General features: G+C 44.5%; 6 protein-coding genes and 1 pseudogene across 13 annotated transcripts in view; 5 read left to right on the forward strand and 2 right to left on the reverse strand.

Moving 5' to 3' along the window:
* Positions 1–23,203: 23,203 nt before the first annotated feature.
* Positions 23,204–30,910, forward strand: LOC136498875 (cullin-3A-like). Its single transcript, XM_066494590.1, has 2 exons — positions 23,204–23,569; positions 28,755–30,910. Exons 1-2 carry the CDS (start codon positions 23,391–23,393, stop codon positions 30,796–30,798), a joined length of 2,223 nt encoding a protein of 740 aa, XP_066350687.1. The 5' UTR covers positions 23,204–23,390; the 3' UTR covers positions 30,799–30,910.
* A 239-nt stretch (positions 30,911–31,149) lies between these two features.
* LOC136498876 (V-type proton ATPase subunit D-like) lies at positions 31,150–32,691 on the forward strand (annotated as a pseudogene).
* A 176-nt stretch (positions 32,692–32,867) lies between these two features.
* Positions 32,868–35,153, reverse strand: LOC136498877 (uncharacterized). The gene is made up of 8 exons (XM_066494591.1): positions 34,839–35,153; positions 34,622–34,704; positions 34,432–34,515; positions 33,985–34,060; positions 33,770–33,842; positions 33,572–33,645; positions 33,397–33,490; positions 32,868–33,278 (listed from the first exon to the last, which is right to left on the reverse strand). Exons 1-8 carry the CDS (start codon positions 35,065–35,067, stop codon positions 33,206–33,208), a joined length of 786 nt encoding a protein of 261 aa, XP_066350688.1. The 5' UTR covers positions 35,068–35,153; the 3' UTR covers positions 32,868–33,205.
* Positions 35,154–35,230: 77 nt separating this feature from the next.
* LOC136499215 (uncharacterized) lies at positions 35,231–44,131 on the forward strand. Of its 3 annotated transcripts, XM_066494917.1 has the most exons (7): positions 35,231–35,485; positions 35,569–35,653; positions 35,753–35,821; positions 35,956–39,023; positions 39,668–39,927; positions 40,624–41,217; positions 41,626–44,131. In XM_066494917.1, exons 4-7 carry the CDS (start codon positions 36,207–36,209, stop codon positions 44,036–44,038), a joined length of 6,084 nt encoding a protein of 2,027 aa, XP_066351014.1. In that variant the 5' UTR covers positions 35,231–35,485; positions 35,569–35,653; positions 35,753–35,821; positions 35,956–36,206; the 3' UTR covers positions 44,039–44,131. The 3 variants fall into 3 exon arrangements, with proteins under 3 accessions (XP_066351014.1, XP_066351012.1, XP_066351013.1); XM_066494915.1 differs by having other exon boundaries at positions 35,753–39,023; XM_066494916.1 differs by having other exon boundaries at positions 35,231–35,415; positions 35,753–39,023.
* Positions 44,132–44,634: 503 nt separating this feature from the next.
* On the reverse strand, positions 44,635–47,272 carry LOC136499216 (uncharacterized). Of its 3 annotated transcripts, none has more exons than XM_066494918.1 (9): positions 47,163–47,265; positions 46,983–47,008; positions 46,716–46,898; positions 46,436–46,585; positions 45,628–45,706; positions 45,378–45,446; positions 45,216–45,291; positions 45,097–45,141; positions 44,635–44,994 (listed from the first exon to the last, which is right to left on the reverse strand). In XM_066494918.1, the coding sequence occupies exons 3-9, from the start codon at positions 46,884–46,886 to the stop codon at positions 44,766–44,768; spliced, it is 819 nt and encodes a 272-aa protein (XP_066351015.1). In that variant the 5' UTR covers positions 46,887–46,898; positions 46,983–47,008; positions 47,163–47,265; the 3' UTR covers positions 44,635–44,765. The 3 variants fall into 3 exon arrangements, with proteins under 3 accessions (XP_066351015.1, XP_066351016.1, XP_066351017.1); XM_066494919.1 differs by having other exon boundaries at positions 46,983–47,086; positions 47,163–47,239; XM_066494920.1 differs by lacking the exon at positions 46,983–47,008 and having other exon boundaries at positions 47,163–47,272.
* A 6,443-nt stretch (positions 47,273–53,715) lies between these two features.
* Positions 53,716–58,128, forward strand: LOC136501392 (uncharacterized). 4 transcript variants are annotated; one of them, XM_066496908.1, is made up of 6 exons: positions 53,716–54,044; positions 54,496–54,584; positions 56,422–56,556; positions 56,927–56,986; positions 57,061–57,209; positions 57,363–58,128. In XM_066496908.1, the coding sequence occupies exons 1-6, from the start codon at positions 54,005–54,007 to the stop codon at positions 57,388–57,390; spliced, it is 501 nt and encodes a 166-aa protein (XP_066353005.1). In that variant the 5' UTR covers positions 53,716–54,004; the 3' UTR covers positions 57,391–58,128. The 4 variants fall into 4 exon arrangements, 2 of the variants coding, with proteins under 2 accessions (XP_066353005.1, XP_066353004.1); XR_010770253.1 differs by having other exon boundaries at positions 56,422–56,615; positions 57,061–58,125; XM_066496907.1 differs by having other exon boundaries at positions 57,061–58,124.
* Positions 58,129–64,718: 6,590 nt separating this feature from the next.
* Positions 64,719–69,810, forward strand: part of LOC136499549 (7-deoxyloganetin glucosyltransferase-like) — an 11,788-nt gene continuing 6,696 nt past the window's right edge. The window contains exon 1 of the mRNA XM_066495164.1: positions 64,719–65,238. Within this exon, the coding sequence (XP_066351261.1) occupies positions 64,719–65,238 (520 nt within the window). The remainder of the gene's footprint in view (positions 65,239–69,810) is intronic.

The raw sequence follows: 69,810 nt of genomic DNA on the forward strand, positions 1-69,810 counted from the left end.
TGCCTAGAAAAGTGTTTATATCAAACTAATGCACAACAACCTCGCAACCTAAGTTCCAAACTTACTCTAGCAAGCAATCTTATGGATGTAAAAACAAGTATTGAATTGCTCAAAGTAAATGCTCAAAGTAAGTGCTCAAAGTAAATAGAGAGAGAAAGGAACACGGCGATGTTTTGCCGAGGTATCGGAGAGTTGCCAGTCCTCATTGGAGCACCCGCGCAAGGGTGTAGCTCCCCCTTGATCCGCGCAAGGATCAAGTGCTCTCTACGGGTTGATTCTTCAACACTCCGTCGCGGCTTATCACCCAAAGCCGCTCACAACTTGAGTTGGGTCACCCACAAGCTCCGCCGGGTGAACACCAAACTCCCAATCACCACCAAGCCGTCTAGGTGATGGCGATCACCAAGAGTAACAAGCACGAACTCTCACTTGACCACGCAAAGCCTAATGAGAAGATGGATGCACACTTTGCTACTCTTGATTTGCTAGTGAGGCTACTCTCTTGGATTCTCAAATCACAAACACCTCACTAGGACCTTGCTCTTCTTGGCACTCACTAACGTGTTTCTCAGCTGTTGGAATGAGCAAAAGATGCTCCACTCATGAGTGGAGCTTCTATTTATAAGCCAGCCTGAAAAACAAACCGTTATGAGCCTCTGTGGGATGACCGGACGCTCCGGTCATGATGACCGGACACTCCGGTCAGTTCAACCCGTGAACCAGTTTTCAAGTGATGACCGGACGCTATCAGGGTCCAGTCAGTACTGACCGGACGCGTCCGGTCGCTCTTGGATGCTTACTGTAAACGACCGGACGCTGGATACTCAGGGTCCGGTCACACTGACTGGACGCGTCTGGTCACTCTTTCCCAAGTCTGGACCCTTACTAGAGTCGACTGGACGCTGGCCCTCAGCGTCCAGTCACATGACCTCCCAGCGTCCAGTCACACCAGACTTGATCCCCTTGGTCAAATGAACTGACCAGACCCTGCGGCCAGCGTCCGGTCGCACCGGAGCCAGCGTCCGGTCAGTGTTTGACCCTCCATTCACTTCCATCTTCCGAACATATGTGAATAAAGTTTGCTCCAAAAGATCTTAGGCATTCATAGGAGCTACCTAGAGCTAGTTTTAACAAGTGTGCACCACACCTAACTCACTAGACTTAACTAGGTCAAGCTACCCGTTCATACCCCCCTTCATAGTACGGCCAAAGGAAAAACAAAGTCCTAAACTACTCTAGGTGTCTCTCCAACTCCAATTGACACTTAGAACTAGTTATCCTTAACCTTGTCATCCATCCTTTGAAAACCGAAATGATTTCCATCGTAGGGGCATGACAACCTCGATTGCCCAATCGATCTCCGTTACCATGACCTAACTTAATTGTCTCTACAAAACACACGTTAGTCATAGTAATCTTGTATTGACATTAATCACCAAAATCCAACTAGGGGCCTAGATGCTTTCAATCTCTCCCTTTTTGGTGATTGATGACAATACCACCTCGAGTATGTTATGGAGTGAGGTTTTTGACGGGCTTGGTTCATATAAGCTTTTGTCAATAAGAACAAAAGAGTTAGTCACGCTTATATGACCCAAGCCAACACAATGTACTCAAAGAATATGAATTAAGCATGAGTACAAATAAATAAAGCTCATTTGCTTCGAAGTGTAAACGCGGAAGCAAAAACAAATGAGCATTACACAGGTGATATGACATATAGATAAAGTAAAGTAGAAGTCACACATGTCAAATATCACAACCACGTAGATAGCACTATCACATATATATAAAAGTATGCATGAAAGTAGACACACGAATGCATAAGTAATAGTGTATCACACAAATAAAACTCCAAATGTATATAATAAGCTAATACTAGATAACTAGCTCCCCCTAAAACTCGCTCCCCCTAAGTCTACATACTCAAACCCTCTCCCCCTTTGGCGTCAAACACCAAAACCTAGGGGTCGGACGGCGGGGCTGCAGTGGACGAGTCGGGCGCTGAAGTACGTGGAGCAAGATGGAACTGGGCGCCATCATCATCTGACCCTGAGCTCTAAACTGACTGACCCTCAGAAGCAGGAAGTGTCGCTGAAGCGGTCTGGGTCTGAGCTGGGGCTGGTGCTGCCTGTGAAGTTGCAAGTATGTCTGTCGTAGGATCTGATGAGGCGACAGACAAGGGGAGCCTCTGAGTAGTCATGATAGCTGGAGCTGCTGTAGACGGACCGGCAGTATGCATGTGAGGTGGAGTAGGCATGCCGGTCAACTCACTGAATGATGCTCCAAGACTCCTGGAGACTGACGACTTAGGCACGAATAGTGAGGAAGTCTGCTCTGGTGAGAAACCCGTGTGATAAGGAGTGAACTGCGGGGCTACACCAGGTGAGGCTAACCACTGGGACACCTATACAGGAGGTGAAGGAAACTGAGCTGGAGGCTGTCCCTGACTCTGAAGCCCGAAGGGCTGTACTGCTGGAGTCGTCAAAGTGGTAGGAGGCTGTGCAAGCTGGGGCGAAGTCTGTGGCAGTGGGATCCCAATGGCTGTCACTACATGCTGCATGAATCCCATGAGCTGCTGCTGCATAAGTAACTGCTGGTGCTGAAGGAGCTGCTGCTGCCGCTGAAACTCGTCCTGACGAGCCTGAAACTATGCGAAGTTTGTAGCTGTCTCCTATGCCTGTCGTGTCTGATCCTACTGCATCCGCTCAAGAATAGCAATGAGAGCGGGGTCTGTCTATGGAGCAGGTGGAGCAGAACTAGAGCTACCTGCCTCTGCATCGTGTCTGCGTGGAGGCATCTGAGGTATAGGCTGGTAGTCATCGTTAGAGCTATCACTGTACTCGCTCACCTCCTGCTGTGCCTCTAGCTCCTCCTCCTCAGTGGCTGCAATCCCTCTGATGATCTCATCCTACTGAGCTACGGACTCTGGCACGTCGGGACGATGGCTAGGCTATCTGGGTGCCTAAGGAGTGGCGTGTCTGATCCTCTATGACAGGTTGTAAGCTAGGAACTCTGTAGTGGCACCTGTATACTCATCCATCATGCCAGGGGGCTTATCAATCACAACTCTGTGGATGAGGAACGTGATCCAGTGAGCATAGGGAAGCTGCCTGCGACCCTTGAATCCCTCAGCTATAGTATCCTCCATCTCTGAAAGAAGGAGGTCCCAGATGTCAAACACTATCATCTGCATGATGGCATTGAGAAGCCAGAGCTGTAAGCGAGTCAGGCCCTCCCTGTATCCCAACCTAGGAAGCAGTGTCCTCCTGATGATGGCCTCTAGTATCCTCGCTGTGGGAGTCAAGTCACTGGGGTTCCTGCTCGACCCCTCACCAAAAGGCTCCTTGAAGCAATGCTGACTAAATCTGTAGGGGGCACCTGCCCTCTATGAGGACGCCTGGGAGGCTCCTGATGTCCATAGCAAACCTCATGCATCTTTACAGGCTGCTCCTATAGTCTCAGTATCTCTCTGGCCCTGCTACTCGTCACTCTATAGTCTTTGCCGTTGAAAGCAAAGTGAATGAATCTGTGATGTGGATCGATGAAGAGTGAGGCATAAAACTGACGGACCCAAGAAGGTACATATATTCCTGTCTGTCCAATCAGATCCGACAGTCCTAGCAAATATGACAAGTATTGCCGAATACCCTCTCCGGCTGCTGCCACAATGGACTCTATCTGACAAACCCTCTGTGATCTGAACACTGCCCCACTGTTAAGATATGCATTGTAGAAATCCTCCTACAGTGGCGTGTAGAACCCCTCAGTAGCTCTCTCATCCCTCCTCGGAGGAAACCAAACCTCAAACTCAACAAACCGCAGCTACTGAACCTGCCTCGCTGTAGCGGCCCTCAAGTTGAGGTGAACCACTAGAGGCAGACCCTGTGGTCTAGGCGAAGGGCATGAACCCCTACGCTGTGTAACTGGCCTCGGTGGAACTGCAGCACTGGTACAACTCGAGCGGCGTAGCTGAGGTGCCGGCTCGGTCTCCTGACTCTCCTGAGTCTCCTGGGCTGGCTGAGGCTCTGCTGGTGGGGGTTGCTGCTGTGCTGACGGACCCTCCTCAATGGCAACCCGTCATCCTACAAGCGTGGCAGTCCCAGCTGGACTACCATGACGACGCTCAACCTCCTCAATTGTAGCTCTAACTGCGGGTGAAACTGGCTGATCTGCAATGACAACTCTGCTGTGGGTACCACCTCTCTCGGCACGCTCTGCGGCCTCTACAACAGCTGTTGCTCTCGCTGTCTCTGCGTCGGGGTACTTCCGCTTCTTGGATGTTACCTGCTTGGTTGACTTGCCTTTAGATCCGGCTGGCTGGCGAGGTGGGGGCCTCCTATCATCATCACCTGGGCCACCACCAACATTCTTGGTGCGAGCCATCTGAACTGACAAGATGGTGAACTGCCGCTGATGAAGATCAACTGTCAAACTGCCGCTTTCGAGGCTTGGCCTCGATCCTTACTCGCGAGCTTGGCTCCGAGTTAACTGCCAACTGCTAGACGAAACACAACGGAACCAACTCGCTGCATGAAAGAATAGATGGATATACAAATAAATACCATATATCTAATAGATGCGAAATCCTAATAGAGAAAGCAATGTAGATGCGAAATTGAATCGAATGGCTTTCTACCTGACGATCAGCGATCCGAGAAGAGATAAGATATCACGCGGGGGATCCTCAGAACCGGGCTAGGGTTAGGTCAAACGCCCTGAATGCAATTGGGAATCAGTGCATTTAGAATATGATCTAGGTCACAATTGTGGAGATCAAGAGTGAAACACAAGATTTGCCTTACCAATCAATGGGAGGATAGGGCAAGAGCACTTAGCGAAGATTGGCAGCCCTGGCAACGGTGGAGCGATGAGCTTGGGCGCGAGGAGGCCGGCGAGGTGCAGAGCAGGCGTGGTGGCGCGCGGGACGGCGGCGCTCTGAGATGAGCTGGCGCGGGGCTCAGTGGCACGCGAGGCCGGGGCGCCTAGCTTGGCTACGGGCTCGGGGGCACTGCAGAGGCGCGCAGTGGCGCGTGGCTGGCGAGGGGGCCGAGCGCGGTGGCGCAAGGGACGGCGGCGACTCGGCGAGGCTACGGCGGCGCGGCTTGGCGGCTTGGGCTAGGTCACGGCGGCGCTGGTTAGGTCAAGGAAGAGGAAAGGTTCAGATAAACAACCCCCCAAACGTGACAGAAAAGGAAATCGAAAAGAGTTCTGAAGTCGCGCGAGATCCACTAACCAGACGCTCCGGTGGTAGCGACCAGATGCTACCACCCAGCGTCCGGTCGATTCCAGAGAGGTCCAAATCCTCTGGAATCGGGACCGGACACGTCCGGTGGTCCATGACTGGACGCAGGCAGGGTCCGGTTAGTACAATTTGATCTTCCTCCGATCGACCGGACGCTGAACCCTTTCTGACCGGACGCACAGACGCAGCGTCTGGTCACTCCTTCAACAGCAGTTCACCTCCTATGAACTGACCGGACGCTGAACAGCAGCGTCCGGTGCAGCGTCCGGTGCACCTTTTCCAGCAAATCTTCAAACTTCCTTCGCGCTGCCTGTTCCCAATTAAGTCCCAACTTGAATAAGATCCAAATAAACACCAATTGGGACTGATATGAGTGACCTCTCTCAAACCCTCATATTTTTCAAAATATTTTGCCTTAGGCTATAATTCTTTTTAAGAAAATAGGCAACAAGAAGGCAAATGGAACAAAACGACAAAACAAAATTCATGCATATGTAATACTTGTAAGTAAATCTAGTTGCTTGTCAAGTTTGATCCAAGGTTAAGCTTCTTCACACGCTTTTCGGCGGTTATCTTAACCATGTTAGACAAGCCCTATATGCATTTCCACAAATTAAACATGTTGTAAATTACAATGAATGCAAGGGACAACACAAGCTCAATTTTTTGTGAAGTTACTAAAATCAAGTACATTGAGCTCGTTCCGCAATCTACAAAATGTAGCCTCATCTAGCGGTTTAGTGAAGATATCTGCTAATTGATCTTCGGATCTTACACCTTCTAGTGATATATCATTTTTAGCTACATGATCTCTTAGAAAGTGATGGCGGATATCTATATGCTTGGTGCGAGAGTGTTGAACCGGATTATTTGCAAGTTTTACCGCACTTTCATTGTCGCACAAAAGAGGTACTTTCTCTAGAACTACTCCATAGTCTAGTAAAGTTTGTTTCATGTATAATATTTGTGCACAACAAGCACCCGCGGTAATGTATTCCACTTCGGCGGTGGACAAAGCCACACTATTTTGTTTTTTGGAGGACCAAGACACAAGTGATCTACCAAGCAAATGGCACCCTCCGGATGTGCTCTTTCTATCAACTTTGCATCTGGCGTAATCCGAATCGGAATAGCCAATTAATTCAAATAAAACTCCTTTGGGATACCAAAGGCCAATGCTTGGCGTGTGCTTAAGATACCTAAGGATTCTTTTTACGGCAATTAAATGTGTTTCCTTAGGACTAGCTTGAAACCTAGCACACATACACACACTAAACATGATGTCGGGCCTAGATGCGGTTAAATATAACAAGCTACCAATCATAGAATGGTAGAGAGTTTGATCAACCGAGTTACCTCCCTCATCTAGGTCGAGATGTCCATTGGTAGGCATTGGGGTCTTGATTGGCTTACATTCATCCATCTTGAATCTCTTGAGAAGATCTTTTGTGTATTTCTCTTGAGAGATGAAGATGCCTTCTTTCATTTGCTTGACTTGAAAACCAAGAAAGAATGTAAGCTCACCAATCATTGACATCTCAAACTCCTTAGACATCAATTCACCAAATTCTTTGCATGAGTCTTCATTTGATGATCCAAAGATAATATCATCAACATATACTTGACAAATGAAGATATGCCCATCAAGCTTCTTGGTGAATAGTGTGGTGTCGACCTTCCCAATGGTGAAGCCCTTCTCAATAAGGAAATCCCGAAGGCGCTCATACCAAGCTCTTGGGGCTTGCTTAAGCCCATATAGTGCCTTGGACAACCTATAAACATGATTAGGATATCTAGGGTCTTCAAACCCGGGAGGTTGATCAACATAGACTAGTTCATTAATAAAGCCATTTAAGAATGCACTTTTCACATCCATTTGATATAGTTTCATTTCATGATGTGATGCATATGCAAGAAGGATACGGATGGCTTCTAATCTTGCAACCGGTGCAAAGGTTTCTCCAAAATCTAAACCTTCAACTTGAGAGAACCCCTTTGCCACTAGTCTTGCCTTGTTCCTCACAACAACACCTTGATCATCTTGCTTGTTGCGGAACACCCACTTTGTTCCAATCACTCTTGCACCTTTTGGTCGCTCTTCAAGATTCCAAACTTCATTACGAGTGAAGTTGTTCAACTCTTCATGCATGGCATTGATCCAATCTGGATCTTTTAGAGCTTCTTCTACCTTGGTAGGCTCATAGCAAGAGACAAAAGAGTGATGAGCAATAAATGAGGTAAGTTTTTGAGATCTAGTCATCACCCCCTTTGTTGGACTCCCTATGATGAGATCTTGTAGATGATCTTGTAGGAGAGGTGTATTTCTTCTATTGACCACTTGAGGAGGAGGTTGTGGAGCATCAACATCTTGTGCTTGTACCACCATTTGCTCATGGGAGATATGGGTATCTTCATTTTCTACTCTCCCAACTTTATCACCATCTTGTGGTACATTTGATGAAGAGGGTTGGTTAATGACTTGTACATCATCTTCATCATCTTTTGGCTTGATGTCTCCCACCGGAATATTCTTCATAGCCTCCCTCAATGGTTCATCACCTACATCATCAAGATTCTCATGTGCTCCTTGGGAGCCGTTAGATTCATCAAATTCCACATCATATGTTTCTTCAACCAAGCCGGTGGCATGATTAAATACTCTATATGCTTTGGACTTCAATGAGTAACCAACAAGAAAACCTATATCACAACGCCTTTGAAACTTCCCTAGGTGTTGCCGCTTCTTGTAGATGTAGCACTTGCAACCAAACACCCTAAAGAAGGAGACGTCTGGCTTCTTCCCATTGAGCAACTCATATGGTGTCTTGACAAGGAACTTTTGAAGAAATAGGCGGTTGGATGCATAACATGCGGTGTTGATTGCTTCCGCCCATAGAGCTTCGGGGGTGTTGTACTCATCTAGCATTGTCCTTGCAAGAGTGATCAAAGTCCGGTTCTTTCTCTCAACTACACCATTTTGTTGAGGAGTATAGGTTGCGGAGACTTCATGTTTGATTCCAACTTCATCACAATAAGCTTCTATGTTTGTGTTGTCAAACTCTTTGCCATTGTCACTTCTTATCTTCTTGAGCTTCACTTCAAATTCATTTTGAGCTCTCTTGGCAAACTTCTTGAAACAAGATGCAACTTCGGATTTGTCATGAAGGAAGAACACCCATGTATATCTTGAATAGTCATCCACAATCACAAGACAATAGAGATTTCCTCCCAAACTCTTGTATGTTGTTGGTCCAAATAAATCCATGTGTAGGAGTTCTAGCACTCTTATGGTTGACATGAAAGCTTTGGTTGGATGAGTGTTTGCAACTTGCTTGCCGGCTTGACATGCACTACAAAGTTTGTCCTTCTCAAACTTCACATCCTTCAATCCTCTCACCAAATCATTCTTCATAAGCTTCTTGAGTGAGCTCATCCCAACATGAGCAAGCCTTCTATGCCATAGCCACCCAAGTGTTGTTTTGGTGAATAGGCAAGTCTTCAAGTTTGCATCTTCGGAGGTAAAGTCAACTAGATATAAATTGTTGTATCTAAATCCATTGAATATCACTTGATTGTCATCTACCTTAGATACAACCACCTCCTTCTCGGTGAACAAGCATTGGAAGCCAAGATCACACAATTGTCCAACGGATAGCAAGTTGAAACTCAATGAAGCAACATAGAGCACATTTGAGATGGAATGATCATTTGATATTGCCACTTTGCCCAATCCTTTGACCTTGCCCTTTGAATTATCTCCAAATGTTATTTTCTCTTGTCCATCTACCTCTTCATCTAGTGAGGTGAACATACGAGGATCACCGGTCATATGTTGAGTGCAACCACTATCAATAACCCAATGACTTCCACCGGTCTTGTAGTTTACCTACACACAATAGATTCAAGCTTTAGGGATCCAAGCTTGTTGAGGGCCCTTCACCTTCTCAATAAGTGACTTAACCACCCAAATTTTCTTAGGCCTACTCTTGTTGGGGGGACCTAAGAACATGACTTTCATCTTTCCACTCGAATCTTTTCTAAGCATGTAGTGAGCATTGAAAGCAAAGGGTCTAGCATGCTTGGGCAAGGGTTGTGGTGGTGGAGTTTGACACTCATGAGCAAAGTGGCCTTCTTGTCCACACTCAAAACATCTCTTTGGCTTTAGCTTTGGCTTTGATTGTTGGTGTTGAGCTTGAGCCTTCTTCTTCTCTACACTTGCTATATATCCAATGCCACTTCTATACATCTTCATGACGGTATTCATGAGTAGCTCACTTTGGAGATGCTTGCCTCTAGCAAACTTGCTCAATCCCACCTTGAGATGCTCTTTCTCCATCTTGAGCTTCTTGTTTTCTTCCTTGAGAATATCATTGTTCTTCTCCTCCTTGAGTTTCTTGATTTCTTCTTTTAACTTCTCATTCTCAAGGATCATCTCTTTGTCATGATCAAGAGTTTCTAGCACAATGGTGTTGTGACTTTTCATTTCTTCAAGATCTTTCATGAGCTTCTCATTTTCACTCTTGAGCTTGACATACTCATCATAGTCATTGCACTCAACCACTTGCTTGCCCTTGCTACTAGGTCCATGCTCAATGCTTTCATCAATAAAATCATCACATGAGGTAGCTATATCAATCTTAACAACATGGTTAGTAGCATCATGTGGCTCATTTGGTAAGAATTCTTGAGCAATGATAAGAGTATCATAATTGATCTTTAGATTTGCATATTCATCTTTTAGCTTATTGTGACTAGTGATAAGCTCATTGTGCACCCACTCAAGTTTATCATTTTTATCTTTAAGCTCTTTCTTAGAAGATTTGAGCTCCTTGAGTTTGGATGATATAGAATCATTTGTTTCCTTGAGCTCATCATTAGCCTTTTCTAATGTATCACACTTAGCTAAGAGTGAATCATTTTTAGCATCAAGTTTTTCATTTGTAGCTCTACTTTTTCTAATGATCTTAGTATATTTTCTTAGTATTTTGACAAGATCATCATATGTAGGTGAGTCATCATCATCGCTATCACTATCATCATCACTAGCATGTTCATCATCACTACTATCATCACTCTTAGTTACCTTGCGTTCACCTTTGGCCATAAGGCATAGGTGTGTAGAGGATGATGGCGATGATGGCGGTGAAGATGCAAGATCAATAGCAATGGCGGCCACCTTTTCATTGTCACTATCATCATCGGATGATCCACTTGATGAATCAATGTCCGTGAGCCAATCACCGACAATATAGGCCTTGCCACTCTTCTTCTTCTTGTAGAACTCCCTCTTTTTGCCATCTCTCTTCTTGTATGGCTTGTTCTTCTTCTTTTCATCTTCATCACTTGAATCATCTTTCTTGCCCTTGTTCTTGAACTTGTCTTTCTTGGGCTTTGTGCATTGATGAGCTAGATGACCAAGTTTGCCACAATTGTAGCAATCCATCTCGGAGATTGGCTTTCTTCTTGAGCTAGTGAAGAACTTCTTCTTCTTGCCATCAAACTTGATGCCACTCTTGTTTAGCCTTTTTAGCATCTTGGTGGTCTTTTTCACCATGAGGGCAAGGCTTTCTTCATCATCTTCATCACTTGAGCTCTCATACTCAAGTCTTGCTTTGCCCTTGTCTTGGCTAGCTTTGAATGCTAAGTCTTTCTCTTTCTTCTTTGTAGAGGATGAGCCATCTTGTGGTGTGATGTGCATGTACATCTCATGAGCATTGATCTTTCCCAAGATTTGTGTCGGTGTAGTGGCGGAAAGATCACCTTGATGTAGCACGGTCATAATGTGCCCATATTTGTCAATGGGGAGGACACTCAAGATTTTTCTCACAACGTCGGATGGTGACATTTGAGTGAGTCCAAGCCCATTGACTTCCTCTACAAGAACATTTAATCGAGAATACATCTCATTAGCACTTTCTTTAGGAAACATCTCAAAAGAATTTAGCTTTTTAATCACAAGATGATAGCGTTCCTCACGCTCACTCTTGGTTCCCTCATGGAGTGCACAAACGTCTGACCATAGTGCATGGGCATCTTTGTGGTTCCTTACACGATTAAACACATCTTTGCAAAGGCCTCTAAAGATGGTGTTGCGAGCCTTTGCATTCCATTTTTCATAATTCACTTCATCGCCTTGAAGTTGTGCGGCATTCCTAGGTGCTGGGAACCCTTGAGAGGCGACTTTAAGAATTCCAACATCTAGAGCTTCTAAGTAAGCCTCCATGCGGATTTTCCAATATGGAAAATCATCTCCCTCAAAGATAGGAGGAGGACCATCCCCGTGAGACATCTTGCTCTAAGCGATTAAGCTTAAAAACGTGAGCACGAGGCTCTGATACCAATTGAAAGGATCAAGATGCCCAAGAGGGGGGGGTGAATTGGGCTAATTCTAAATTCTCTTGCAATAATCAAATCCTACGGATAGCCCAATTAACCCCTTGTGCCTAGAAAAGTGTTTATATCAAACTAATGCACAACAACCTCGCAACCTAAGTTCCAAACTTACTCTAGCAAGCAATCTTATGGATGTAAAAACAAGTATTGAATTGCTCAAAGTAAATGCTCAAAGTAAGTGCTCAAAGTAAATAGAGAGAGAAAGGAACGCGGCGATGTTTTGCTGAGGTATCGGAGAGTCACCACTCCCCACTAGTCCTCGTTGGAGCACCCGCGCAAGGGTGTAGCTCCCCCTTGATCCGCGCAAGGATCAAGTGCTCTCTACGGGTTGATTCTTCGACACTCCGTCGCGGCGAATCACCCAAAGCCGCTCACAACTTGAGTTGGGTCACCCACAAGCTCTGCCGGGTGAACACCAAACTCCCAATCACCACCAAGCCGTCTAGGTGATGGCGATCACCAAGAGTAACAAGCACGAACTCTCACTTGACCACGCGAAGCCTAATGAGAAGATGGATGCACACTTTGCTACTCTTGATTTGCTAGTGAGGCTACTCTCTTGGATTCTCAAATCACAAACACCTCACTAGGACCTTGCTCTTCTTGGCACTCACTAACGTGTTTCTCAGCTGTTGGAATGAGCAAAAGATGCTCCACTCACGAGTGGAGCTTCTATTTATAAGCCAGCCTGAAAAACGAACCGTTATGAGCCTCTGCGGGATGACCGGACGCTCCGGTCGTGATGACCGGACGCTCCGGTCAGTTCAACCCGCGAACCAGTTTTCAAGTGATGACCGGACGCTGTCAGGGTCCGGTTAGTACTGACCGGACGCGTCCGGTCGCTCTTGGATGCTTACTGTAAACGACCGGATGCTGGATACTCAGGGTCCGGTCACACTGACCGGACGCGTCCGGTCACTCTTTCCCAAGTCTGGACCCTTACTGGAGTCGACCGGACGCTAGCCCTCAGCGTCCGGTCACATGACCTCCCAGCATCCGGTCACACCAGACTTGATCCCCTTGGTCAAATGAACTGACCGGACCCTGCGGCCAGCGTCCGGTCGCACCGGAGCCAGCGTCCGGTCAGTGTTTGACCCTCCATTCACTTCCATCTTCCGAACATATGTGAATGAAGTTTGCTCCAAAAGATCTTAGGCATTCATAGGAGCTACCTAGAGCTAGTTTTAACAAGTGTGCACCACACCTAACTCACTAGACTTAACTAGGTCAAGCTACCCGTTCATACCCCCCTTCATAGTATGGCCAAAGGAAAAACAAAGTCCTAAACTACTCTAGGTGTCTCTCCAACTCCAATTGACACTTAGAACTAGTTATCCTTAACCTTGTCGTCCATCCTTTGAAAACCGAAATGATTTCCATCGTAGGGGCATGACAACCTCGATTGCCCAATCGATCTCCATTACCATGACCTAACTTAATTGTCTCTGCAAAACACACGTTAGTCATAGTAATCTTGTATTGACATTAATCACCGAAATCTAACTAGGGGCCTAGATGCTTTCACATACAACCAAGATCGTACTCGATTCAACATAACAAGCCACATGTTACATATATTTCACAAGTAGTTCACAAGTATCTCATACATCGGAGTTCATATAGTTATTACAACACGAGTTCACAAATAGCAGAAGCAAAGTAGTTGGAAACCATCACACACACTTAGTTTAAATACAAGCCAGTTCTATAGTTATATCCAGCAAAAGCATCATGATAAGATCACATAGAAGATTATGCCCATGATCTAGTCTTCATCACCAGCAGGGTGGAGACAATACTTGCAGTAGCCGTTATAAAGCACGTCATCTGCAACAAGAGGGAATAAACCCTGAGTACGAGAATGTACTCAGCTAGACTTACCCGTCGTAAACCAAAAATAAATGACACCAAGGAGTATGCAAGGCTTTATTCGGTGGATCTTGCTTGACAACCATTTTACATAAAAGCTTTAATGATGTAAGAGCATAATTTAAATTATTAGTTAAGCAGCCAGTTACCAATATTAAACCTATCATCTAGATTAGCACCTGTACTAGAGCAAGCACTTGATTAAACTCCAAACATTAGTAACCATATCCGATATAATGTTGTAACATCATCATCATCATTATAACCATCAAGTTCAATTAAGTGTCTTTACGTTGCCGCTGCTCAGTCAAGTTCTCACTATCCGGGAGAGACGGCGACTCGAATCGATTCCTACCCAGCTGGGGAATTATTCCTAACACACATCCAAGCAACCTAATCAGTGGTCGCCTCGAGTCACCTTTGGTACAACTCAGGAACTAAATTCGTGGGCCTGAGCAGCGCCGTGCTCTTAGGAAATCCACTCTGCCAGGACATCAATCTGCCCTTTGGACTTACACCAATGGCTCTCCGCACATCCTTACTACCGCCAGAGTGCGCACTTTCACTTTCTGGCTTCCGGCCTGAGTTGAGCTACTCGGCTTCGCGGTCAAAACGAGTTATCTAGCCAACTAAGTGATAGGCATGCGTTCAACATGACATGAGGACATACAATGAATTGGTCCTTAACTGACATAGATGGGGATAGATCCACACCCAGGACCTCCTTGCCTTGTTGCTTCTCTATCAATATCCCACCCGGTCTCCATTCATTATTAACACTTGGTTATTTCCACGATAGCAAATATAGCCAATTATGACCAGATGTCATCCTATCTTGTAGGTGACAGGAAATCACCTGACTTTACCGGTCTAAGCATGACTAAGTATTGATTCGCTCCTGGACCTAAATAGGATTTAGGGTACATTTACTGGACAAGGAATAGATAAATATGCAACAAGTGTTTGCATCCAACTCCTATCACTTAATGCATCAAACATATAAAGATACTCAAAGTAATCATTTTTAAAACATAGGAGACTTAGAATGCTCTGGGGCTTGCCTTTTAGAAAAGATGAAGGTTGGTGATTAAGACACTCAAGAACTTCTTTTTCATTGACTCCTCCTTCTGGGGCCTACACCTCCTGCTCCTGCACTTGCTGCTGCTCCTCCGGAAGTCCTTGTTTGAATTCCAGAAGCGTGACTCCCTCTAGAAGACCTATTGCATGCATATGCATAGTATAAGAGTCATGCATGCAAAAAAGATGGAATGTGGTGATGAAATGTACAGCCATGTAAAGACGGGCACATGAATGACATGATGATTCAAGATTAACATTGATTTTACTGAGTAGATGCATATCTCTTCTTGAAAACAAGAACTACACACTCACCAAGCTCTAACAACCTAAGATAAAGTTGTTCATCTTCAGTAAGAGGTCTAGCACCTGCAGCTAACAATTTATCTTAATTAGCCTAAGCATCTAAATCATCACATCAACTCATATAAAGCAATCAAGTCATTCACTGCATTCATAGATTCAAGGCTGCAAACAACAGCTGCTAGTTTAACTCATAACTGGAGTTGTACTGACCCAAAAGACATGCAACAAGATAATCTGGAAATCTTATGAAATTGTCTACAATTCATATTCAATCATCTCAGCATAATTCTCAAGTTAACAAGGCCAAACAAGCACATTTATCAAACCTGGTTCAGAAATTCCAGAGAACAACTAGTTCTGAAGACCAACTTTGAACAGTCATAACTCACAAACTATTTGACCAAATGCTATGAAAATTTAACACAAGCTATATAAGTGTGTTAGCTACAACTTTGTTATAGACAAGATTCACAGCAAATATCATCTTCACCATGTAATTTGCTTAACTCTAGAATCTATCCAGAAAATCACTATAAGTGAATTTTAGGGAAAATAATATTTCACTATATACAAGAATGGTACTTTGAGCACTACTAATGTTACCAACAGTTAACATACATCAAATGAGCACTAGAAAACATAGTGGACACTCCTAAATAAATTCTTTTCATGCCTTTATTAATTTATTTAGATAATTAGGTGAAATAATAAACATATAGCAAAAGTGTACAATAAATTCTACAAAAATTACAGTAGCTTATATATGTCCCCAATAGGCTACTGTGTAAATTTCATAGCATTCTAACAAGTATAACATCCTACACAAAAATGTCAAGCTAGCAGGGCTTAAAATAGCATAATTAGAAAATCCTATTGAAAAGTGTTAAACAACAGCATTCATATTTTTCTTAGCTTTATCATAGCACAAGGACATTGTGCAATAAATTTCATGCTCATTGGATACATAATTTTACCATGAAAAATAGCACAAGAATCTAGCATTTATTTAAGATAAATAGCAAACTCCTATTTCTAGCAAGGTCACTATGCAACCACTATTTTTCCCAAGTAGTACATGACAATACAAGACCAACAAAATTGGAATCATATTTTTAGCACTTTCCTAGCTCAAGTTGTATATTTTACAAGATTGAAACCATTTAAAAAGCATTTATCTAGCTCTAATTTATTCTCCTAGAAAAATACCAGAAATAGTGCATTCCATATTTTTATCAAATACTACACTTCATGAGGAATCCAACAAAATTTGGTTCACTCAATTTGGACATTCCGAGCTCTAAATATTATTTTCCAAAGTTAGCACAAAAATCTAGAAAAGAAATAAACAAAACCTAGAACTACAGTCGCTGACATGCGGGACCCAGCAGTCAGCGGACCCCACTGGTCAGTCACACAAAGACAGGGTGGTGGTTTGACCGGTGCTAGCTCACCGACAGCAAACCCTCCGGTGAAACCGACCCTACCATGATGTTCCTCACTCTCTCCCACGTCGATAGAGGTAGGTGGTTGAGGCGGAGATACACCGAGGATAGCTCGTCGCCGGCCATGGCGGCACAGCGGCGCTACGCGGAGGTGCGCTGGCCGTCTTTGGCCATGGCTGGGCCAGGCGAGAGAGGCTACGACATCATGGTGCTCAGGCAAAGCTATTAGGGCTACTCTAGGGTTAGTGGGTGCGCTAGGGAAGCCTAGCCGTGGGCATGTCCGCGCGGCGGCGGAACTCACTCCGGTGAGGTTGGAGGGGTAGAGGTTAGGCGAGTTATGGTTAGAGCATCAATGAGACACGGGGAAGTCGATGCGAAGGAAAGGAAGCATGGAGGCACGGTGGTTAGCTCGGGCCATGGCGAGCTCGAAGTCCGGCGCGGTTCCAGTCATGGAGGCGGTGATGGGAATGGCCAATAGGCCCTCACCTTGGCTCAAACGGTGCTACAAATGGGTCGAGGGAGTAGAGCAGAGCAAGGCACATCTACGTGCACGAGCAATTGCACAATGGCTGGCCGACGGGCTCTCGACGATGGCAGTGACACTGCGTGTTGCTTCACGTGGCTCGGACGAGGCAAATGGACGCGAGTGAGGCCAGCAATGTGAAGCATCAAGCGTGGGGCGTTGAGGTGTCCACGATGGCCTGACCAATGAGGGCAACGCTAGCGTACGGCTTCCATCTGGCGCACTTAGATTAACGGCGGTCGGTCATGATGGCCCAGTCACGATGGCCATCAGGCTCAGCATCGGTCGACTGACAACGTGCTTTCTCCCCCTCCAAACTCTAAAACCGTGGTGAGTTAGCACAAATTACATTAATAAGAGTTGGAGATCTATGTGAGGGCTACCAGATTAATTTAGAAATCATCTTCTAATTCGCAAAGGTTTAGAAGTTACGTCAACCCAAAGTAGGATACATCAAACTATGAAACCCAGTTAGACTTAGAAATTTTCCTAAGTTTGAAAAACAGCATTGCAATGATTTTTGTGATCCAAATTGAAGCATGTTAGGAGCTAAATTAGCCTATGACCCAAAAATAAAAGTTGTTACACTACTCAAGTACTACAACTTTGTTTTAGGGTGCATATCCATGCAAACACTCTAGGTTATAGTTCAACTTAGGTCAAACATCCATCATGGAAATGGTAATTTACATTATAGATATGACTTAGAAACCAAACTAGCCTTAGTCATGAATACCAAAGTTGGTCCTAGTGATATTCTAAACATGTTTAGGGTACCCCTAAGGTTCCACAAGCATTTCATACATTGGTCACACATAAGTACTTCCTAGGTCAAACAAGCATGTCATCACTTAGGAGCTTAATTAGGTAAAGTGATCCCCATGAACATTATTCCATTAGGCATCCTAAGTGTAGCTAAGGTGTTTTAGTGACCAAACATCACCCACTTGCACTTAATCACACATGATCACAAGCATACACATATGGAAACATAGAATAATAAGGCATGTTTCACATGTTTCAATTGTATGTTTCACAGGTAATTGCTCATATATGAATGCTTGATGCTTATGCTCATGCAAATGCAAGTACAATTATGCAAGCCTAACACCTAGGGTGTTACAGTTAGTGCCATCAAAGTGTGAAGGCCTAGAGGTATCCATCCCAACCACTCTAAATAGTGTCGGCTCAACGACAGTGAAGCCAAAAGTCTAAATTGAGCCAACTTGCTCTAATACCACTTGTAAGGGACCGTGACGCCTAAGAGGGGGGGTGAATTAGGCAACTTAAAATTCTACTTCTAACTATGACCTCTAATTTCCACCTTAGCAAAACTATAAAAGAAAGTAATCTATCTAAATGTGCAACTATGATTTTGTTAAGTGTGTTGCTATCTCTACCACAAAAGAGTTATGCAACCTAGGCTCCAATCCTATCAACTAAGCTAGGAAAGTAAAGCACACAACCAAGGTAGCAATGTAAATGCGGAAGGTAAAGATGAGGTAGAGATGTAAACTTCCATCAACGACTCTGGTATTTTTACCGATATATACTCTGGTGTTTTTATCGAGGTATACTCTGGTATTTTTACCAAGGTATCAAGAAGCGCTCAAAGTTCCCCCTAGTCCTTGTTGGAGCCCCTCGCAGGAAATCCCTCGCAAGGGCCAAGCTTCCGATCAGATAACTTCGTGGATAGCCCCGGGCTTTTCCCACGCGCAAGTGGGTCTTTAGTGTGCCTTTCAGCAAGCCTCTCCCAGACTGCTCCCCGCCGTCTTCACTATTAAGCTTTCAGCCAAACCGCTGTAGGCCTTGTTCCCTTTGGTACACGGTGGCGGCCACACCACAAACACGGTTGGTGTGATCTCGCAAGACTACAAGCCTCTTCAATGTACAACATGGTGCACGCAAGCACCTTAGGTTAAGAGGTCTGCAAACCTCACTAAACGCTAGGCCTAAACCTAGAGTAAGCGCATAAGCGATGGTCTAATCAACCTAAGCACTTCGTAAAGCACCTACGCTAATCACCTAATATTTTGCTAAGCACTATGCAAGTAGAGATCACTAAAATGGTGTATCAACACCCTTGGTATGTCTCCTCAACTCTCCACACATGTCTTGGTCGGTTGAAGGCATATTTATAACCCTAAGTGAGAGAACTAGCCGTTGGAATCAAAACCAACGTTTCCGCTAATGACCAGACGCTGCTGTCGTCCTGACCGGACGCGCTCAGTCTCTCACAATGGTCAAAGTGATCGTTGCCAAACGTTGGAGAGCGCATGCTGATCGGACTCACTGCTGAGTCCGGTCATCACTGATATGACACGCCCGATCGCGTCTGCGCCGCTCTGGAACCTCTCAGGATATGATCGGACGCTGCTCTCGGGTGCGTCCGGTCGTCCTGCCGTCGTGTCCGGACATCGCTGAGAAACTGCCACGCTGGTGAACAGTGTCACCTGTGCATCTGGTCACTACTTTGCTTAGCGTCCGGTCGTCTACTGACGCTCGCGCGCTGCCTAGAACTGCCCATCGGACACGTCGGCCCTTACGAAAGGCGCGTCCGATCGCCTCTGTTGAGCTCGTTTCTTCGTGGTCTTGTGTCCGGCTTTGTTCCAACTTCGTGCCTTGGACTTTGCTTGGTCTTGTATGTCTTCCATTGTGCTTCTTAGGTCTTGCTCGAAGTGTTGATCATCGAATCATCTTGTCGCCTTTGTCCAAGTCACTTTTGCACTCTATTGGACTACAAAATAAACACTCGCAAACACATTAGTCTTGTTGATCATCAAATACCAAAATCTAAAGTAAATGGACAAGGATCCATTTTCCTTACGGTCACTATGAACTGTGGGGCATCTAACTCATCGTCCTCATATGTGTTGATCCAACCAAGTGCAACGTTGATCAGAATATCGATCTTCTCCTACTTTGCTGGCTTAGTGACTGTATTGGGCTTAGGCATAACACTAAGAGTCCTACTTGCGTTGACGAGGTCTATGAAACCTTTTGACATGCAAGTATGCGTTACATACATGAAATTATTATTTTACGTGTTAAATGAAACAGTCATATATGAAATATAATATAAGTTAGATATTATGCCAAGTGGATCATGTTATCTATATTTATTTGCAGAGTAAAATACACCATAGGTCCATTAACTTTTAGAGAGATGTTATATAGGTTCATCAACTCTCAAAGTGTATTTCTGGGTCCATAAACTTTTAATGTTGTGCACCGTATGTCCAAATCTGTTTGGGAGCTTGACATTTTTTTATTAAGCCCCTTTTTCTCAATCTCTCTCAAAAGAGCCCTCACCGAGACGGTAGACACGCCATCGCCCGGGCGAGCGGGCGCGAGGGTGGCTGCGACGCCAGGCTCCCCGTCGCCGGGCGTGCAGGGCAGCCATGCCGCCGCCGCGCGCGAGCTGCCGGCCAGCCTGTGCCGGGTGAGCAAGAATGCGGGCAGGTGGCCGCGCCGGGCAGCCACGCCATCGCCTAGACAAGTGGGTGGGCAGCCGCGGGGGACCAACCATGTCCGCCGCTGCGCAAGCGGGCGGGCGGTCGCGCAGGGCCGGCCATACCGCTGCTGCTCAACTCCTACACGCTGCCGCTCGCCCTCAGGGCTGCATGTTCCTCGCGCTTCGCCTCCGCCGTACGTACACGCCCACCTGGACAGCTGGACGTCGCCAGGCGCCAGCTAGGTCCTTGTTGTATGCCAGAGCTCGTTGGCGCGGGCAAGGCTCGCCACGTGTTCGACGCAGTGCCGGTGAGGACGGTGTGAGTGTGACCCACTGACCCCGACGCAGCTTCGGCCGCGTTCGCGCGCATGGTGGCGGCCTGGGCGGCTGGGCACTCCCAGACGCTGTGACGTGGACCACGCTGCATGCCTATGCCTCTTTGAAGGGCTCGTCCGTGGCTACCTGTTTGTCAGCAACTCATTGGTGTGCATATACGGCAAGCTTGGAGAGATGGAGGAGGCCGAGAAGTTTTCTAGGATGCTGGGGCGAAGAAGATGCGATGAAGGTTATGCGGTGCTCAATGTCGGGAGCTAGAGTGCTGTCATAGGTGGGTTCGCGTCATCAGTGGACATGGAGCAAGCACTGAGCTCTTGCGGCAAATGCAATAACGAGTGAACTCAGTCATTGCAAGGTTGATAGAACCTTCAAAAATCCTGTCAGTCAGACATCTGCAGAAAAAGATCAGTAGTATGTAGGAGCTGCTTGTGCTAAGGTTCAGTGAAAAAGATCAGTAGTTGAATGGTGACATCCCAGTTTTGAATGGTATCCCGTTAACTCTCTGAAAGAAGCTAATGCCTAATAGTGTTTGTTCATCTCAGATGACGTAATCTATATTTGATCATTTATACGGCAAGCTTTGTGGATCAAACAAGTTACACATCTAAGTAACACATTTCATACAGAAAGCGAAAAAGAACTGAAGAAGAGCTTGGCTACTAAAGATGTTGTAGAGCGAAGTAGGCCATCAGGGTCCTGCAGATCTATGGCTCTGCCATTGCGCGACGCCGGCGCCGCGACGTAGACGGGCTTGCTGTAATCCCAACTCCCAAGCGCGGCAGACAGATTGGCAGGCAGAAGTGTCAATGCTGTAGGCGAGTCCGACACGCAGAGGATGAGACGCGACGAGACAAGCGCTGGCCGCCCCCTCGCACGACGGTGACGTGGCGCTGGTCCCGCGTGGCTGCTCACCCAGTCGCCCGGCATCGGCGTGCCTTCGCTGTGCGACCGCGCCCGCCCGCTCGCGCGACGGCGACGTGGAGCTGGTCCCGCGCGGCTGCCCGCCCACTCGCCCGGCGACGCCGTGGCTGCCTGGCGACAGCGTGGCTAGCCCGTCACGGCGGCGGCGTGGCTGGCCCGCACGCCTGGCGACGACGTGCCTGGCGGCGCAGCCACCCTTGCGCCCGCTGGACGCGCGTCCTACGGTGGGGGCTTTTTTGAGAGAGAGATTGAGGAAAGGGGGCTTAATGGAAAAATGTCAAGGTCCCAATCGAGTTTGGACCCGCGGTGCACAACATTAAAAGTTTATGGACCCAAAAATACACTTTGAGAGTTGATGGACCTATATGACATATCTCCAAAAGTTAATGGACCTATGGTGTATTTTACTCTTATTTGTAAAACGGAACTTTTAAGTGGCATGGTGATGTTTTTTAAAAGGTATTTTGACATGAAATGGCTCAAATAATGGAGGTTAGAATTTTGGTTGTTGCAATAAAAGAGTTTTGTTTTCCATGTATGCAAAACAAGAACCTTTTTGCCCTTTTTGTGTTTCCTTGCAAGCATCACGTTTAGATGCTTAACACATCTCTGTCACTTGTAAGCTCGGTCCAGATGATGGCGGAGGCGCCTTGGCGATGCCGATGTGCTAGGAACCATGATCGAGGAGGAGGTGGATGCGGTGGTGTCACTGGTTGAGCAGAATAGCAAGTCTGGACAAAACAACCGGGCCAGATCAAACGACGAGGATGACGTTGAGGCAGATCAAACAGGTATGGAGAGTGGAGAGAGGTTGACACGTTGTCGGAGGCGAGGAATCAACATAGGCGTAGTGGGGAAGGAATGATGCGACGTGATCGAACAATATTGACAAAGTGCAGAGTGGTGCAAAGAAGACGTTGGCTCGACAAGTAATGGTCCACGAGTGAATATAGGCCTGGTTTAAATTCAGTGTGTAAAGTTTTAGGGTGTTACATCGAGTATTACATGCATAGGGTGTTTAGATACTAATAAAAAAATAAATTATAGAACCCGTCAGTAATCCACCAGACAAATTTATTAAGCCTAATTAATCCGTCATTAGCACACACATTACGGTAGCACTACATTGTCAAATCATGGACTAATTAGGCTTAAAAGATCCATCTCGCAAATTAGTCGCAAATTATGCAATTAGTTATTTTTTAGTCTATATTTAATACTCAATATATATGTCTAAATATTTGATGGGATAGTGAGTAAACTTTACAACGAGGAATTAAACAAGGCCATAGACGATATGAAGTTTCTACTTACCAGTATTAGATCCCGCTACGACCCAACGAATGCTGGAATAAAACAAACAGAATCAAACGTAATCCACTGCCTATGACAGGTGAACCAAACAACACCTACATGTAAATTCTTCTTTTGTCGTACCAAGTACAATGTATCCAAGCAAAAACATAGCCTGAATCCTCGTAATCTTGTCAGTTCAAACATAAGTTAGGCCCTGACAGCCTGTTGGACACTTGGACCCACAGAAGCGAAAGAAAGCCAGAATCGCAGACGCCAAAAATAGATTAGGATCGTAGAGGCCCAAACTCCAGAGCTTAAAAGGGTCAACAAATTCACCGATTACAAAATCCCAACGAGAACATCGTTTCTGATCCCTTTCTAGCACCTCCCTCCCTTCGCAGCCACGCGACGACGAAACCCTAGCCTCCTCCCCCCCACCAGGCCACCACCTCGCTGGAACCCCAGCGCCTCGCCGGAGCACGGGGTCATCGGCCCCCGTCGGCCGTGGCTGCGGAGGAGCGGAGGAAGATGATGAACGGCGGCGGCGGCGGCGGCCAGAAGAAGCGGGCCCCGAGGATCGAGCCCTTCCGGCACCGCGTAGAGACCGACCCCAAGTTCTTCGACAAGTCGTGGCGGAAGCTCCATGACGCCATCCGCGAGATCTACAACCACAACGCCAGCGGCCTCTCCTTCGAGGAGCTCTACAGGTTAACATTGCTCGCCCACACCTCGTTCCCCCGAATTTTTGGTTGCCCCCTGTTCCGTCAGATTCTGTTCCAAGCCATTAGGTCGCGCTGTATGATCGCGGATGATTCGGATAGGTAGCGGCCATGAATGGATTGATTGATGTGCTGATTGGTGATCTGTATTTTTTTTTCATATTTTATAATTGATCCTTCTGTGGGCTTGTATGCATGTGAGATGATGATATGCGAATGTTTGTGAATAGATTGATCTTGATTCATATGGCTTATCATTAGTGTAGTAGGGCTTGTCCTGTAATCATAATTTGTCAGCATGATATTAGGATCTTTTATTTATTGGTTCATGCTTGCTCATGGAGAGAGTTATCGAGCATCGCTTGAGAGCAATAACACGGGTCTCTATGAACCAATTTGGTTTCATGCCCGGAAGGTCAACCATGGAAGCTATTTTCTTAATAAGACAAGTTATGGAGCGGTATAGGGAGAAGAAGAAGGACCTACACATGGTTTTTATTCACTTGGAGAAGGCTTATGATAAAATACCAAGGAATGTTATGTGGTGGGCTTTGGACAAACATAAAGTCCCAACGAAGTACGTCGGGCTCATTAAGGACATGTACAACAATGTTGTGACTAGAGTTCGAACAAGTGATGGAGACATGGATGACTTCCCGATTAAGATAGGACTACATCAAGGGTCAGCTTTGAGCCCTTATTTGTTTGCTTCAGTGATGGATGAGGTCACAAGGGACATACAAGGGGACATCCCTTGGTGTATGCTTTTCGCGGACGATGTAGTGCTAGTTGATGAAAGCCGGACAGGAGTGAATCAGAAACTGGAGTTATGGCGGGAGACTTTGGAGTCGAAAGGTTTTAGACTTAGTAGAACTAAAACTGAGTATATGAGATGTGACTTCGGCACTACTACTCGGGAGGAGGAAGATGTTAGTTTAGAAGGTCAAGTAGTGCCTAGGAAGGATACCTTTCGATATTTAGGATCAATGCTACAGAGGGACGGGGATATTGATGAAGATGTTAGCCATAGAATCAAAGCAGGGTGGATGAAGTGGTGGCAAGCGTCTGGTGTCCTATGTGACAAAAGGGTACCACAGAAGTTAAAAGGCAAGTTTTATAGGACGGCGATTAGACCTGCTATGTTGTATAGTGCAGAATGTTGGCCTACGAAAAGACGACATATTCAACAGCTAAGTGTTGCGGAAATGCGTATGTTGCGTTGGATTTGCGGTCATACAAGAAGGGATCGAGTTCGGAACGATGATATACGCGAGAGATTAGGGGTAGCGCCAATTGAAGAAAAGCTTGTCCAACACCGGTTGAGATGGTTTGGACATGTGCAACGGAGACCTCCAGATGCACCGGTGCGTAGTGGAATCCTAAGTCAGGATAGTAACGTGAAGAGAGGCAGAGGAAGACCGAAGTTGACTTGGGTAGAGGCAATAAAAGGAGACTTGAAAGGATGGAATATACCCAAAGACTTAGCCTTAGATAGGAGTGCTTGGAAGACAGCTATTCATGTGCCTGAACCTTGATTGCTTCTGTTGGGTTTCAACTCTAGCCTACCCCAACTTGTTTGGGACTTAAAGACTTTGTTGTTGTTGTTGTTGTTGTTGTATTAAATTTTGGTAGTTGCTTGAAGCCTTCAGTCCATTTGCAACGTCGTTTTCTCGGTGTCGGCATTAAATGATTATACGGTTGGAATTCTTGTTTTAATTCCTTGCTATGCAAGTAAGGAAATTTGGGTTCAGACTGTTATGGAAAAAGAACTGGATGCTTCTGTTTTAACTTTTGGGCTACATATGCCTACTCCAGAGCTGAACCGATGAGAACTGCCATCTAGACTTTACGTAAATATTATTTATTATTATCTAGAGAACTCCCTTAACGATCTTGTGCACGTGTTCCTGTACTCCCTAATTTGTTACCTTAGTTATATATACACTTGATATGTCACGGCATTGGTACCCCATAATTGGCACCTAGCAGTCCACGTGGACGGGTTGCACCGTTCCCTTGTTTATTGAACTGAGAGATGCCACTATCGTGCTCGACCACTCTCCATGCATGGCTTGGTAGGATTAGCAGTCCACGTGGACGGGTTGCACCGTTCCCTTGTTTACTGAATCTAGAGATGCCACTATCGTGCTCGACCACTCTCCATGCATGGCTTGGTAGGATTGTTACAAATATTTTGTAGTATTTATTTCTAATTTCCTACCTTACAAGGTATTACTTGTTATTTTTGTTTCCAGTGCCTAACCATCTAATAGGTAGGTGCCTAGGAGTCCTGATGCATTGCAACTAGGATTTATGACTTTGTATGCATGGTAACCAAGGTGAAACTCATATGTATTGGCAATAGCAAGCCCACAACAGAGCTGGATGTCATTTACTTTACGTAACGGATCCAGATATCTGCCTCACTCCAAACCATAAAGAACAGAATCAGATCTTGGTGATCAAGAACGAACTTTTGAGTCGACATTGAAGCATAAATTGATGTTTGTTCCAAAACTGAAGTTAGTAATCTCTTTCAGTTTAGGTCATGTAAGCTTTTGAATGCCTCCTCCTAAGTTGGCATGCTAAGCAACATGAAGTTTGATGGAATTAAAAGAAACCATCAAACTTGTTCTGACTAATGTGACAGTATAGAAGAATGTGCATACGTATGAAGACTTTGCAGCTCGTGAGGACTTGTGGAGGTCTATCATGAGCTAATTTCTCAGCATCAGATGCAGGCAGCTATGAATGTTGTTAGTAAACCTGAAAACACAAGAGGAACTTGTTTAGTTAAATTTTTGCAACTTCTTGCTTCTGTTTAGTTTGGAATTCTCAGACCTTCTGTCTTCAGCAATTCTTCTTTTGGCATATAGTTGTAAGCTCTGGTACTGTACTATTTATCTATAAATCGGTTTACCATTATTTATAGTGAACTACTTTTTAGCATGTTGCAGCCTTTAAACTTTCCAAATTGTATGTGAATACATCAGTGATGCAATAGATAAGTATGTTCATACATCAAGATTATGATATAACTCAGCTGTACTTCATATATCACTTCCCATGATTGATCCTTGTGTCTTTGTTGCATTATCAAACTCAAAGTTAGACAATTAAATAAACAGTATTAAAATTCTTCTGTAAGTTTGTTGTCTAAAAAGAGAAGTGATTTTCCTGTCTGTAGAAACTTATTTTCTTCAGGCTATTATTACTGTTATAAAAAGAATAGTTGCCGCAGCATACAGGAAGCAGATGCTTTTTCTATGAACCTTGCACCAGTTCTTAATACTGAAAACATAACTGTATGAAAGAAACAAGGACTGACAACCCCAGGCCTGCTCAGTCCTCTCCCAAAAAAATATATTGGTGTGTTTAAAATTTGTGTGTGTTTTAACATAACTATGTGTGTTTCTTAATAAGACAAGTTATGTAGCGGTATAGGGAGAAGAAGAAGGATCTACACATGGTTTTTATTGACTTGGAGAAGGCTTATGATAAAATACCAAGGAATATTATGTGGTGGGCTTTGGACAAACATAAAGTCCCAATGAAGTACGTCGGGCTCATTAAGGACATGTACAACAATGTTATGACTAGTGTTCGAACAAGTGATGGAGACATAGATGACTTCCCGATTAGGATAGGACTACATCAAGGGTCAGCTTTGAGCCCTTATCTGTTTGCCTTAGTGATGGATGAGGTCACAAGGGACATACAAGGGGACATCCCTTGGTGTATGCTTTTTGTGGACGATGTAGGGCTAGTTGATGAAAGTCGGACATGACTGAATCAGGAACTGGAGTTATGGCGGGAGACTTTGGAGTCCAAAGGTTTTAGACTCAGTAGAACTAAAACTGAGTATATGAGATGTGACTTCGGCACTACTACTCGGGAGGAGGAAGACATTAGCTTGGAAGGTCAAGTAGTGCCTAGGAAGGATACCTTTCGATATTTAGGATCAATGCTACAGAGAGACGGGGATATTGATGAAGATGTTAGCCATAGAATCAAAGTAGGGTGGATGAAGAGGCGCCAAGCATCTGGTGTCCTATGTGACAAAAGGGTACCACAGAAGCTAAAAGGCAAGTTTTATAGGACGGTGATTAGACCTGCTATGTTGTATGGTGCAGAATGTTGGCCTACGAAAAGACGACATGTTCAACAGATAAGTGTAGCGGAAATGTGTATGTTGCGTTGGATTTGCGGTCATACAAGAAGGGATCGAGTTCGGAACGATGATATACGTGATAGATTAGGGGTAGCACCAATTGAAGAAAAGCTTGTCCAACACCGATTGAGATGGTTTGGACATGTCCAACGGAGACCTCTAGAGGCACCGGTGCGTAGTGAAATCCTAAGCCAGGATAGTAACGTGAAGAGAGGCAGAGGAAGACCGAAGTTGACTTGGGTAGGCTCGGCTCGTTCTGGCTCGTTAAGATAACGAGTTAGCTCGGCTCGGCTCGTTATCCTAACGAGCCAGAAAGCCAGCTCGGCTCGGTTCGTTAAAAGCTCGAGCTGGCTCATTAAGCTCGCGAGACAGGTATAAAAAAATACACAATATAATATTTACATTTATCTAAAGTTTGAGAATAATAATAATACAAAACAAATGCATCTAACAACCTTAAATCGAATAAAAAAATTAATATGTGCTAATATATATACAAGTATAATAAAATACTATAGTATTCATGCATCTAACAACCTTAAATAATTTTTTTTTCCTGGAAGCTTGGCTCGTTTAGCTCGCGAGCGGCTCGCGAGCTGGCTCGTTATAGCTAACGAGCTAAAATCTTGGCTCGGCTCGGCTCGTTATCATAACGAGCCGAGTCGAGTCGAGCCAGCCACGAGCCGAGCGAGCTAACGAGCTTCGAGTTTTTCGTCCAGCCTTAGGTAGAGGCAATAAAAGGTGACTTGAAAGGATGGAATATACCTAAAGACTTAGCCTTAAATAGAAGTGCTTGGAAAACAGCTATTCACGTGCTTGAACCTTGATTGCTTCTGCTGGGTTTCAACTCTAGCCTACCCCCAACTTGTTTGGGACTCAAAGGCTTTGTTGTTGTTGTTGTTGTTGATGTGTGTGTGTGTGTTTTATCATAGCCACTCTGTGTGTGTTTAAAATGTCCTTGAATATATTGGTGAATATAATATTTTTCTTATATTATGGCAGGACTGCTTATAACATGGTACTGAACAAGTTTGCTCCTCAGCTCTATGAGAAACTTACAGAAAACATGAAAGAACATCTTGAAGATATGCGCACATGTATAGACGCTGCTCAAGGTGGTTTGTTCCTGGAAGAGTTGCAGCGAAAATGGAATGACCACAACAAGGCATTGACAATGATTAGAGACATCCTGATGTATATGGACAGGACTTATATTCCCACTAACAAAAAGACACCTGTCTTTGATCATGGATTAGAGCTTTGGAGGGATACCATAGTCCGGTCTCCCACGATTCAGGGGAGGTTGTCTGACACGCTTCTCGAGCTCATACATAGTGAAAGGACAGGTGAAGTGATTAATAGAGGCTTGATGAGGACTACAACAAAAATGTTGATGGATCTAGGGTTGTCTGTTTATCAGGATGATTTTGAAAGGCCATTTCTTGAGGTTTCTGCTAGTTTCTATAGTGGTGAGTCACAACAATTCATTGAGTGCTGTGCTTGTGGTGAGTATCTGAAGCAGGCTGAGAGGCGCCTCTCTGAAGAATCAGAGCGTGTGTCACAGTACTTGGATGTCAAAACCCATGAGAAAATTACTGCTGTTGTGGTGAATGAGATGCTAGCAAATCACATGCAGAGGTTGATTCTTATGGAGAACTCGGGGCTTGTGAATATGCTTGTTGAAGACAGGTATGAAGACCTGACCAGGATGTACACTTTGTTTAATCATGTTCCTGATGGGCTCACAACAATTAGATCTGTGATGGCATCTCATATTAAGGATACCGGCAAAAGTTTGGTAACAGATCCTGAGAGATTAAAGGACCCAGTTGATTTTGTTCAGCGGCTTCTTAACATGAAGGATAAGTATGACAATATCATCAATGTGTCATTTAGCAATGACAAGAGTTTCCTGAATGCTCTTAATTCCTCATTTGAGCACTTCATAAACTTAAACAACAGATCCCCTGAGTTCATATCACTGTTTGTTGATGACAAACTGCGGAAGGGGGTGAAAGAGGCCAATGAGGAGGATCTTGAAACTGTCCTGGACAAGGTGATGATGCTGTTTAGGTATTTGCAAGAAAAAGATCTATTTGAGAAATATTACAAGCAACACTTGGCAAAGCGTCTTCTTTCTGGGAGGGCTGCTTCTGATGATTCTGAGAGAAGCATGCTTGTGAAGCTGAAGACAGAATGTGGCTACCAGTTTACTTCAAAGTTGGAGGGCATGTTCACTGATTTGAAGACCTCTGAGGATACTACTCAAGGGTTTTATGCATCTACTTCCTCGGAGCTGCTGGCAGATGCCCCCACAATATCTGTCCAGATACTCACCACTGGGTCATGGCCAACACAAACCTGCAATACCTGCAACCTTCCCCCTGAAATTGTCTCTGTCTCAGAGAAGTTTCGGGCTTATTACCTTGGCACGCATAATGGCAGGAGGCTAACATGGCAAACAAACATGGGGCATGCTGACATCAAAGCAACATTTGGAAATGGCAGCAAGCATGAACTGAACGTCTCAACATACCAGATGTGTGTTCTGATGCTGTTTAACTCATCAGATGTCTTGACTTACCGTGAAATTGAGCAGTCTACAGCAATACCAGCTGCTGACCTGAAGCGATGCCTCCAGTCGCTAGCTCTTGTGAAAGGTAAGCAAGTCCTGCGAAAAGAGCCCATGAGCCGGGACATTGCCGATGATGACAGCTTCTTCGTGAACGACAAGTTCACCAGCAAGCTCTTCAAGGTGAAGATTGGCACTGTGGCGGCGCAGAAGGAGACCGACCCTGAGAAGCTAGAGACACGGCAGCGGGTCGAGGAGGATAGGAAGCCGCAGATCGAGGCGGCCATTGTGCGGATCATGAAGTCGAGGAGGGTTCTAGACCACAACAGCATAATGATGGAGGTGACGAAGCAGTTGCAGCCCCGTTTCATGCCAAACCCCGTGGTGATCAAGAAGCGGATCGAGTCGCTCATCGAGCGCGAGTTCCTGGAGCGGGACAAAACAGACAGGAAGATGTACCGCTATCTCGCCTAAAAACAACCTCCCCTGTCTTTGGAATTTAAATTTCATTATATGCACCCGTATCATATAAACAGACCTTGATCCATGTACTTATGCATAGAAGGAAATGGATCTCTCTGCATCCCGTGACACTTTTAGTTGAAACCGGTTTTTGCTGGGTTTGTCCAGTTAGTTGCTAGCGTAGCTTCTATAACATCTTGCGCTGGGTTACATGTTAATGCTATAGATTGATCTTGCTGGCTCCGACGCAATGCTCTCTTTTGGTTGCTGCTTCAGAAAGGCGATCTGATCGCTGTCAAGGTTGACCTTCTGTGGCTTGATGGATGATTGGATGTCACTGAAATGATGCTCAGATGATATTCTACTAAATTGCTCTATCCAGTTTGCAATGCAATGAAGTGCGTGTGGCTTCCAGAAGTGTGCTGCATGTCACATGGACATATGGTGGCATCCTTAAGACATATTTTGGTTTGTCATGGGTTGCGATTTATGACCAAAGTTGATGATGCTTCAGCGTAAAGCCTCCTTAATTTTGTTGATTGTGTATCTGATCCATGATTTGTCAACATTCGAGAAGAGATTATGGTCGGGTAATTGGGGATTTAGAGTTCGAGGTAATGGTTTCAAATTTCTGTTTGGGTGCCAGGTGAGGTGGACATGGGCGCCGCCGTAGGTTGTGCAGGTGTCTCCGGCGCCGGCGACGCGTGCAAACTTCGATGTACATGTAAGGAAATTCTTTTGTTAGCTTATATGGAGGCAGATCCGTTTTGTGATGATGATGAAGTTTGTGTGATTAATTTGTTTCATTCGATGTGCTAATATATGTTGTAGGCTGCGCAGTTATGCACAAATGGAGCACGACAAGTATTTAAACTCGCAGTGCATGCACAGATGTTGTCATCGCTTTCAGTCACTCCTGAACCATCGCGACACCACGCGTCGACTTCCGACCCAACCCAACCATGCTGCTCACGCAGGCGGCAGGCCAAGTTTACATACATGGACACGACGGACACGATGGTGGACAGCTGAGCTCGCTCGAAGAAAAGCGTTCGATCGTCTTCAGCTTCGTCGAGCAAGTGCGGCGGCGTGCGGCGCGAGCGATGGCGGGGCAGGGGCAGCAGCGCCTGAACGTGGTGCCGACGGTGACGACGCTGGGCATGGTGAAGGCGTGGCTGGCCGGCGCCACCCGCGGCCACGCGCTGCTCAAGAAGAAGTCAGATGCGCTCACGGTGCAGTTCCGCGCCATCCTCAAGCGCATCGTGTCCGCCAAGGATGCCATGCGCGCCGCGTCGCTCTCGCTCGCCGAGGCGCTCTACGTGGCGGGCGCACCGCTCCGCCACGTTGTGCAGCAGTCCGTCTCCGGGCCCGCCAGGCTCCGTGTGCGCGTGCACCAGGACAACATCGCCGGCGTCCGCCTCCCGCGCTTCAAGAGCTACCGACGACGGAGCCGCCGCCGGCGGTGGCTCAGCGTCGCTCGCGGGGCTCGCCGGCGGCGGGCAGCAGGTGGCGGCGTGCCGCGCGGCGCACGCGCGCCCCCTGGTGGAGCTGGCGTCGCTGCAGACGTCGTTCCTCACGCTGGACGCGGCCATCAGGATCACCAACCGGCGCGTGAACGCGCTGTACATCCGGGGCGAGCTGGACGAGCACGAGCGGGTGGAGTTCTTCCGCCTTAAGAAGATCCAGGGGTACAAGAGCGGGAGCTCGAGCGCCAGAAGGAGGCCGCCACCCGCTACGCCGAGGAGAAGGCCGCCGGCGAGGTCGTGCTCAAGCGCGGCGTTTCCGTCGCCACTGCGGAGAGCATGCTGGAGAACGGCGACACGGACGAGGATATCATCTTCTGATCCTCGTCCCTCCGTGCCCATTACCAGAGCCTGTCGAGTCCTATGATAATAATAGAGCTTTGCTGTGGCTGTGCTGCAGCTGCGGCAGCTAAACAGCTAGAATTTACAGTATTTTTCTCTCACAACAAAACAGCTTCAGCCGGCTTTAATACCAGCCGAACAGGCCTAGCTGCAGTCGGAGGCTACGTGTACATTCCATCTCTGCATTAATCCATGTATGTATGTACTCAGGGGGGCAGCAGCAGTATTCAACATTTCACATGTGTGTGTTTGCTCAGTAGTAATACACTTGTACTGAGGATAATGTTTACATGCAAATCACATAGCAAGCAGAATCTTTCATGACTCATCTGCAGTTCTGCAGTGCTGCCTGTGACGAATAAAAAGGTTCATCACAGAATGCAAGAAGAATGTGAAGGAACAGCATTACTTCTAGTCGTGGCATAGCTTATTTCATGAAAGCAAAATGGACATGCCAGCACAAGAGGAGGAAGAAAAAGAAGGAATTAAGAGAAAAAAAGGAAGGAATAAAGAAACAACTGTCGTGTTGGTCTTGCAACATGCCAAATCCACACTCATTGAGGATCATCTGTTATCAGAATCCGCTCCTGTATTTCTGAAAATGTCTTCACATCCTCACCCCACAGCCTAAAACAGTTACATCAGAGAAAATGACGAAGTAATCAGCGATCCAATCGCATTTTAACAGACCGAAGACTTAACATGGTCCGAATATGGAAACACAAAGGAAAAATACTCTGCATACCAGCATTCTAGTCCTATAGCATTGGCACCCGCCTTGTCTGCAGTTTCATCATCTCCTACATGCACTGCCTTGCTAGCTTCCACACCAATTTGATCTGACAAACAGAAAACAACAACATTTATTGGTTCTATAGAGAAACTGCATGATCTTTCACAAACGAGATTCGATTTTATACCTAATGCTATCTTGAAGATCTCTGGAGCAGGTTTCTCATATCCCATCTCTGATGATACCACAATGGCATCAAACCTGGATAGCTCAAGGTCTGTTAACATATAGCCATTACTCACAAAACAATATATATGTGTAAAACATATAATATTTAAGTACGAGTGAAGTAATTATTTAGATAGGCCAATTTATAGGTACTTACATATCAGAGATGTTAAGGTCCTTAAGTAATTTCCGTAGCCTCGTATCAAAGTTAGATACAACAGCTAGCTTAACTGAAATTGAGACACATTAATATCAGCCATTTGTACTGATGGAGTAAGTTAAGGGCCTGATTGTGGAAAGCCAGATATTAATTGCTGTAAACAACCGAGAATTGAAAATCAAGAACAAAGAACATAGGAAGTAGCTTCTAACCTCCAGCATCCTTCAGCTCATGCAGTGCTGTGTCTGCTCCAACAGGCAAACGCCAAGCATCTCCATGTGCATAATACTGAAAGAAACAATAATCCATCCATTAGACACATGGTATGGTTTTGAACATTCGAAATACCAAAAAAATTGGAATGCTTCCTTCATCTTAGAAGAAACTAAATATATTTGAGAGCTGTGAACTTTATTGCCTGGGCTTCTGTTCACTAACAGCATAGTCAGAACATTAGTTGTTGCCCAATTTCGTCATAGTAGTAACTAGCAAGCTAACAAAAGCTAGCATGTGAGATCACGAGTTTCTTTAATCAGATACCGAACACATGAATACATTCTCAAATACTCCAATCAACCCTCATGCACAAAAAAAGTATTCATCCGAACAACCTTAGCTACAAATTACACATTCCCAGAACGCCAAAACATGAGGTATACCTGATACACTTCTTCGAAGTAATCATCATCGGTGCAATCGGTCGCTTCTGCCACGACAATTCTCCAGAATGGCCGCCCATCTCCCTGCAATTACAGTCCAAAACCCAACAACACGTCGTCACCTCGAGAGCAACCACGACACAATTTCAAACCTTGCGAATGCAATTCCTGCGCGTCTCATGTCCATTACCTGGTACCTGAGTGTCTTGGGCCATGGCGCCGAGAATGCCCGCTTGAACCCCTCCATGATTCTCTTCTCAGGCTTCGTCACACCTGGAGAGCGACCAAAAGTCAGGAACACCACGAGACCACACGCCAAACGTTTGACGAAATGCAGAGCACGAGAGACATCGAAGGGGATGAGAAAGTGCGAGGTGGTGGATTCTTCGGGTTGGAGGCGTACGGACCGTAGCGTCGGCCGAAGGAGGCGTACGTCTCGGCGACCGGCCGCGCGACCTGCAGCAGCGTGCCGCCGGCGTCGAGCAGCAGCCCGCCGTACGCCGGCGCCCGCCCGCCGGCCCCAGCGCTCGCTGTCACCAGACGCCGCGCCATGCCTGAGCGAGAAACAGCGGTACGGCGTGCCGCGAATGGGACCGCCGGGGCCCGCCGGAGGAGCGTCGCCGCGGCGGGCGGCATCTCCAACTCCAAGAGGCGTTCACCGGTGAGTCCTCGGGAGACACGAGGTCGGAGGCGACAGGCGCGAATCTCAAAGCACAGGTGGGGTGCTAGGAGGCGTAGGGGTATTTTGGTCAGGTCTATGCAGAAAACACTCTAGCGAGGGACGGGGGAAAGAGAGAGAATCGCAGGACCAAACCCTAAACCCCCGCTCCCGCCTCCTCTCGCTGCAGCAGCCTGCTGGCCTTGCCTCTTGCTGCTTTTGCTGGCCGCCTGATCCCGATTGCTCTTCGCCGGGCTCCCGGGCCAGCACTTGCCGGGTGCCGCCGCCTGCCAGGAGGAGCGGCACGATCGTCTACAGGATTGAAGGTTATTTGTCTGCCGATTATCGCCGACCTTGAAATCTCTGATTGCCAGTTCACGCTATCTGTAGTAGAAGGTGTGTTCTAATGCAGCCCAAGTAGTTCGTTGTTGCGTTGCACTGGTGAAAATCTACTGAACTAGCTTTGTGTGATTTGTTAGGGTGGGAAGGTTTGTGGTAGGCAACGTGTAACCTTTATTTCAAATTCCTGGATGAAGACTTCTGGCGGAACTGTACTGACTTCAGGTGAATCAATCGGCTTCTTCTTCTTATGTATGCCTGTTTGAGAGTCCAATGTGGTTTTGCTGGAAGTTTCAGTTTTGTTCGTTCATTGTTATCCTTCAGATTGAAGTCAAGGAGCTAATTTGGGGGAAGAATGTCTGCAAAGTGGCGGTCACTGCAGCATCGGCACAGGTACTCCTACACCTCGATTGTGTTCCCGAAACACTACCTTGATGCCCTAGCTCTCGTGCCGGCTGAGGTCTCCTCGTCCAATTTCTTTGTCCGATTGAACAACTTGATTTCCCTGACTTCCACTTACTCGCAAGTTGTTGCGGTCAAGGACCTTGCCTCGGCATACGTGCAGTTTCTGTCCACTACAGGGACTCCTGATGATGCAGTGCTCGCTGCCACAAAGCTTTATTTGGAGATCCTCTTCCTTGAGAATTCCCTCCCTCTCCACCGGACGCTCATATCGGTGCTCGCAAAGTGCAAGAAATTCTCCACAGTGATTAGTGGGTGTTTTGCCTTGCTCTGTGAGGAGCATGGTGGCTCTGGTAGTAAGGCAAAGAAGAGATTTATGGTGTCTCGGGCAGCCTTGTCGCTTATTGGGTACCCAAAGTTGGGATTTTTGGATGAGGCAGTAGAGAGGTGTGCAGAGATCATGGCACTGGATGTTGTTGATGGGCTTGATGGAGTGACTAAAGACATTGGTGAAGGGTCACGGCCATCTCCAGTTGTGATGGAGCAGTGCCAGGAGGCCATGTCTTGCATGTACTACTTGCTGCAGCGGTACCCGTCTAAGTTCACTGGCCTTGACAAGGCATCAAGTGTCTTCAAGAGTGTTGTAAGGACAATACTATCTGTTCTTAAGTCATCTGCCTTTTCAAGGGATTGTCTGGTGGCCTCTGGAGTGAGCTTCTGTGCTGCAATTCAGGTTTTCATGAGCACAGAGGAGATATCCTGGTTTATTTCTCAAGGTCTATTTGGCATCTGTGCAAATCATGAAGATAGAAAAAATCAATCTGTGGTCAATGTATTTCCGGACTTTGATCTGTGTGAACAAATCAGAGATCTTTCAGTTTTGAGTAGACTTTGTTTGCTAAGAGGGATTTTGACATCTATTCCAAGGACAGTACTCAACATGCACCAACTTCATTCCAGTGGACCTTTATGGACTATTTTGTATGATGGAATTTTACCTGAGCTTTGCAAGCATTGTGAGAACCCAGTTGATAGCCACTTCAATTTCCATGCTCTTACAGTGACACAAATATGTTTGCAGCAGATAAAGACATCGATTTCATCTGATTTCACTGACTTCTCTGGGGACTATAAGCCTTTTTCAAAAGATGTTGTCAACCGTATATTGGGAATCATATGGCGCAACCTGGAAGATCCTTTGAGTCAGACAGTAAAACAGGTGCATTTGATCTTTGATCTCCTATTAGATATTGAATTGTGTATTGCATCAGAAGACCATGAACATAACAACAAATTGTTCCTTTGCAATATTGCAAATGATTTACTTCGCCTAGGTCCGCGATGCAAAGGGAGATACATCCCTTTAGCTTCTTTGACAAAGCGATTGGGTGCCAAATCTCTTCTAATATTGAAATCAAATCTGCTTTCAGAAACAGCTTATGCGTACATAGATGATGATGTTTGTTGTGCTGCCACAACATTTTTAAAATCCTTCCTGGAGACTTTAAGAGGTGAATGTTGGAATGATGATGGTGTTGAGCTAGGATATGATGCCTTCAGAGCTTTGTGCTTGCCTCCTTTCATGCGGGGACTTGTATCTGGAAATTCAAAACTACGTTCTAACTTAAATACTTATGCTTTGCCTGCTCTAATTGAAGTTGATGCAGAGAGCATATTCACAATGCTTGGATTCATCTCCATTGGCCCTAGTACAAAGGAAACTAAACTAGATGTTGTTTTGAAAAATGACCAGTGTATAGCTGGACTGGTTTCTCTGCTTAAGGTCTCACGAAATCTGGCTCTTGTTGAAGGGGACATTGATTTGGATCCTGATGAATTGTCACAGCCTGAGCAGATGGATAGTAAGGGTGCTGCAGTTATATCTGTTAAAGGGATTAAGGTTACAGTTCCTGTTAATTGGTTTGCTTTGGCACTGACACACAGTGATGAAAGTCTCCGTATAGATGCAGCTGAATCCCTCTTTCTAAATCCAAAGACATCAAGTCTTCCATCCTCCTTGGAACTGAGCCTGCTCAAAGAGGCTGTTCCATTGAATATGCGTTGTAGCTCAACGGCATTTCAAATGAAATGGACAAGTTTATTTCGGAAGTTTTTTGCTAGGGTGCGAACTGCACTTGACAGACAGGTAAAGCAGGGGTCATGGATTCCATCATTAATGTCTAGTGTTAAAGGAGCTGACTCTATTGATACTTCTGAAGCAACAGTTGTCAAGAGGGCTGAAGATCTCTTCCAATTCATGAAGTGGCTGAGTTCCTTTCTGTTTAATTCTTGTTACCCCTCTGGCCCTTATGAAAGGAAAACAATTGCAATGGAGCTTATTCTTACACTACTAGATGTATGGCCTATTTGCCGCTCTGAAGGGAAAATTGATCTTTATCCTTACAATGACAGCATAATATTGCCAGATTCAACAATTTCATTTGTAGGGTCTATAATTGATAGTTGGGACAGATTAAGGGAAAACTCTTTTCGCATTCTACTGCAGTTCCCAACACCACTTCCTGGGATTTCCTTGAGTCCATCCATAAATGATGTTATCAGATGGGCAAAAAAACTTGTTCTAAGCCCACGAGTCCGGGAAAGTGATGCTGGTGCTTTAACCTTCCGCCTTATATTTAGGAAGTATGTTTTGGAGCTTGGATGTATTCTTGTATTTTCTAAAGGAAGTGATTGCCTTGAATGTTACACACAATCTATGAATGGAGATACAGAAGTTGTTACTAGTCAAAACCCAGTTGCACAGTATATATCTTCACTCATTCAATGGCTCTGTATTGTTGTCGAAGAGGGTGAGAGGGATCTCTCTGAAGCATGTAAGAAGAGCTTTGTTCATGGAGTTCTTCTTACTCTGCGCTACACATTTGATGAGATGGATTGGAACTCTGAGGTAGTACAATCATGTATTTCTGAAATGAGGTGCCTGGTAGAAAAGCTGCTTCAACTCATAATGCGTGTAACTTCAGTGGCCCTGTGGGTGGTTTCTTCAGACGCATTGTGTCTGCCATATGACATGGATGACGTGATTGATGATGGTTCCTTCCTCTCAGATATATATGAGGAGGATCAATCTACTACCGCTTCAGAAAGAGAGGAGAAGAACGCAAAACCAGGGAGTAATGGCAAACCAGCCGAACAAGTTGTTATGGTTGGTTGCTGGCTTGCTATGAAGGAGGTAATGAGTTGATTCTTACCACTTATTAGACCCTCTTTGGAATGCGGGAATTTTTCCCGTTTCTTGCGTTTTTCCTGTGAAAATGAACTAATTCCTGGGAAACTGTGTCCCAAAGGGGCCCTTAACCTTCTTTTTTTTGTTGGTAAAAACTATGTTTCAGCAGATTTATCCTTATTTTTCCATGATAAGCTGAATAACTTCACAAATGCCATGACCTGTGGTATGCTACCATCATACTATAATCATACTATATGCATGATGCCCTCCCCTATGTTTGACAGTTTGACTCATCCTAGATGGGTTGACAACTGTCGATTCCAGTCAAAAAAGGAAAAAAAAAAAGCTTTTTCACGCCATCCGTCCTATCACACCAATCTACGCCAAGATAAAGAATGCTTCCAGGAACAAACCCTTTGATTCAAAGTCTTGCGTAGAATTGCCTTAAGAAAAATGCATCCCATTAATTGATCCTCTTTAGGGTAGTATAAGTACATCCTCGAGTATAGCATGAAGCCGTTCACTATACTAACCTTCCACTGATAAGCTGTTTAGTTTATTTCAGTTTCACACTATTGTGGCATTGCAGGTATGCTTAAATGTCTTTTTAAGTTTTTATGATGTAACTTCTCCATTTTACTTTTCAGGTCAGTTTACTTTTTGGAACCATCATCAGGAAGATACCATTGCCTGGCTGTTCTCATTCAGCTTCATCTCAGAATGGCTTGCCTGACAGTACTGAGGAGACAAGCATGTCTGAAGAAATTCTTGATGTGGGGCAGTTAAAGATGATGGGTGACCATTTTTTACAGGTTCTTCTTAAAATGAAGCATAACGGTGCAATAGATAAAACAAGGGCTGGGTTCACTGCCCTTTGCAACCGTCTTCTTTGCTCAAATGATTCAAGGTATGTTCAATTCTTACAGAGGCCAGTTCCTGAACCTCTTCACCCAAAGATGGGAATTCATATGCATAAAACCTTTGTTACAGTTTCTATTTAGATTCAGAATATTTACATAACAAATGAAATTTAAGCCCCGAGTTTGTGAGGCATCGCAAAACAACACTCTACAAATTTTTCATCTGTTCCATATATATAAACATATTGAATCCACTGCTGGTGCATATGCATTAACTCTGCACACCAATAACTTTGCTATATTCTGAAGGTTGAAATTCATAACTGTCAAAGTAAAACAGTCATGTTTGAATTGGTTTGCATCCCAACTTTTGCATGTGAGTACATATTTGTATGCACTATGGATATACCAAATTTCAAAATTTTCTGAACGACCAAAATGCGTTTTTGAATTGGTTTCCAATGTTTCCACTTAGTATGTGGTTTCCACCACATATTTTGCCATCTGAAACAGTCTACAATGGCATACCATGTGTAAATATAAACTTTTGATAACTTGTATACTTTCTGTGAGGAACTGAGCCTAGCTCAATTGGTGGGAGGTGTGGGTGTACAGCCCCCACAACTCAGGTTTGAGTCCTAATCAACACAAATCTGGGTGCCTATTTCGTATTTACAATGTCACCTAGGTTGGTCAAGTTATTTTTGTACACATTTATGAGGATCTTTCTTTGTTGTTTACAGGCTGTGCAAAATGACAGAATCATGGATGGTGCTACTGATGGATAGGACAATTGCTAAAGGGCAAACTGTGGATGATTTGATAAGGAGAAGTGCAGGAATTCCTGCTGCATTTATCGCCCTGTTCCTGGCAGAGCCAGAAGGAACACCAAAGAAACTACTTCCAAGGGCATTAGAATGGCTGATAGAGTTTGCTAAGAACTCTTTAGCTAATTTCCAGAAAGACTCCAACCAGAGGTCTGGAGTAATGAAAGATGGTCTTGGAGAGCTATTGGAATCACAATCAGAAACTACAATAAGTGTACATTCTAATGGTAACCTATCTAAAAGCCGAGATGAGGGTGTTGTTCCCACCGTGCATGTGTTCAATGTGCTTAGAGCTGCCTTCAATGATGCAAATCTGGCAACTGACACTTCGGGTTTCAGTGCTGATGCAACAATAGTTGCTATACGTGCATTTTCATCTCCCTACTGGGAAGTACACAATGCAGCTTGCCTTGCGTATACTGCACTAGTTCGTCGCATGGTTGGGTTTCTGAATGTGCAGAAGCGTGAATCAGCACGACGATCTTTAACTGGCCTTGAATTCTTCCACAGGCAAGTTCATAACGTTTATACATAGTTTGCAATATGATAGTTGTGGTCACGTGAAGTAATACTGCATCACTCCTCTTTGTGAAAGAAAGAAACTTAATGTGTTGCAAATATAAAGTTTGTAGCCTTTTTTTTTTCTGGTTGAGCAGTTCAGTATCTTTTACATGATACATGAACATGAGTAAATTGATCAGAAAAGAATTTAGCATCGTTGCTGTTTTGAGGTCAGATAGTTGTTTTTCTCTCTTTGATACAAAGATACACAGCTCTCCTGTGTGTTTGAAAAAAGAACTTTCTATTATTGCATGTGTTTGTGGTGAACATGAATATCCTAAGTGCTCAATCTAATTTGTACGTAAGTAGATGAGGTCAGCTTTTCAATTGAGATTTATTCCTTGTTTTCTTATGTAGGTACCCAGTCCTTCATCCTTTCCTTTCTAGTGAACTGCGAACCGCAACTGAACAGCTAGCTGATGGAGTGTCCAGCAATTTGGAGTCACACATTACAAAAGCAATACACCCTAGCCTGTGTCCGATTCTTATTCTTTTATCAAAACTTAAGCCTTCACCTATAAGCTGTGGAACTGATGATTCTTTAGACCCTTTTTTGCTTTTGCATTTCATCCAAAAATGTGCTACCCAGAGTAACTACCGGGTCCGTATCCTTGCATCAAGGGCATTAACTGGTTTGGTATCTAACGAGAGACTGCAGTATGTTGTTAGTGATATACTGGATAATTTACCTCATGGAAATCACAAAGCAATGGCTCACAGTGTTCAGCGTACTGATCCTGCCGTATCAGCTAATATGGGAAATGGAAATGTACTTCTGCTTTCTAAGTCATTCAATTCAATCCATGGCCTTTTGCTGCAGCTGGCTTCTCTTCTGGATTACAACTTTAGAGGTTTGACAGGCGGTAGCATGAAGGATCAGATTCTTGGCCTACTACTGGAGGTTCTCTCAAGATGTTCTTGGCTTGGCTGTATGAAATTATGCTCATGCCCTGTCGTAATTACATCTTACTTGCGGGTATTGGATCTCATGCTTGATGTTGCAAGGACAGGGAAAAGCAGACATACTGAAGTCATTCAGGCATTGCTGCTAGAGTTAAGTTCCCAGTGCTTGAGCAACACAGTATCAACCCAGTACGCATTCCATGATCCAACCCGTATTGAACTAAAACAACAAGCAACTGAATCATTTTTGAGCTGTGTTGGTCTTTCTAAGAAAAACGATGAAACTAACGATGAAGATGTGCAGTTGCAAATACTTGGTGAACCAACTTCAGAGATGCCTAGAGAGGACTACTCCCTTCATAAAGTACACAAGGAGATTATGTCATGTCTCACTGATCCTTCATACGATGTTAGAATTACAGTGCTGAAGAGGATACTTTGGCTCACAAAATCAATCAGACATGGTGATGTAGAAAACATTTTGCACCAGTGGGCAGGAGTTAATCTGCAGCCTGCTTTAATGGAACGGTTATTTGTCGAAGAACACCCTAAGTGCCTTTATTATAATCTGAAGATCATCTTTTCATGGAACATGGAATTCCCATTTAACAATGGAGAAGATTCTAGCACACTTTTGTCCTTGTGGGACAGGTTAGTTCATTTAAACAGCACCATGTCACATGCAAAAACCAGAGAAATAGCTCTATGTTGCATGGGTATGTGCATGAAACTGTTCACTAAACTATATGGGGGTGGTGTTTCAATGAATTGTCTTAAGACCAGTGAGATCTCTGCATCCTATGTCCGAATCAATGAAGGGAATAGATTATCTGATGCCATGCTTAGAGTAAACTTGTTTGTCACTCTTGTCAAGGACCAAAGTGAACCATCGGAAAGTGTGAATGCTCGACGGGCTGCTGCTGAGGCAATTGTTGCTTCTGGTCTTCTTGAAGAAGCAAACTACGTTGCTTCATCTGTGTCCAACATGTACTCTCCTTCAGAATTTGATGAAGGCCGTATCAAAGAGAAATGCATGGAAGCTAACGTTTTTGAATTTATCAGTCTTTATACATGCAAGATACTTGACTTATGGTTTGTATGTATTCAGTTGCTGGAGGATGAGGATGCCTATCTGAGACAAAAACTTGCGAAGGATATTCAGAAAATAATCGCTAAGGGTTCAGCTAATACCTTCTGTGATGATTCCACACCACTACAAGTTGATATAGTCATTGAATTAAGCTTGGACTATTTAACTTCTTTATTTGGCCACTGGCTGAAATACATTGAATTCTTGTTAAGGATAGTCTTGGACACTGGAAACACTCTGAACTCCCGTGGCGATTTGGTCCGTCAGATATTTGATAAAGAAATAGATAACCACCATGAGGAGAAGCTATTGATATGTCAAATCAGCTGTTCGAATATTCAGAAACTTTTGCATTCAAAATGTCAGATGGAAGCAGGAGCAAAAACTAAACTGTTCCTGCAGAATTGGAGGGAGACCTTTTTAAACCAGCTCACATCACTGACTGGTGGCTATCTTGAGAAAGAGGGGAAGAACAATTGGATTGGCGGCATAGGTAACCACAAGGACGTGTTCATATCAGTGTATGCAGCTCTGCTAGGCTTATATGCGCTCACGCAATCTGGTTCTCTGGAACAATTAGAGGACAACTGTGCAATTTATTTGCAAGAATTTTCAAACCTTGAAGGGTTTATCACACCATTCCTCAAGAATCCTTTGATTTCTAATATTTACGCTCTGGTAAAGTTATCACATGAGAGGTTCAGATCATCAGATAAGCCAGAGGACCAAGTGGGTAGTTCAGGATCAAGTTTTGACCCATATTTTCTTATCAGATGATTTTTGCTAATGTAATTGTAATTCTTCATTGTTATTCCTCTGTTGTAAGACTCAATAATAATTGCTTTTTATACAAATTGCCATTCTACAGATTCTTTTCTTGATGCTCCTTGTTTCTGTGTACCATTACATTTTACATGTTTTGAATTTTATAGCCTCTGAAATGCCATTTGCTTCAGTTCGGGAGATTGTAGTTGATGTGGAAATAGAGGCCAATGTTTGTCTGCTAAAGAGAGAAACCAAGAAACATACCCTTTTTTCTTTAATACAAGAAATTGTTTGTTACAAATATTGATAATGCCCTTGTGGCCCTGTTCGCTTCGCTGTAAAAACAAGCCGAAATACTGTTTCGGCTGATTTTGTTGTAAGAGAAAAACACTCTTCCGGCTAAAAAATAAGCTGAAAAGTATGGATTATAAGACATGCGAACAGGTGTGCTACTACTCCTTTTGAGATACAATTCCAACTGCACAGCTGGGGGGTGGAATGTAACACAGCTTGTACAAAGGAGAAGCTTTCTGCAGAGGACACATGTGCTACTCCTTTTGAGATACAATTCCAACTGCACAGCTGGGGGGGGGGGGGGGGGGGGGGGGGGGGGTCGGAATGTAACACAGCTTGTACAAAGGAGATGCTTTCGACACATGAGCTTCCTGCAGAAGACCTTGCGATGTCGCACACATGAGCATCCTGCAGAGGACCTTGCGATATCGCAGCAAACCATTTTCTAGAATTTGGGCCTGCTGTTCTGGATTTGCCTGCCCACACCCATCGGTTTGTTGATGGTTGAATTGGGTCTGTGAAGCCTGCTCGCACCCATCGGTTTGGTGACGGTGATGGTTGAATTGGGTCTATGAGTCGGTTTGGTGACGGTGAAGGTTGAATTGGGTCTATGAATAGTAGTTGTTCTCACTGGCTGTCCATTAAAAGAGGTCGTCCTTATCGACTGAGATGACCTGCAACATAAGTTGAAATTACAAATTTTCACGATTGAAAGTGCATTTTTTTCTGAAACCATTCATGTCGGTGTGAACTGATGGGATAGTAATGAGGCAAACCTCGAAAAAGTATTCTTTTGGATAGCAGATTGCAATCTTGCTTTACTGCAAAACAGAATTAGACTGTGTCAGAAATAGCAACTTCTATTTATGATCATAATACCAAGAGTAACCATTACCTGTCGGCCTCCATCCTAGCCTTTTTCAGTATAGGGCTTTTGTAGCTGCAATTGGATAAACTGCTCGGTCCACTTCCTGCAAGAATATATCCTAGATTGGTACGGGAAATAACTGAGTGGAGAGAAAGTTCAGCAGAAGCAGAAACAGAAACAGGAAATCACCTCCAAAGAAACTTCTTTTGCTGCTTGGAGGCACCTTTGTACAAAGTTTAATTTGTTTGCTTTGTTTCTCTGCATAGGAATTAGGGGAAGAAGTATTAGTGACATTCTGTTGTACTAACATTAACAGTAAGCTAAAAACTCAAAAGTCAAGGCCAGGTTATGTAATGTGTACTCTCCCATTGAAACTGAGCTGAGTTGGTCAAAGTACAACTAATTTAACTCCACAATAAAGTTAAGAGTAAAGACTTACCAGCTTTCTCTGCCTGAAACTTCTTTGTGAATTTCTCAACCATCTCATCTTCAGCTTGCTTCTGTTTCTCTTTTCTCGCCTACAAAAGTTATAGGAGCCAAGTTAGTACAGGGCGAAGATAATTTATTGCGAACATAAAACCCCCAGCCACCAATTATGTAAGAGGCTTTTACCTGTGTGCCATTATAAAAGTTGGTAATTATCTACAAGCCATTAAAAAAGTTGAGGTACCACTGATGTGAACTCTTTTACCCTCCACGCCACTTCCGTCAGATTTGGCTCTAACGGTGTCTAAGCCGCGGTTGTGAAAAGTCCAAAATACCCTCAGGTCTGAATATACAATTAACTTTTTTTGGCATCTTAATGACCTTAAATGAAAAAACTCAAAACTAAAAAGTTGTAGATCTCGACAATATCTACAATTTTTGTATAAAAATTATCTTCATTTAATTCTGTACAAAAAAATATGATTTGATATTATTAATGTCTTAAAAAAATCACATTTTTTGTACGGAATCGAAGATAGTTTTTATAAAAATATTGTAGATCTCGACGAGATCTACAACTTTCTAGTTTTGAGTTTTTTCATTTGAGATCATTAAGATGCTAAAAAATTAATTGCATATTTAGACCTAAGGGTATTTTCGACTTTTCACATCCGCAGTTTGACACCGTTAGAGCCAAATCTGACAGAAGTGGCGTGGAGGAAAAAAAAAAAAGTTCAGAGCCTTTTTTAATGGCTCGTGAGCATCGTTATGTAAGCATATCAGAAGTATACTGGCAAATGAAGAAAGGAACAGAATTTTACCTCGAAGAGCCGCCACCATGTGTATTTCGCATCTGGCCGAGTCTCCTTCAGCGCCTTGAGTCTTGCGATAACTTTGTTCGTATGCTCCTGACCGAATTCTTGATAATAGAATCGCTTCCACAGCGGATCAGTTACCGAGCTAAGATCCATCTGTTCCAACAAGGGCAGCCACACAGATACTCATGCATTGCAGTCACAACAATCCAATCTCCAAGAAAGGGTTAAGAACAAATGCAAGGCTAGTGGCAAGAGAAGCAGAAGCTATGGGAATTGGCTTGACCTCGGTGTTCTTCTCGATATTGGTGAGGTGCTCCTGCGTGCAGTGCGGCAGGATGCGCTTGAGCAGATCCATCTCGACGCCGTCCACGCTTTCCATGTAGCGGAGGTTGTCGATGGCCTTCCGGACGCACAGCTCCAGAAGGCTCAGGGGCTTCTTCCTCCCGAACTCCATCCTTTCCTTTCCCTGGCAATCGGCCGAAGACGAATGTCTTAATCCGCCGAACCAGGGCCAGGGGTAGACGTACGGATCGGATTAGTAGCAACCCACCGTGAAGCAACCGAATCCGACACGATCTGATGGAGAGGACAGAGAAATGTTTCGATTTGATTCCTCGCTCGCGGCAGATGGGAAAGATTAAGAGATTCTATATCCTATGGAACGGAATTTCTCGTTGAGCAGAAAAAAAATGGTAATCCACATCCGCCGAAGTGAGGCCAGGCATCTTACCGACGAGAGAGGTCCGAGTCCGAGCTTGGCTGGATGGGCGTCCTCCTCTCCGTCCGATCAGAGCCCGACCAGATTGGGGAGAGAGGAGGACGGCGACAGGGAGGAGGAAGAAGAAGCTGTTCTGTTCGTCGATGCGGTTGGCTGGCATGACGTCAGATCCGGGTCAGGCGGACCATGGGCCGGTCCGACCAGAAGCAGATTGGCCGGCCCATGAACCGGGATTTTGCAGGCCGGATTAATCTCGCAAAACAGGCCAGTTTGACACAAAATAGTCCTGACGCCGTCCACAGGGAGTGGCTCTGTTTCTTTTGAATCCTTCGTTTCTCATATGAAAATGAATGGACTTTTACGAAATATCTGCATATTTTTTTATAGAATTGGAAATAATTGGCACATGTTAATAGTCCTCCAGAAGCTGATCTCCTTCATTAGTAGCGAAAATGTTAATATCTCCAAAGGGAGAGGATGATTTTTACCCTCACGAGGCACCAGCAGGTCTACAGGTAAAATTAGAGTAACATCAATTTAAGGGAGTTCACCAAAGACCGAACACAAGATATTTTTTATTGAAATATGCAACAAACATTAAAAAAAAGTTGTTCCTTTTCAAACATGTAGAGGAAAAACTTAATGTTCAAAACCAAGTGTATCCAACATAGGGCATAACCACTGTCGGGTTCATAAACCCAGGGTCCCTCATGTACTTGATTTCCAGCAAAAGCTCGGCCCGGCAGACGACGTTGCGAACGACGCGTAACTTCTGAGCCGGCCCAAAAACCTAACGACGGGCCAGAAGGACAATCCCGTCTCCGACCGGAAGGCCTGGCCAAAGAAGAGCGGCGCTCACTTCCGACTCCGGCCCGCCTCTCCGACCGGAAGGCCTGGCCAAGGAGGAAACGACGCTCGCTTCGGTCGACTCCGACTCTGGCCCGCCTCTCCGACCGGAAGGCCTGGCCGAGAAGGGATGACACTCGCCTCCGACTCCGACGCTCGCTTCCGACTCCAGCCTGCCTCTCCAACCGGAGGGCCTGGCCAAGGAGGAACGACGCTCGCTTCTGACTCCGGCCCGCTTCTCCGACCGGAAGGCCTGGCCGAGAAGGGGCGACGCTTGCCTCCGACTCCGACTCGCTTCTCCGACCGAGAGTACATCGAACCTCCGCTTACAGCTCTTCTCCGCCTAGAAGGCCGGAGCCGACTAGGGAACAACCGATCGGGAACGCCCGCTCGGTGAAGACCCGGGAAATGAACATAGCAAGTAAGGCGGGGCGCTCCAATCAAACCGCAATATCAAGGGTCGTACCCTGCGCACCTGTAGGACAGTACTGTCAGGCCGTGCCAAAAAGATGCACCGCAACCTTCCAGACATGTCAGGACATAAACAATGTTGTGGGCGTCGATATTTATCCTACAGTATGGTAGGCATCGACATCTGTCATACCAGAAGAAGACGGTGGAACCAACCACATGCATCTAAACACCAACAGTGTTATGGGCACCGACAAATCGCCTTGTACCTGACGACGTGGGCAACAAGACTAGATAGCACACACACACTCTTTCTCTCACACTCTCTCTCGTAAGGCCGTCCCCTACATCTATAAAAGGGGATGCGTTCTCTCCAAAAGAGGGACGATTCAATCGATTCACGAACGAGTCAAACGACCATCCAACGATTCCAACGAACAAGAGACGTTCGAACACTTAGCGCACATCGGAGCTCTCGCCGCTCTCGGCCCTTCGGTCCAGAGTCTGATCGGACCTCTGATACCCCCATCTTTCTCCCTCTTGTTTGTAACCCCACAGCAAACTTCGAGTACCTGGGCTCAGGAATAAAGTCACCGACCGACAGAAACTGGACGTAGGGCACGTTGCCAGAACCAGTATAAACCCTGTGTCATTGAGTGCTAGGCCATATCCGATCACAACGTACGATAAAACTACAAATATTTACGTGTTGGTCACTTTCTGCACCGACAACCACTACTACAGGAATCAATTTGCGCAGCGTGGCCAAAATACGCTCCGTGGCGGGCACCTCTTTTGCCCGCCACGGTTAACCGATGGCCGGCCAGCGAGGCCGGCCACCGGGGCGCCCGCTGCGGGAAATTGGTTTACCGCGGCGGGCAACCTTACCTGCCCGCCGCAGGAAATAGTTATTTACCGTGGCGGGCGGTATGAATCGCCCGCCGCGGTTAATATGGTTTACCATGGCGGGCTCTTTAAACTGCCCGCCGCGGTAAAGAGTTGATTTACCGAGGCGGCCGTTTTATGTTGCCCGCTGCGGTAAAGCCTGTACAAATACAGAGCACAGACCCTCCATCTTCTCCACGGGTCTTCCTCTCTCAAAACTCATGGGGGGAGGCTTTGCCCTAAAATTTGAGGAAACTTTTGATTTGAGTTGAAGGGCTTGGATTTGAGGGAGGAGGACATCATAAGAGGTTCATAAAGGCTCTCCCTCTCTCCTTCCATCCTCTCTCTCTATTTCCATCACCTAGAGTTCTCTTTAGATCTAGATCTAGATCTAGATCAATTTTAATGGAAAAAATGATGTCATGTATTTCTTTAACTTTAGATTCATCATAGATGCATGCTTCATCTTTCACATCGTCATTTCCTCTCTTTTTCATGATTTTGGACGTAAAAATCATCAATTTCTCCTAATTCTTCTTTATTTAATGTTGATTGTGATGGATAATGTTCGCAGATATGATGGATAGATCAGAATGGATGTACCGGATCGATAGATTGAATGATCCGCGGTACCTCTTTAAATTAAGGAAGTTTATTGCGGTTGGTAAAGCTCACCGTGAGAGACTGAAGCGGATGACAACCATATGTCCATGTTCTCGTTGCAAGAACCTGAAAGCCCACCGAGACAGCGAGGTGCAAACTCATTTGATCATGTATGGTTTCGTCGAGGGCTACACAGTCTGGACATTTCACGGTGAAAGAGTTGGTGCGAGTGGCGGTGCATCTAGAGTGAGCTCTTCGACGCCAACGACGACAGCACCATCAGTGAATAAAGATCCTTCCGCAGCAGCTGCGCCAGCCGACAGTGACAACAGTTGTCGTGATTACATCACGGTGGATGATCTAATGCAAGACATGGCCGACGAAGCCGGCGACAGTGGTGATGGTCAAGATACTGTGAGCCAACCCAAGGATGTGCAGCTTGTTGAAGATCTAGTCAAACACTTCGATGAAGACGACATTGTGTTGGGTTGCCTAAAGTGGTTGGAGAATTTCAGAGAGTTGAAATAGGCGGCAGTTGATCCTCTCTATAAGGATGGCGGCGATTGTCCAAAGGAGTGCACGGCGCTCTGTTTTAACCTCCATATGTTGATGTTGAAGGCTCGTCATGGTTGGTCTGACACTAGCTTCAATGAGTTGTTAAGCCACTACCAATGACCCAGATATGGTGTCGATGAGGTCACAGATGCTTCACTAGGCTGGCATGGCCGTGCCTCAAGTTCCACAAGGGCAGACACAAGGGCAACCACTGCCGATGATCGAGGATCGCCCAAGGCACCCCGTCGACGACATCCGACAACCCATGCGCGTCCACCTCAACATCCCGTTCGGCAGGGCGAAAAAGTTGACCGTGGGTGAGGGTTACATGCACCCCAAAGAAGATATCAAAGATCTCAACCAAGATCAGATCCCTGCCAACTATGCTACCATGATACTTACATGGTATGCGACCCAATATGAAGAATTTGAAATGGAATATCCAACTGCACAAGGGGTAATGATCCTTGGAGCTGCCATTGGTTCCGAAGTCCCGTGGAACAAGGATGACATAGAGATCATTCTCTCGACGCCGACTTCTATGCCGATGGCGACACCAGCATCACAACCATCCGTTGCTGGATCTTGTCCCCCCGATGATGCAGATCACGGCGACGGCGATGACGAAGGCAATGGCGGGGATGACAAGGGAAGGAAGTCACCCCGAGGCACAAGCCCTCACCCTCGTTCTCCTCCTCCAACAACAAGTCCACCTCCACCTCCCGATAGTCCGTCTAAGGGCACAAGCAAAGGACCGGGAGGCATGGAGGAACCGGGGGCAAAGACACCGCCTGCTGCCATTACGAGCACAAGCCACTGTCCTCCACCGCCGACGAAGACTAAAGGCGACCAAGGGCATCTCACATACTCACTTGAGTTCGAAAGGTATGGTAGCGGCGAGCATAATTTGCTAATAACTTTTCTTTGCCATAATATGGTACTAACATTTCTATCCCAGGCCGAGATCACCTTTCCATCTATTTCCTGAATCGGATGACTGCCCCGACCATTACGAGCATGGGAAGTTCATGATAACCAAGGCCCAGCTCGTCGACGAGGAAAGGTGGGAGACAAGAAGGTTTCATCTCTGGTACATGGAAGCGGCAAAAGCTGGCCTACATGGTTTTCTAGTCAAGGTTGTGGCAGAGTACTTCCACTTGCCTGGCAACGATGTAGAACTCCCCATGGACTTCCACGACATGTACAGACTACTACGGGAACAAGACCTTGACATCGCCCAAGTCACCTTGTTCTCTATGTAAGTGATGAATTGCGAGTTTCACATATCACCTGCCTTTGAATCGGTCAAGACTACTTATATATGCCACGATGGCTTGTCCTTGCAGGTTGATGGCCTATATATCCAAGAAACTAAAACTTGATGTTATCTATCTATCTCCAATGCATATTGCTCAAAGAGTCATCATTGGTTACCACCTAGATGACAATCATCCAACCATGAAAGACTTGACCAAGCGACAGAGAGAGGCGCACAGGAAGAAACTGATGGACAATGAAAAGTTGAACATTTCAAGGTACATACTAGGAGCAATGAAGATCAGGAGAAATGGGTGTATCGTAGCTGCCTACCACTTTGGGTAAGTCGAAGACATGCCTGTAGAGATAAGTGGGTAGCTAGCTAGTATTATTATTTCTCGTCGTAACCTGTATTTTGTTTCAATGGCGCAGCCAAGGCCTCGAGGGTCACTGGGTTGCATTTATCATCTACCCTCAGGATGACAGGGCCTGCGTATTTGATTCGTTGAGAATGCCAAACTTAAAAGGGTACAAGGCCTTTGAAGATTGCCTCAGAGTGTAAGTGACTGAACTGTCTTCTCATATGCGTTCTAATGTCCTACCTAATAGTAGTATATTTCGTATAGCGCTTATAAGGAGTACGTGAAGGATCCTGAATGCTATGATTGAAGAACAGAGAATTTTAAGGCTAAGCATAAGAACCGCATCAAAATCAGACGCAACTTTCCGGTAAGTATTTGAAAGGTTTAATTGTGCTTTCTGTTCATAAGCGTTCTAATACCTGTATTCTAATGCTTGTGTATCGATCATGCAGTATGCCAAACAACCGGTAGGATCACAAACCTGTGGCTTCTACGTCTGTGAGTACCTGAGGGAGTGCAAGCAGTACAACAGCAGTTGGAGGGTACTCAAGAATGGATTAAACTGGTAGAGAGACGTGTAGAGCACCCAACACTCCTTCAAGCAGACAAAGGCGGACATATGTAAGTTTGTCTTAGACAAATGCGTGCTTAAAGGGAGCACATTCTTTAATGAGAATAGCCAGCTAGCGATTTTATCGGAGTACGAGAGGCTGAGGAAATGACCCACGATGATGCGTCCGCAAAATTACTCCTTAGGGCATGTATAACGACTTTAATATGTAAATGTAATGAATTAACGATGACAAGAACGACTAAGTGCATGTATATATATGCATATTATCTCATGTGTAATGTCTGCATACTTTTTAAGTTTAATCTGTGAAATCTGGATGTGATTTGAATTTGAATTTGAATTTAATTATATGCCTGCTGTATTTTTTTAATTCAGGAAATAATTTACCGAGGCGGGTAAATAATAATGCCCGCCACGGCTAACGAACATAACCGCGGCGGGTCACGAAAGGTGTCCGCCGTGGTAAAATAATTTACCACGGTGGGTGGTTCAACGTGACCGCCGTGGTAAAAGTATATTTACCGCGGCGGGCACGTTACACCTCCCGCCGCGGTAAATCGGTTAACCGCGACGGGCAAAGCCGCCCGCCGCGGTTAAGCCACGATTTACCGTGGCCTCTAGGCCATAGCGGACGGCTTTGCCCGCCGCAGAAAATCAAAAACGCCCGCCTCCATTAAAGTTTATGTAGTAGTGAACCACTTTTACTCAAGTCCCATAATACATAATACAAGACGTGTTCTCTCTAGACGCGCGTATATCGATGCAGTAGTGCTAGTGTTGAGAGAAAGAATTAAATATGTTCCTTTGTCTTTGAACTAGAAATAGTTACGTCCTATATATATATATATATATATACAATATATTAGGACAGTGGTGGTATTTAAGAATTCACGGGACTAGGCACTTACTTTGTATATCGTGCTTGGAAACAAATAACGGGATTTCTAAATATCTCTCAGCAGTTTTTTTTTTTCTATTATCTTCCACTTTTGTATGGTGGAGATGTTTGGTACGATTTGTGCTCAGTCAAGTAACATTTCCCCTTTGCTTTCTGTGTGTGGGCCATTCTCTGTGTGTGTGTTTTTTTTGTAAAATTATCCCGTTGCTTTTGTATTAAAAATATTATCCCGCTGCCTCATTTCAATTTGGGACTGACTGTTCTCCGTGTTGTTGACGGTGGGCGTGACCTTGCCGGCGGCGGCGGCGGCGGCTTTGTCCGCAGTGGCGGCGACCGCGTGTAGCTGGCTGTCGCATCTACCCGGTCCTCCCTGCTACGCGCGCCTCGACGCACTGCTCTCGAGCTCTCCCTCCCGTGCCTCAGTTGTTCGTACTCCGCCCTAGTCTGTCGCTGTCTTTGTGTCATGCTGCGGTCACCCTCGTCGCCTCCTCGTCCGCCCGCAGGTGAGTCTTCTTGTCTCCCTCCCTCCTCCTCTATCGCATCTGTCTCCCCAAACATCAGTGGGCATGGTGGGCGTCGATTGCGCGGCACCAACGGCTGTCTAGAGGCAAGCGAAGGGAGGAGGTGGGCACGAATCGGGCTGTTTAGTTTCCGCCGCCGAGGATGCCGCATAGGAATCCCAGCAGGGGGTCAAGCGGTGGAACTGGTGGTACCTGCGGTAGAAGCAGGGGCTCACGGTCAGGTTCCTGTCACCACCAGGGTGATCCCCTTCCCTCTGACGCCGGTCTGGATGAAGTTTGGCAGACGCTGCTGCTGATGTTCTTTTGGATTTTTTGGCAAGTGTAGTCGTGTAGTGCCAGTTTATTGTTCGAGGTTCAGTGTTTTAGTTTACCCTGATTTGTTTGTCCCTGATGTTGATGATTGCTATCCGTGCTGAAAATATGTCTTCTTCAGGGCAATCTAGGAGGCATCCTTCAGAGTGGTTGGAGTGTTTTTATTATTTCCAAAAGGCTTGTTGCTGGAGACGCCTTCATTTTCCTCAGGTCTGTTGTGTTTCCTGCCTGCCCAGCATGAAAGCAATTCCCGATCTGTGGTTCAGTTTTAGTTTTTTTTTCAGTATTTGTTTTGTTCAAGTTCGCTTTGTTGTATTTTAGGTGAAATTGGGGTTTGTTGTTTGTGATTCGATTTGTTGTTGTATGTGTTAATTTTCAGATGCTGATTAGTGTCGATGGTCATTGTGATTGTGTGGATTGTGCTTCAGAAAGAATCTCCTAGTCGGTTGTTGCACTAGGTTTTGAGTTTTAGGTTTAGTGTGTTTTTGCTAGTAGCAGTCTATGGTTCATTTTTAGTATTTCTTTTTTTTTTCTTTCGTTTCAGTTTTTGAGCACTAGTTTTTTTTGTAATGTAGTAATGTGATTCATCCCTTTAATGTTCATTGTTTCAGATTTCAGTTTTTTAGTTTTTCTATTTTCAGCCTAGAATATTTAATTTATTGTTTTCATGTTTTTTTGGCTAGTAGGAGTCCGTAGTTCAGTTTTAGTATTTCTTTTTTTCTTCAGTTTCAGTCACTAAGCACTAGTTTTTTTTGTAATGTAGTAATGTGATTCACGTAGCCCCATCCCACGCCTCCGTCAGCTTGTAGTGAGCGTGAGCTACTGCTAGCATCCATTCAGTCTTCATCTGTGTTTCCTTTGAATTTTTTGTCTCCATTATTTTGCTCAGTCTGCAGTAATTTTCTTGCTGTCCAATCCTTCTTCCTACTGCAGTTGAAAGTTACAGGCTTCACTGGCCGTGGCACACCAGCAACAATTCACAATGGCAACTTATTGTTTGCTAGGAGATTACTTTACGAAGTTTTTTTTTTCTAAGAGATTACTTATTGTTTCATTGCTTAACTACTATAATGGCAACTTAACTACTAAGAACTGAAATAGGTTCTTGGTAATGTATACTGTGAACACCCTGAATGGAATGTACCTATACTGTTGTGTTGTTTGCTTTTTTTGTTCATTATGATCAGAGGAAATCTATAGACAAGCTGACATATATTGCTGTGCTTAATCTGCTAGCAGTTTTGCAGGTAGTAAATGCTGAAGAAGTGCTGTCACTTATAAAAGCGATAATTTGTCGGCTGTCACTTAACTGAACCAAATGATGTGCCGGTTCTGGACTAGAACTAAGCTTATATTGCCAACCCAATGTACCAGTGGAGTGTTGAAATCCAGACTTTATGTGTCCTCTGCCAGCCAAGTGTTTCATGTGTCATGGTTGATTGTTTATGAATAGTGGTATGATCAACTATAGATCCCAGTTTAGCCGACAGTTGGATCGAGTTCCATGGAATCTTTATAATCAATAGCATAGGTGGAATAAAATAAAGTTTGATAAATTAGTTTTACTGAACCTGCTTCACCATAGGACCTGTCTGGATTGGAGTTATTTCACTAGGAAGTTTTAGATCTAGTTAATCTGAACTAATTACTAAAATTTTCAATGAATAATACCCTTATCCAAACATCCCCTTACTTATTTCCTTATATTGTTCTGAAGACTGCAGAATACATGCTCATAGCTTTGGCATATTGTATTTGTTCTACACCTATTGTCTGGTTAGTGAAATCTGACGGACTCATCGCATTTAATATGGTTTTCACCCACCTTATAATTCATAAGAAAATTGTTAAAGGAATTTTTATGTAAGCTAAATTTTGTTGTTGGTTTCTGCTTTCTATATTGGAAATTGTTCAATTGACCCAAAGCTTTTGCCTTTGGGTCATGAAGAATTTGCCCCTCTAGTTGTTCTCCTATTTTCTGCTCAACTGTTTAGATTAAACCTTCAACTGTATTTAGTGGCACTGATTGACCATCCATAATCTCTAGGTTGTTGAGAGTGGTGGCAAGAACATAGAGATTGCAGTGATGACACACAAGGATACGGACTCGAAGAGGCTGAGATCGACGAGTATGTTGCAGAGATTGAAGCAGAGAAGGCCACTGCCGAGGCTGCAAAGAAGGGTGCGCCAAAGGAGAACTGATTCAGCACAAGTTTAGATCATGCTCTTGTTCCACAGCATGTATTACAATCACTTCTTTTGCTGTTTGGATACAGGCTGACATATGTCTTATCTGCTAGCAACGCTTAATCTGCTAGCAGTTTTGCAACTAGTAAATGCAAACCATATATTGCTGTGCTGTACCTATACTGTCACACACACACTTTCCTATAATTCGTGATTTAGAAAGGCATAATATTTTAATGTTAATGTGAAATCACCCATAGAGCACTGTGCTGTGCCTATATTGCCTCACTTTCCTCCTCACTGAGATAGTTGTCATCAGTTATCTTCATTTTTTAATTGACCTATCTGTGTACTATTTTCTGCAGACGCGTTCTGGAAGTTTGAAGATGATAAAGAGAATTTGCTTGTGCAGTATGAACTGCAGAGTTAGTAGTAGATAGCTAGTTTTCTTCAGTTTTGTTTTATGAGTTTGCTGCTCTGACATGCTGCCTTTTAACAGGGAAGGAGAAGGCTGCCCTGTTCGGCTTACCTAGAAACCGGCCTGTTCGGCTTGTTTTTTCAGCCGGAACAGTGTTTTTCTCTCACAACAATTCAGCCAGAACAGTGTCTTTCAGCCAGTTTCAGCCAAGTTTCAGCAAGCCGAACGGGGTATCTAAACTTGAGAAAACATTTTAAGAGAAGATAGCACTCTGATTATGTGTGCATAGCAAACTCATTATGTGTTATAATTTCTGTTCGCCTTGAATTATCCTGCATATTTCCTGATTATGTTTTCTAAATTTTGATACGAGCTGCTGCGAGATGGCTGATGGTGGTGGAGCTGCTGTGAAGCCACAAGTACCGCAAAACCATAGAAATCCTTTTTCTGATCAGAGCTGTTGTTTTTTGAATAATACTAACTGCATGTGCAAATATTTTCTACAATAGAACTCGTTGATTAAAACATAATGTCAAAGATATTGGTTTTCTTGTTATTTCTTTGACCTGTGACTGTTTTGGCAAATTGAATGCTTATTAGAGGTTTCAGTGAATCTACATATCTGTATATATGGCTGAGCTGGGATTTTTTGTTTACCTTGCTTTGATGATTTTCTCCCGGCTTTTGTAATGTTGATGCCTGTGTTTGGATCCCTGTTCTTGGTGACCCAATTGGATCCAGTGAACCTGCATATCTTGATGCTAGTGTTTTGAAAATTGTAATGTTGTTGTTGGGGTGGACTGGTTTTGATGGGTTACCTGCGTTGCATGTTGCTCTTTTGCTTCTGATCTGGGTGTTAATTTCAAGTTTGGTCTTGCTTTTGCTTTGGTCCTCATCGGCTTTCTCTGTCTTCTACGATGCCGCCGCCGCGGCCATCGACGTGCGTTGCGGCGAATGTGTGGGCGCTGGTTTTCTTTCTTGTCCGTCAAGTAGATGCATGTACCTGTGTTGTTGTTTGTCTCCTGGTTATGTGCTGTCATTCGGTTGTTTTTTCTTTTTCCTGTCAATTATTTTGTGGAAGATAACAGCTGTAAAAATCTTCCAGAAGATAACAACCATAAATATCTTCCAGAAGCTTAGTCCTGTGATGTACATGTGCTGTTTTCTGTTTTTTTGGTTGTGGTGTATCATGTTACGTGGCAATTGCTCATTTGTTGAAAATGTGGAAGACAACAATCAACAAAATCTTCCAGGAGATGTGTAGTCAGGTACACCAGAAAAAACACAGGCACAAGCCTACCAGGTTTCTCTGCTCTGTTTCTCCACCCACCAACCCCCAGAAAAAACACAGGCTCATGGCTGGCTCGACTCGGCTCAGCTTGGCTCATTATGATAACGAGCCGAGCCGAGCCAAAATTTTAGCTCGTTAGCTATAACGAGCCAACTTGAGCCAGCTCGCGAGCTAAACGAGCCAAGCTTCCAGAAAAAAAATATCATTTAAGGTTGTTAGATGCATGAATACTATAGTATTTTATTATACTTGTATATATATTAGCACATATTAATTTTTTATTCGATTTAAGGTTGTTAGATGTATTTTTTTTATATTATTATTATTCTCAAACTTTAGATAAATACAAATGTTATATTTTGTGTATTTTTTTATACCTGGCTCGCGAGTTTAACGAGTCAGCTTGAGCTTTTAACGAGCCGAGCCGAGCTGGCTTTCTGGCTCGTTAGGATAACGAGCCGAGCCGAGCTAGCTCGTTATCTTAATGAGCCAGAACGAGACGAGCCGAAACGAGCCGAGCCGGCTCGTTATGCAGCCTTAGGCACCCCCATTGGACACTCCCATCGCACCACGCTTCCTGCTACATCGCGCTTCTCGCTACCAATTCCACCACCAAATGCCAAGGACGACGTTTCTTTCCTCCAGCATCCTGTTCTTCTTCTTCCTCTCCCTTTTCTTCCCTCTTCTACTTTCTCCTCCCACTTTGCTAACTCTACGGAGCTACAGCGTGTAGGGGGGCTTAAGCCCCTACGCTGGATCGGCCCCTACCCAATGCAGAACCTGGCAAAGCGCAAAGCGTGCACGAGGGTGAAGCTAGGATAAACAATCGCTGGGATCAGTAACTTATGTTGCCACAATATATATAATATCATGCATAGCATCAAATTAATAAAATAACAATGATATATTCTGCCAAAATGAGCTTCCACACCGGTAGTTACCTTCTACATTTCCCTCTATGGCCACGATCTTTTATCTTGTGAAAGCGAGAACTATCAGATCATCGATTAGAATTGTGGCTAGAAATCCTTGTTCTACAAAGCATATGATACAATCATTCGTAAATCCATCTTTAGTGTGATTTCTCAATATTGTCTTCATAAATTTTATTGCTAGAAAGCAACTCTCCATAGATGCAATGGTGATAGGAAGGACTAGTACTAGCTTAAGAATCCAATAGAGACCAAAGGAAAAGCAAAATGTTTTTTTTAACCACCATCATTCTAGCAAGCTCAGAAATAGTGTTCAAGTTGGCAAATCTTTCATCAGCCGCTATATTATCAATGTAAATGTTAAGCTTATGATCAAGAACCTTTGGTTTATGTTGAATCGAAATCGTCAGGGTATGACTTAGCCAGTTCTATTAAACCCTCAAATATGAAGACCTCGAAAAAATTCTTGGGACCAAAGGCACGATACAAGTAAGCAATTGAGAATTTACCTCATTGAAATGATAACTAAACTTTGTAAGCTGCAAATTAACAACGAGGTTCAAGCAATCATATCTATTATGCTGATAATTGGCGCAATTGCTTTTTTTTCTTGGATTATGGCAATCAATATAGTCCTCGTATGTTTCCAACTTAGGAATGACACGTTCTTCTCAAAAGGAGTATACAATCTGCAACAGAGAATCCCAAACATCGGCCCCGTTCGCTTCGCTGAAAAAGCAAGGCGAAATACTGTTTCGGTTGATTTGTTGTGAGAGAAAACACTGTTCCGGCTGAAAAAACAAGCTGAAAAAGATGGATTATAAGAGAAGCGAACATGGCCGATCCCTAATTTTCTAAAATTTCTATTTGGTTAAGTTCACCTCTAACATGGCCTCCAGGATATCTTTATCTTTCCTCTTCAAGGACAATGACAAATAATTTGCATGTCCTAAGAGCAGCTCTAATGTTGATGGAAATCGAACCATGGAAGGAGAAAATCGAACCGTGAACAATAGAGGAAGCGAACCGTAGCTGTGAGACGCAAATCGGACCTCATAGACGCGCCGAACCGAGGGAGTTAAATATTCATCCTGTTCGCTTGTTGGTTTCAGCCAGCCCAAACCAGCCAGTCAACAGTGTTTTTCTCTCATAACAAACCAGCACCAGCCAGCCCAAACCAGCCCAGAAACCAACCAGCGAACATGCCGATTGTTTCTTGCGCGGACGTTGCCTCTACCGTACGCATGCACCTGGTAGCGTGAGTGGACGGAGAGATAAACAGCCTGTTCCTGGGTCATAAATGATCGTAAATTTTCAGATAGAACAGTATTTTTCTCTCACATCAAATTAGTCAGCGGTAATAATCCACACTGCCGAACCATACTTCGACCGCTTCAACACTAGAGGTGCCCTAAACAACATTAAGTGTAAGTGAAACAGAAAGTCAAAATCTGTCTAGAAGACCAAGAGCTTGGCATCTCTTTGCATCATTTATAGACATTCTTTCTGAAGATACTGGAGCACATTAATAGCTTCAGAAAACAAATTGCTTAGGAAGAGCCAGAGGGTTGGAATTCTGCAAATGTTTCTTACACCAGGACAGGACAGACTGTTAACTAGCGTTTGCCCCACCTGATTTTGCAATGTCTGCTAGAGCTGCGGGCTGGGCCGCTGGCGGCCTGGTCCGGCAAGCTACAGGGAAAAAACAAAAAGGCAAAAAATATTCCATTGCCGGGATTTGAACCCGGGTCGCCTGGGTGAAAGCCAGGTATCCTAATTGGCTACAGAGCTTAAAGAAGACTAAAGCTTTTTTTTAACAACTTCATTGTCGACTCTGAGGGTTTTTTATTATTATTTTAGCAGAAAAAAGACTAGTATTTAAAAGAGTATTGTTCCAAACTAAAATTTTAAGAACTAGTTCTTTTAGTCACACCAATTAGGTCATGGTGCAACCCGCAACTGCAATCACGCTACGCACTGGCGTGGCTAAATTCGTCGATAGTATTTTTGACGTGTGCTACTGATATAGAGATTGAGTGCAAGCGGGCTCGAGCCTGGTTGGCTAGCTCGTGTTAGAGTTGAGCTAGCAACCACGGTTTGAATCCCCGTGTGCACAGCATTAAGCCATCTCATATGGTCGGGGTTTCGACCCTATTAGCTTTTTTTTTTTTATATATATAGAGATTGAGTTACGCCATCTAATTTAGCATGACGTGAGTCATGGCATACTGGTTGACGTGGCTCATATTCTATATCATCTTTTGGTGATCCAAAAACAGAGAACATACAGAGTGACCGGCCTAAAAAATGTTGTAGTTTTTTACATAGATGTGAAAATCAAAGACGGCCCATTTTGCTTAGATTTGGTATCATAACTTTAGTAGTTTTGGAAATAAAATTCTTCCCGAAATGCTATATTTGAGTTTTGTTAAGCTATTTTTTCTTGTCGTTTCAAAACAAAGGACCTAGGGATCGACCTCAAAAAATTGTAGATGCTAAAAACCAAGTGCCATCGATTTTTCTTGGATCTGGCATGTATCGTAGCTTTTTTTTAGTTTTAAAATTAAAATTCTTTCCAAAATGCTATATTTGAATTTTTGGGTAAGTTGTTTAACCCCAAAATGGTTTTAAAAATACGAGAAAAATTATCTAACTTCTTGATTTGGACAGTAGTATTTTTGTCATGTAATTTCATTACATACTTGCTCAAGTGAAATATAAAATTCCTTTAAAAGCACTTGCTCAAAATTAGGTTTTAATGTGAAATCAGATTTAAAAATCTTCAAAACAAGCTAAAATTTTTCATGACTACTAAAGATAATGCACATGTATTGTATATGATGCATCTAACAAATGAAATATAGAACAAATGATCATTTAAGCAGTGTTGAGAGTGTTTTAAATTAAATTATTTAAATAAGCATTATAAATGATCATATATAAGTAAGTTATAGTATAATATAGAATGATCATTTCCAGGACTTGGGCTGTAGCCCCAAGACCAGGCTCTGAGCTCCCTACAGCGGTCAGTCTCAAAACGCTTTGGACCCGTATGTGTATGTGCCCTTTTTCAAGTTGGTGTGGGTTTGGTGCTCTGATTTGCAAAGCAAATACAAAACTGGCGCATTATTATTAATATAATAATAAAAATATAGAATTTTTTTGTATGAATACACATCCCTATGAGCACAAACACACATTACCCTTACAAACACCTTGAAAGGCTGAGACTAAGGTGGTAAATCTCTATGTGTCTGCGCACTCCTAGCTAATCTGCCGTCACACTAACTTTGGGCATTTATTTTCATTCTTTGCGTGAACCAACAATGGTAAGGATTGCCCTTACCACAATTTTTTTTTTTACAAAATACCATTACTAGAATTTAATTATTTTCCTAAATCACACTCTCGAAAAACTAAACCAGAAATTACGAGTAGACCCATATCAAATCAAGGATTTGAACCGAATATGCAAATTCCACCACAAGGAATGTAACCAGTTTATGCTTAACATTTCGGCTGACACCATCTACGGATGATTGACTTTTCGGACAAGGTACATTAGAAACTTCTATAAACTCCACAATATCATGTAAAATATTTTATACTTAAAAAGGTTGGAGTTCACACCATAGATTTGTGTAGATACTTTTACAAAAGCATAAATTAACATACGACTAAGAACAGATGAAACACATGATACATGCATTTGAAATATGCGTGTATATCCATAGCAACATATGCAACATCTAGATTTACTTTTACAACATCCAGATGAAACACTTGCAGCATATGTATGAAACACCTCAAACACTTGAAATATGCGCTTGAATCATGCATGTTATGCAACATCTAGATGAAACACTTGAAATATACGTCGGAGAAAAAACTCAAACACTTGAAACATAAGCTTGCAACATGTGTATAATGTCATTGCAACATCCTAGGATCTACTTTTGCAACATCCAGATAAAACACTTGAAACATGGGTCTGAAACGCCTAAAACACTTAAAACACAGTGTCGTCGGCCTACCTGGTGGGAAACTACGGTAGCCAGCAAGTTCGCGGTCCCTCCTCCCCCAGCCTCCATGACCCCCAAAGCCCCTCCTCCTCCTCGCTATCATACGAGGGTGAGTACCGCGCGACGACCACGAGCCTCGCCGGCGGCGCCCGCACCCACGGCCCTGGCCAGGAACCACACCAACGAGGAGGTGCCTGGGGTGTGGAAGGCGGCGTCGGGTCAGAAAGACACACGGGACACCATCGGCGCGAGGGAGAAGCATGCGGCGACGCCGACCATGGCCGCCGATGGTCAGGCGTGGGAACGGCGGTAGGCCTTGTCTGCTTCGAAAGGAATGAGTCGATGGGGAGTGGGGGAGATATTTTTAAGAGAGAGAGAGAGAGAGCAGATGTTGTATGGCCGGTAGTGCACAGGCCCAGAAAGCGTAGCGTCCGAACGGACGAACTTCTCGAGGAGAGCTACCGTAGCTCAATTGGTATGGTCGCTCGAGGTAACGTGAACGTTGAGGACTCGAGTTTTGATTTTTTACCACTTATCACTGCCGATTGCCCACTACCAGATCCAAATCCGACAGTAATGGGGGTTCCGACCCGAGAGTAATTGCCTGTTCTAGTGTAATGAGATTTGTCCAAGAAATATTCAACTTGTTATTTGTGCAGGCTCTTTAGCATTAGAGCTTCATTGTGCATTTTGAGGTTTATGACAGCAAGCCCTCCTTCCTCTCTTGGGATACATAACATTTCCTAAATAGTTTTTGGTGGTTTCCATGCATTTAGTATTTATCAATCCTTTATTATTGATGATGCTGGGAGGGTGAAGGTGCTCATATAGAAAGTGGGAAGTGAAGAGCAAACTTCTTTTGTTAAAGTGGAAAGTCAATAGAAGACTACATTCGTTAATTTTGTGCGTCCTGCGGCCGGCGAAAAAGGACACGACGTTAGTTGAAACTTTTTTTCCTTATAGTATCGGCGTCGCTTGATTCGCAGGGACCTCGCCGTACATTTCAATTCATCATGATTAATAAAAGCGACTAACACGCACGGTGGCACAGGGCCAAGGTTTTTTTTATGGGCCAAAATTCATGGAAATTTCTGAAATTTCCATTCTATCCCCAGGGTCCGATAAAATTTGACATCGGCTAAATTTTTCTCTTCTTTCCTGTTCCCACACAGACAACCCAAATTCAGCCGTGTGACAGTCCCACACTATAATATTTTATTCTTGTTTTTATCTGTGAACAAGTGATGTTTAATAGCTTAGGAATAATTTCAATTTAAATTCTACGAATTTTTTTCAAAACAATTTGAATTTTTTTTGAATTTGAACCGATATTTTCGATATATCTTGCTTATCCTATTTATCCATGACCTTCGATAAATTTTTATTTCTGATAATGAAAACCTTGCACAGGGCAAGCAGCCAAGCACAGATCGAAGCCAAGCCAAGTTGCCAGTCACCAAGAGCGTGCAAGCCATAGCAGCAACACGAACCGCGATGACGCAGCCGCAGCCGCACGTCGTGGTGGTGCCCTACCCGGGCTCCGGCAACATCAACCCGGCGCTGCAGCTGGTCCAGGTACTGCGCCACCACGGCGTCTTCGTCACCTTCGTCGTCACCGAGCACAACCTCCGGCGCGCCCAGCAGGCCGCAGACACCGAGGGCGCTGTGAGCGGCCGCGAGGGGTTCCGGATCGAGACCATCCCGGACGGGCTGGTGGACGCCGACCGTGACCAACAGGACTACGACCTCGGCCTGTCCAAGGCCACCACCCACCGGTGCGCGGCGCCACTGAGGGAGCTCGTCGCGCGGCTCCGCGGCGACGGCGGCGGCGGTGAGACGCCCGACGTGCCTCCCGTCACGTGTGTGCTGCCCACGGCGCTCATGAGTTTCGCGCTGGAGGTGGCCCGGGAGCTCGGCGTCCCCAGCATGGTGCTCTGGACCAGCAGCGCGGCGGCGCTCATGGGCCACATGAGGCTCCGGGAGCTCAGAGAAAGAGGCTACCTACCACTCAAAGGTACTCTCGATGCCCCTTGTATATACAAGTAAATAAATTAAATGTTACCGCAGTCTAATCTTTGCCTATACATCTTCTAATGATCTCAAATTTTACAGGGCTGGGTTTACAGGAGCAGCAAGCCGTCAATGTCGATCAGCAGCAGCTACCAAGGAAAAGGGCAGCAGGGACTGAACATAGTGTGGTTAGAACTGAAAACATACAAGAATCTCAAATTTTGCAGGGCTCCTCGCCGGCTGCCTGAACAGGTGAGGTACATGTCGAGAACTCGGTGATTGGTACGACTACTGCTGGTGCTGCGGGTGTGATCCAGAGGACAACCACTACTAAAATGTACAGACGGTGTGGAGTGAAGGGACACCTGATGTTCGATTGCACGGCGTCAGTGTTTTGTGATATTTGCAGAAGCACTGAGCATGCCATGAGTCGGTGCCTGATTCTCAAACAACCAAAACCGGTAGGCCAGTTGGTTGGTCAGGCTGCTGATGCACTTGCCGGTTTTCATATTCCGCATTCACCAATTCAACCAACAAAGAGAGATTCTAGAATGGCTTTAATTTCGACTTCTAGCAAAAATTTAACAGAAGAGGATGTTGCTGCATTCTTGCGTGTGTTGGTTTCTGACACTTTTGCTTGGGAAGTGAAACGGCACAGTGGTTCTGATTTCAAGGCTCTTTTTCCAATAAAAGGAGATCTTACAAAGATGACGAGGTTAATGCAGAAATGAAAGAAGGGGTGACTCTCAAGTTTCAAGAGTTTAAGAAAGAAAAAGAGTATTTTAGACACGCTCTACCATTGGTCTGGATGTGTGTTATGAACCTCCCAACAATTTTAAAGGAATATGTCATTCTATGAGCACTAGGAACTCGTTTTGGTGTCACTCAGGAAGTGGATATGGTGACTACCAGAGCGAGTAGGTTTGGGCGGTTCGCAATGGCTATGCTAGAACCTGAGGCAATTCCAACCAAGCTAGATGTTATTATTGGCAATAGATATTTCCAATTGATCTTTCAGGTTGAACCTTACTTGCCAAGATGATGGGAACGGTGATCATGCCAATGGGGTAGCAAAGGACACTGAAATGAGAGAGCCACAAAATAATGGAGGTAATCTTAGTTCGGATGCAAGTGGGGGAACTGCAGGGAATAATAGCATAAAAGGAAAAGAAGTCAATGTCCCTGAGGCACAGATGGATATAGATTTCTCTGAGGATGATTTGTTAGGCGAGTAGAATGAACTAAGTGAGGCGGCATGTGATTTTGTAGGAGTGAAAAGGGGTCACTCGGTGAATGTGAAGAGTGCTACATCTGTGGCAGGCCATTTTGCGCCAGGATGCTTACTGCAGCAGCCTTCACATTTAGTCAGGCCGGGCGGGCAGCAGGGCATGGTGGATCAGCCGAAGGTGCAGGAGAAGGGGTCAGCTTCAGGTAGTGCAATGGGCCAAAAGCAGCAGCCTACAGAGGAGTTCGTGGCATAGAATGCAGGTGCAACCGTGGGTGCAGCCCTTGACTCACAGCAAAGTCTCAAGCAGCCGTCTTTTATGATTGAGGAGGAACAAGTGCAGGTTTCAATGGGACAGTCCGATGGGGCAGCAGGAGGGATTGCAGATGGTGCTCAACACCTTGGGGCCCTTCTTGATGCCATGTTAGAAGCCAGAGTCTCAGCTGATGGTGGGGCAACAAAAGAATTGGGGAGTGTCATGACATTGGTGGTTCTATCAGATGGTGAGCTTACCCCAGTGCGGCGCAGCAAGCGGAATGCGGGCGTGGCTGATGTTGACTCTCTTGATAAAGCAGAAAAAGGGTTGCCATCAAGAACCTTGAGGAAAATGAAGGTAATGCGAAAATAAATTCATTTTGTTCTTTTTCTAACATTCATATTGAGCAAAACTTAAAGGGAGTGGGGATCAGTTTGGGTGACAATGAAAATTTAACTCTTGGGTCTGTAACGTTAATCAAAGAGGTAGAAAAAGAAAGGATGAAACCTTCTAATCTCTTAATTACACATGACAACGAAATTGATTCTGAGAAGGATGAGATTGATCCTGACACCTCCACTATCAGTCGACTCTGTGGCGACTTGATAGAGGAGGTGATGGACGATAATAGTGCAAGCCTTGATGGAGTACTTGTTGATGTACCCATCAAGGTGGCAAAGAGTAAGAAGAAAAAGAAACTCCTCAATAAGAAGGTAGCTGCAAAGAAAAATTGTTTCAATAAAAGGTGTATTCTGGAATTGTAGAGGGTTGCGTGACCTGGCTAAACATACTTTTTTACATGATGTGGCTGAAGATAATAAACTTGATTTTATAGCTCTATCAGAAACCAACAGAAATAGTTTCTCGACTCAGTGTCTGAAAATTTTCTGTGCGGGGGCTGATTTTGTTTGGCATTGGCGGTGCCCCCGGGGTATGTCCGGGGGATGCTAATGGGAATAAATCAAGGATGTTTTGAAGTTGAAAATATTATCGATGGTGACTACCATATCAAATTTGTCTTAAAAAACAAAGTAGATGGTTTTCAATGGGCCCTCTTGTCTATATATGGTGCAGCGCAAGAGGAGCACAAAGAACACTTTCTATCGGAACTAGCACGAGCGTGTACTAGCTATAGAGATCTACCTTTCTTAGTAGGGGGAGACTTTAATATAATCAGGAACCCGTAAAAAAAACAACTCAAGATATAATAACAAGTGGCCACTTTTGTTTAATGCTATTATTGAAATATTGAATTTAAGAGAATTAGAGATGACAGGTAGAAAATACACGTGGGCTAATTATGCTGAGGTTTCAACTTATGAAAAGCTAGACCGTATCTTGGTAACAATAGAGTGGGAACAAAAATTTCCGCTTGCTTCTGTTTAGGCACTCACCCAGGAAATCTCATATCACACCATTTTTGCTAGATGGAGGGGAACCATCTCATAGAGGCAACGTTAGAAATTTTAAATTTGAGTTAGGGTGGCTGTCAAGGGATGGTTTCTTTGAGTTAGTGAAGGAGGTTTGGGAGTCTGAAAATAGGGGTAGAACACCCATGGAACGGTGGCTAAATAAAAGTAGGAGATTGCGACAGTTCCTTAGAGGTTGGGCTAGGAATTTGGCTCACCAAAACAAAAGGCTTAAATCAGATCTGTTGGCTAAGATAGATGCATTTGACAGAAAGGCAGAGACTAATTTATTGTCACCTCAAGAGGAGGAACTTAGACATCATCTTAAAAAGCAATTAACTAAGTTGCACAGAGGGGAGGAGATATATTGGCTCCAACGATCAAAAGCAACAAAGTTATTGCAAGGGGATGATAATACTAAGTATTTCCATATGGTGGTAAATGGGAGACACAGGAAAACAAAAATTGTACAGCTAGAACAGGAAGAAGGAATTATTGTAGGGGATGCAAACTTGAAAGATTATATAACTGAGTACTATAAAGGACTGTTTGGACCTCATGTAAAGAATTCTTTCTCAATGGACGAGACTTTGAGGCATGACATACCTCAAGTGTTGGTGGAGGAGAATGAAGTATTGGTGGCTCCATTCAGTGAGGAGGAGGTTAAAGTGGCGGTCTTTGATATGGAACATAACAATGCATCTGGTCCGGATGGCTTTCCCACTGAATTTTATCAATTCTTTTGGGAGGTTGTGAAGACGGATTTGATGAGCCTCTTTTATGAATTCCATGCTGGGAGATTGCCTATTCATAGTTTAAACTTTGGGGTAATTACTTTATTGCCTAAGATCTCTGATGCAATTCAGATACAACAATATAGGCCTATTTGTCTCTTAAATGTGAGCTTTAAGATTTTCACAAAAGTGTTAAATAATAGAATTTTGAAAGTGGCTGACAAGCTGATAGGACCGTCTCAGACGACCTTTGTTCTGGGTCGCTATATAATGGAAGGAGTTGTGATTTTACATGAAAGTATTCGTGAGTTGCATAGAAAAAAAAAACAAAATGGTGTCATCTTAAAGCTAGACTTTGAGAAAGCATATGATAAGCTAAAGTGGCCTTTCATACAGCAAGTCCTTAGGATGAAAGGATTCTCACCAATTTGGTGTGAATGGATTTCAGAAGTTATGTCTAGAGGGAGTGTTGTAATAAAGGTCAATGATAATTTAGGCCATTATTTTCAAACAAGGAAAGGAGCGCGTCAGGGAGATCCGTTATCTCCAATCCTTTTTTAATACAGTGGTTGATATGTTGGCTATACTTATTTCTCGAGCAAAAGAAGCTGAACAAATTGAAGGGGTTATTCCGCATCTGGTAGAGGATGGACTCTCGGTCCTTCAGTACGCAGATGACACTATTATATTTATGGATAATGATCTAGAGAGGGCCAAAAACATGAAGCTTTTGCTTTGTGCTTTTGAACAGTTATCAGGGCTAAAGATCAATTTTCATAAAAGTGAATTATTTTGCTTTGGAGCAGCTAAAGATAATCAAAATGAGTATGCTCAAATCTTTGGGTGTAATGTAGGGTCATTACCCTTTAGATACCTAGGAATTCCTATGCACAGTGTTTTCCTGAACGCTAAACGGTAAATAGTCGGTCACCTACCGTTTAGCCATTATTCG

The sequence above is a fragment of the Miscanthus floridulus genome, chromosome 13 (genome assembly GCF_019320115.1).
Source record: "Miscanthus floridulus cultivar M001 chromosome 13, ASM1932011v1, whole genome shotgun sequence".
Lineage (NCBI taxonomy): Eukaryota > Viridiplantae > Streptophyta > Magnoliopsida > Poales > Poaceae > Miscanthus > Miscanthus floridulus.

Excerpts from the sequence above, each read along its gene's own strand:
- LOC136498875 (XM_066494590.1), top strand. The coding sequence starts at position 23,391 with ATGATGAACGGCGGCGGCGGCGGCGGCCAGAAGAAGCGGGCCCCGAGG. Across the intron at positions 23,570-28,754 it reads TCCTTCGAGGAGCTCTACAG|GACTGCTTATAACATGGTAC; the intron begins GTTAACATTGCT and ends ATATTATGGCAG.
- LOC136499215 (XM_066494915.1), top strand. The coding sequence starts at position 35,784 with ATGTCTGCAAAGTGGCGGTCACTGCAGCATCGGCACAGGTACTCCTAC. Across the intron at positions 39,928-40,623 it reads CTTTGCTCAAATGATTCAAG|GCTGTGCAAAATGACAGAAT; the intron begins GTATGTTCAATT and ends TGTTGTTTACAG. Across the intron at positions 41,218-41,625 it reads GGCCTTGAATTCTTCCACAG|GTACCCAGTCCTTCATCCTT; the intron begins GCAAGTTCATAA and ends TTTCTTATGTAG.
- LOC136498877 (XM_066494591.1), bottom strand. The coding sequence starts at position 35,067 with ATGCCGCCCGCCGCGGCGACGCTCCTCCGGCGGGCCCCGGCGGTCCCA. Across the intron at positions 34,705-34,838 it reads CTCCTTCGGCCGACGCTACG|GTGTGACGAAGCCTGAGAAG; the intron begins GTCCGTACGCCT and ends GTCGCTCTCCAG. Across the intron at positions 33,279-33,396 it reads GCTATAGGACTAGAATGCTG|GCTGTGGGGTGAGGATGTGA; the intron begins GTATGCAGAGTA and ends TAACTGTTTTAG.
- LOC136499216 (XM_066494920.1), bottom strand. The coding sequence starts at position 46,886 with ATGGAGTTCGGGAGGAAGAAGCCCCTGAGCCTTCTGGAGCTGTGCGTC. Across the intron at positions 45,447-45,627 it reads GTTTCAGGCAGAGAAAGCTG|AGAAACAAAGCAAACAAATT; the intron begins GTAAGTCTTTAC and ends ATTCCTATGCAG. Across the intron at positions 45,142-45,215 it reads GCTAGGATGGAGGCCGACAG|TAAAGCAAGATTGCAATCTG; the intron begins GTAATGGTTACT and ends TCTGTTTTGCAG.
- LOC136501392 (XM_066496907.1), top strand. The coding sequence starts at position 54,005 with ATGCTGCGGTCACCCTCGTCGCCTCCTCGTCCGCCCGCAG. Across the intron at positions 54,045-54,495 it reads GCCTCCTCGTCCGCCCGCAG|GGCAATCTAGGAGGCATCCT; the intron begins GTGAGTCTTCTT and ends TGTCTTCTTCAG. Across the intron at positions 56,987-57,060 it reads TGTGCAGTATGAACTGCAGA|GGAAGGAGAAGGCTGCCCTG; the intron begins GTTAGTAGTAGA and ends GCCTTTTAACAG.